At 40.2% G+C, this 72,089-nt stretch overlaps 2 protein-coding genes across 2 annotated transcripts; both read left to right on the forward strand.

Annotated features, from left to right (window-relative positions):
• The first annotated feature begins 29,721 nt into the window (after window positions 1-29,721).
• Window positions 29,722-31,459, forward strand: TCEAL9 (transcription elongation factor A like 9). Its single transcript, XM_056124105.1, has 3 exons — window positions 29,722-29,792; window positions 30,286-30,361; window positions 30,730-31,459. Exon 3 carries the CDS (start codon window positions 30,800-30,802, stop codon window positions 31,109-31,111), a length of 312 nt encoding a protein of 103 aa, XP_055980080.1. The 5' UTR covers window positions 29,722-29,792; window positions 30,286-30,361; window positions 30,730-30,799; the 3' UTR covers window positions 31,112-31,459.
• Window positions 31,460-45,487: 14,028 nt separating this feature from the next.
• On the forward strand, window positions 45,488-48,788 carry BEX3 (brain expressed X-linked 3). The gene is made up of 3 exons (XM_056124128.1): window positions 45,488-45,543; window positions 47,120-47,399; window positions 48,170-48,788. The coding sequence occupies exons 1-3, from the start codon at window positions 45,488-45,490 to the stop codon at window positions 48,536-48,538; spliced, it is 705 nt and encodes a 234-aa protein (XP_055980103.1). The 3' UTR covers window positions 48,539-48,788.
• The last annotated feature ends 23,301 nt before the right edge of the window (window positions 48,789-72,089 follow it).

Here is a 72,089-nt window from a genome sequence, read left to right on the forward strand (position 1 = left end):
ATATGTCACAGAGAAAGGAAGCTAATTTTCAATAGAATGTCTATTTGTTACTCAATTATATTCCACTTTAACATCAAGTATTGAAAAATAAGTTTACATGATTTTACATTTGTAGCAGTTTCAATGGACAGAGAGCTGGAGTATTCATGAAAATAGGAAAAAATTAAAAGATCAACATTTTCACCTTTTTTCCCAGTTAAAGTTACACAAGTGCCCTCAGTTGTACATAATTTCTACTTATGAAATCATTTTAGCTTGTATAAAGAACTGCATGTTCTAAGAAAAGCACTTCAGAGAAAACAAAGGCCTCTGAATTTAAAATTAGATCCAATATTCTAAAAACAATTACAACTAGATATAGTTAAGTATTAACATCAATTTCTACTGTACTATGGGCTGAACACATTGTAAAGCACAAAAATATTAAGGACTTTATTATCAATAAGACATTAGTGGAATGGCAGTGAGTATGGTGATGTATCTGCTCTCTGGTACTTATAGTTCAGGCTTTCTTGATCTCCACAAAGCAGAAAAAAACTCCTTAAATTCTCTTAGCCAAAAAAATGTTTAAAATTTCCGACTTAGAAAGAGCAGTTTAAAATACTTTAAATTTTCATCATTTTTAAAACTTAGCTTTGTAGGATTCAATTATTTCTTTTATCTTTTAAGGAAAAAATGTCAAATTAATTCCACTATAAAGGCTGTCAATTGTAAATAAATCAATTTTCCCATCTCTTTATGAAATTATGAAGGCTAAATAAGGAAGTAATATGAAATGTTAAAAAGCAGAAAGTTGGGGGAATGGTGCCGCCAGCAGGTCAATCTATACCCTTGAGGCAAGTGCATCAGCAGCCTGATGGCACCGTCAGACTTTCAGATACCCCCAAATTGCTTCTGTGCCTTTGGCCAGACCCCAAAAACTTGGGGCAAAGTTTACCAAGAAAGTAAACGGCCAAAAGTTAGGTATGTGGGAGACACACCCACAAACCACCTCCGGCTCAGCTATATAATTGGAGGCATTGCCTCGCTGGATCCTGATTGAACTGCTTAATAGGCATGATTCCAGAGACTCAGAAACGAATCTTGGAACGCAAAGGAATTTGGCAGAAATGCGTCCTGTTCCTGCAGTAGGTTACTGGGACTGGGCCACTCCAGGTGGGAATAGGTATCGTGCCTTGGCCTGTTCCCCTTGGCAGCCCGGTGGCCACCGTCCTTCAGAGGCCACTGGACAGTCATGTTTGGGCTTGCAGTGACAAGACACGCAGGGCCTCACCCGATGGGGGTGGAACCGGCCCTTTCCTCCCCATCCCAGCAAAACCCCAAATCACCGCCTACAAACGGCCTCTCTAGCTCCTGATCAAGCTGATTTATGGCCATTATCCCAGAGACTCAGAAACAAATCTGGAAACCCAGCATCTTTTGGCAGAAATGCATCTGGACCACATACAAGTTGGCCACCACCTCAGAGCTTATTGGAAAGCCAGGTATGAGCCAGCGGTGACAGGGCAACTGCAGTCTCATGGGAAGGGGGGGCGGTACTGGCTCATCCTTCACACCCAACCGAAGTCATGAGTTGCCCCCCATGAGCGGCTCTCTGGCACAGCCATGGCTCCAGAGGCAAAAGGACTTAATACAGAGCCCATCAACTTCCGGCAGAAAAGTGAATGAAACCATGCGTTAAACTCCAGCGCCATGCCTCCCCAGGAGGGAAAGGATACTGCTCCCTTCTGCCCTTCTCCCCCCTGGCAGCAAGGTGGCCGCCGCCTCAGAGCTTATTGGAAAGCCAGGTATGAGCCTGGTGGTGATGGATCAACTGCAGTCTCATGGGAAGGGGGGGGGGCAGTACCGGCTCATCCTTCATGCCCTACCAAGGTCGCGAGTTGCCCCCCACAAGCGGCTCTCTGGCACAGGCATAACACCAGACGCACAGAAACCAATCTCATAATTATCTAGCTCTTTGCAGAAATCCAAAATCATTATATGACATTATATGATTCTCATAACCAGCTATAGAAAACAAAATACTTCACAATGCCTTTTCAGCAATTCTGATTGTTGGGGGGAGGGAGAAATTCTAAACAATAATGGTGCATCTTTTGTCAAAATAATGAATATAATCTATGTAGAGAAGAGTTAAGTGGAAATCATCTGCCTCACAGGCATTGAGAGGGAAGGGAGGGAGGTTTATTGGGGTGCTTGGTGGTGAAAAATGAGTACTGGTGAAGGGAGAGGTGTTTGATCATTGTATGGCCAAGACTTAAATCTGAAAGCCAAGTAACTTTTCCCACAGTGATTCAATAAATAAATATAAGAAGAAAATAAATAAATAAATAAATAAAATTATAAAAAAAAATGTAAGATGGAGTTCATGCCCAAGTCAATCTGCTAATCAGTGGCTGAACAAATAGCATTACTCCTATATAAAAAAGCAGAAATAGAGTATGCCTGTGTTTCTTAGGTTTTATTTCTGGGATAGCAATTCTACTCCATTGGTTCAAGACTTTGCCTTTAGGGGGTATGGTGCCACCAGCAGGTCAATCTATACCTGTGTGGCGAGTGCATCAGCAGCCTGATGGCACCGTCAGACTTTCAGATACCCTAAAATTGCTGCTGTGCCTTTGGCCAGACCCCAAAAACTTGGGGCGAAGTTTACCAAGAAAGTAAACGGCCAAAAGTTAGGTACGTGGGAGACACACCCACAGACCAACTCTGGTTCAGCTATATCATGAACAGGGATCCCTATCTCATACCATACAGAAAAGGTAATTCAAATGGGTTAAAGATCTCAATATTAATTAGACCCAAATCCATGAAATACATTGAGGAAGGGGGCTGGAGCCATAACACAGCCGGTAGGACATTTGTCTTGCACGCGGTCGACCCAGGTTTGATTCCTCCATCCCTCTTGCAGAGCCTCACAAGCTACCGAGAGCATCCCAACCACATGGCAGAGCCTAGCAAGCTCCCCGTGACGTATTAGATATGCTAAAAACAGTAACAACAAGTCAAACAATGGATATGTTACTGGCGCCCGCTCGAGCAACTCGATGAACAACGGGAGGACAGTTCTACACTGCTACTTTGAGGAAATTGTAGGTAGAAGTGTCCGTAGTATTGATTTTTTGCAGGTTTATAAAATATTTATTTCTTGAAAGATAACATATGAACAGGAAACGGAAAAAAAACCAAAGAACAGTCATCCACAATTACACGCAGTTATGTCTGACATGTCCTTTTAGGTTCTGTTTACCTATGCAACTTATCATCCATTATGTTATTAAGATCATATGTGTATGTATCATGCTTCTTTATATACTATGAATATTTACTATTTTAAAGTCCCAAGGCTATAGAGTATTTGGTAAACAAAAATACACAACACCCAAGCACAAAAAAAATTGTAAATCTACAACTGTAAAAAAAAAATACACAACACCAACTGGAAGGAAAAAGATTAATCCAGCCTTTCTTGGCAACAAAAATTTCTTAAAAGACAAAAATGGCAGCAAGACCTCTAGATAAAGATATTGGCATAATTACAATTAAAATACTGCATGGTATTGATTTTAGAAACATCTTTAATGACTTAATGGCATTGCCTGAGAAAGCAGAACCAAAACATAAACAAATGAGACTACAACAAAATAAAAAACATCCATATTGTGAAAGAAACAATGAGTTGAATACCCCAATGAATGAGAGAAAACAATTATTCACCACCCACCTGAAAAAGAGCTAACATAGAAGATTTATGAAGGACACAAAAATTAAAAAACAACTTCTCTTTAAATGGAGAGTGGAGCTGAACAGATAATTCTTACAAGACATACATATGGCTAATAGGCATATCAAAAAGTAGTCTTCACCTGAAGATAAATGGAACACAGCTGAATATACTGACACATACCATTAAATATATGATTATTTAATCTTTGATGGGCTGGAGCGATAGCACAGCGGGTAGGGCATTTGCCTTGCACGTGGCCAACCCAGGTTTGATTCCTCCATACCTCTTGGAGAGCCCGGCAAGTTACTGAGAGTATCACGCCAACACAGCAGAACCTGGCAAGCTCCCCGTGGCATATTTGATATGCCAAAAACAGTAACAACAAGTCTCGCAATGGAGACGTTACTGGTGCCTGCTCGAGCAAATCAGTGAACAATGGGAGGACAGTGCTATAGTGCAGGGCTAATCTTTGATAAGGGAACAAGGAATATGAGTGTAACAAGGAACACCTCTTCAAACAAGTGGTGCTGGGAAAACGGGGCAGCTACATGCAATTACCACCGAAACCTCCCTTCCCCCCAACAAATAAACTCAGATCTCTAACACCATGCGCAAAAGTCAGGAGTCAGATCAAAATGGATTAAAGATCTCAACATAAGATATCCCTATGGTATATGGTATAAGGTATAGGCAGAACCCTCCATAAAATTGAACCTAGAGATGTGTTCAAAGATGGAAACACCACTGACCAAGCAAGGGTAAACAAAGATAAACAAATGGGACTACATTAAACTAAGAATCTTCTGCACCTCAAAATAAATGGTGAAGAAGATACAAAGATAGCCCACAGAATAGCAAAAGATATTTACTGAACACTCATCTAATAAGGGGTTAATCACTTGATCACTTGACATTCCTTAGCTCATCGACTTGCTCGAGCGGGAGCCAGTAACGTCTCCATTCATCCCTGTCACGTGCTAATGTAGCCCAATGGCACCTGCTCATTCTAGGAACATGAAGAGCCTCAAACCAATAATTCAGGGTTTTGACCAAGAAGTCTGACCATCTCATAGGTGGGTGGCCATGCGATCTTTTGACGTCCTGTGGAATCCAGTAGGTAATGGCTCTAGTCCAGAGGTCATCTCCAAATCTCATTACGTGTCCAGTCCATCTGATTTTCGATGCCTTGGCGAACGAGACAGCATTCCTGATTCTTGACCTTCGATGAAGGTCGGAACTCCGGATTCTTTGTCTCATTTAAGTGAACCGTGATACTCCAAGCATAGCTCTTTTGATTTCTCTTTGGGAGACCCAAATAGCATTCTCATCATGCTTTCCTAGGGCCCAGGTCTCTGAGGCGTATGTCAATGCAGGAAGAACAGTGGAATTGAAGAGATGTGCCCGGATCCAGAGGTTCTTTGTCCTTTTAGCTATTTCTTCAACGTTCCTGAAGGCGTTCCAAGCCGCTCTCTTCCTCCTGCACAACTCAGGTGCCAGGTCATTTGTCATGTTGACTTCTAGACCTAGGTACACATAAGTGTTGCATTTGGAGATGTTCATTCCGTTGAGAGTGAATGGAATGTCAGGAATGAGGCTGTTTCTCATAAACATTGTCTTTGTGAGATTCAGCTGTAGTCCGACCTTTCCACACTCAGGGTCGAAGTCGGACAGCATTTGTGCCACTTTTTGAAAACCAGCTTGCTCGCATGGTTGTCCTTCATCTTGTGATCTGCCAATCCTATTCAGGATGACTTGAGTGAACAGCTTGTAGACCACAGACAATAAGCAGATCAGGCGATAGTTGCCAATGTCTGGATGTCTCCCTTCTTGTACAGTAGTACAGTCTTGCAGGTTTTCCATTGGGATGGAACCTTGCATTCAGACAAGTAGTGTGTGATATGGGGTTAATATTAAAGACATATAAGGCACTGGTAGAAATTTGTCAGAAAAATCATACAACCACATCAAAAATAAGGAGAAGAAATGAATTGAGTCTTCCTCAGAGAAAAAATGTGAGTGGATAAAAAGCACATGAAAACTACACTACATCACTAATCATTAGAGAGATGCTAATCAAAACAACAATGAGATATCATCTCACACCACAGAGACTGGCACACATCCAAAAGAACAAGAACAACCAGTGCTGCATAAATGCAGGGGAAAAGGCACTCTTACTCATTGCTGGTGGGAATGCTGACTGACCCAGCCTTTTTGAAAAACAATATGGGCATTCCTCAAAAAACTAGAAACTGAGCTTTCATACAACCCAGCAATACCACTTCTAGAAATATACCCTGGGGGCCCAAGAACACACATCAGAAACACCTTCTGCTCTTCTGTGTTCATTGCAGTACTATTCCCAAAAGCCAGAATCTGGGAACACCCTAAGTGCCTGAGAACAGATGACTGGATAAATAAACTATGGTACATCTACACAATGGAATACTAAACAGTCACGGGGAAAAATAAAGTCATGAAATTTTCTTATAAATGGATAGACATGGAGACTATCATTATGAGTGAAATTAATCAGAAGTAGATAAAAGACCAAACATGATGGCCTCTCAATATCTGTATTGCAAACCATAATGCCCAAAAGTAGAGAGAGATTAAGAAGGAAATTGTCATAGAGACGGGGGTGGCAGGAGGGGTACTGGGGACATTGTTGGTGGCAAATGTACACTGGTGGAGGGATGGGTGTTTGATCATTGTATGACTGAAATTCAACCATGAAAACTTTGTAACTGTATCACATGGTGATAATTTTAAAAAGAAATGAAACAGGAGAGTGACAGACATAGAATGATTTTACTCATTTGTGGAACATAAAAAGAATATAGAATGATAATAATACCCAAGGGAAGTAGAAACAAGGACCAGGAGGATTGGTCCACAGTTGGAAACTTTCCACAAGTGGCAGAGTAATTAGAATAGATAAGAGACCACTATGACAATGATAGTTGGAAATGATCACTCTGAAAATAACTGATTGCTGAACGTAGGTAAAGGGATATACATGATAGCCTTTCTGTACTTGTATTGCAAAACATAATGCCCAAAAGGATAAAGAGAGTGTGTGAGAGAGAAAGAGAAGAAAAGTGCCTTGGGGGGTAATAGGAGGGAAACTGGGGACATTGGTGGTGGGAATGTACACACTGGTGAAGGAATAGGTGCTAGAACATTATGTGACTGAAACCCAATCTTTTTTTTCTTATTAATTGTATTGAATCACCACGAGATAGTTATAAGCTTTCATTTTGGGGTTACAATTGCACAATGATCAAATACCCATCCCTCCACCAGTGCACATTCTTCACCACCAGTATTCCTGGTATACCCCCTTTCCCACCCTCCCTCTACCTCCATGGCAGATATGATTCCCCATAATCTCTCTCTACTTTTGGGCATTATGGTTTGCAATACAGACACTGAGAGGTTATCATGTTTGGTCCTTTATCTACCTTCTGCACACATCTCCCATACTGACCGATTCCTTCAGCCATCTTTTTCTTGGTGATCCCTTCTCTACTCCAGCTGTCTTCTCCCCTTTGAACATGAGGCAGGCTTCCAGCTATGGAGCAATCTATCTGTCCCATGTATCTACTATCCTTAGGTGTCAGCCTCATGTTATGTTGTTTTATACTCCATTAATGAGTGCAGTCTTTCTATGTCTGTCCCTCTCTTTCTGACTCATTTCACTTAGCATGATACTCTCCATGTCTATCCATTTATAAGCAAAACTCATGACTTCATCTCTCCTGAAAGCTGCATAGTATTCCATTGTGTAGATGTACCAAAGTTTCTTTAACCAGTAATCTGTTCTAGGGCTCTTAGATTGCTTCCAGATGTTGGCTGTTGTGAACAGTGCTGCAATGAACGTATAGGTACAGATGTCATTTCAACTGTGCTTTTTTGCATCCTCAGGATATATTCCCAGAAGTGGTATTGTGGGGTCATTGGAAGCTCAATTTCTAGTGAAACCCAATCTTGAACAAAACTTTGTAACAGTGTTTCTCATGGTGATGCAGTACAAAATAAATAATTAGAAACCCTGCTCATTTTCAGAATAAACTATCTCTACTAGGAGAAGTTAAGTATGGTGATGATCATCATGGCAGAAAACCATATCTATCTACTCCATTGATGTAATCCATTAGTCAGTTATTCTCATTAGTAGGCATTCAACAAGTATTTGAGGAACAAGTGTATACTTTCATATGTGTAAGAGCAATTGGATGTTGTTATAATGTTGGACTCAAGTGCAAGAGGGTAATTTTGATCACTGATGATGAAGCTATCACATTTTAAACAGAAAAACAAAAGTGAATCAAGACTAGAAAAAGGGAACTTAAGGAAATTCATATGAAATGACAAATGACCAACTTTGTCTCAACAGTCAAGTGTAGAGTGAAAAATAATAAAATGAAAATGCATATGATAGTCAGATACTAGGGCTGGAGCGATAGCACAGCGGGTAGGGCGTTCGCCTTACAAGCGGCCAACATGGCCGACCCGAGTTCAATTCCTCCGCCCCTCTCGGAGAGCCCGGCAAGCTTCCGAGAGTATTCGATATGCCAGACACAGTAACAACAAAGTCTCCAATGGAGACGTTACTGGGCCCGCTCGAGCAAATCGAAGATCAACGGGAGGGCCTTTACCTTTACCTTAGTCAGATACTTGAAGGTTCTTTGAAGTCTTGGTTAGAAGTTGAAGTTTATTCTGAAGGAATTTGGGTGTTTATATATATGAAGAAAGTTGGGAATTTATATGTCTGACTACCGTAAAAGTTGTTTAATTAGATATTATTTGTAAATAACATGAATATTTCTATTCATCAACCAAAAAAAGTAGTCTTTATTAATCATTGGAACAATGCAAATCAAATTTTACTGAGATATCACCTTACATCAGTGGAAATAGAACACATAATAACGAGTGAAACAACCAGTTTTGGTGGAGTTGAGGTTGAAGAAAACCCTCATCCATTGTTGAGAATGTTATTTCACTAAGTCTCTATGGAAAGCAAAACAGAAATTTCAAAAAATGAAGAATTGAGGTTCGGAATAACACCTACCGCATGAGCAAATTTTTCTCTCATTTCCTGATGTCTCTTTTTGATGTTGGTATTTACTGTAACTTTCCGCCTTTCATTTCTGATTTATTTTATTATATTTTTTGTTTGGGGGCCACACTAAGTGGTGTTCTTTCAGAACATACCTTTGGATCTACACTCAGGGACTACTCCTGGCAATACTCAGTGGACCATATGGAGAGCAGGGGATTGAACCTAGGTCAGCCCCGTGCATGACAAGCACACTGCTCACTATATTATATCTCTGTCACCTTATTACTGTTTTAGTTTTTTATGTTCATGAGTCAAGCCAAGGAATTGTTGGGTATTCCTTCTTTTAAAAATCCAACTCTTCATAGAGGCAGGCTTCGAGGGGGGTGGGAAACTGGGGTCATTGGTGGTGGAAAATGGACACTGGTAGGAGGTGGGTGTTGAATCATTGTATGACTGAAAACCGATCATGAACAACTTTGTAACTATATCTCACGGTGACTCAATTTAAAAATAATAATAAAATAAAATAAATTAAAATCAAGCTCTTGTCTCATTGATATTTTTATTTGTTCATGTTTCCATATTGTAGATATCTTCTCTAATTTTTATTATTTTCCACCTTACACATACTTGGGCTAGAGCGATAGCACATGGGTAGGGTGTCTGTCTTGTACGCAGCCTACCCAAGTTAGATTCCTTTGCCCCTCTTGGAGAGCCTGGCAAGCTACCGAGAGTATTTCACCTGCACGACAAAGCCTGGCAAGCTACCTGTGACGTATTCAATATGCAAAAAAACAGTAACAACAAGTCTCACAATTTGTTGTGAGATGTTACTTGTGCCCACTCAAGCAAATCAATGAACAATGGGAGGACAGTGACAGTGACTACTCATACTTTGGACTTAGTTTGTTGTTATTTTTCTAGTTTTGTAAGATAGGAGTGAGGTTAGGTTATTTATTTGAGGTTTTGTTTTATGGTTTTGGTGTCCTGATGTAAGCCATCATTGCTCCAATATTCCTTAGGGCAGCTTTGACTATATCCTCTGTGTTCTGATAACTTGTGCCTTCATTCTTGTTTTTATTTTTTTCTTAATTTCTTCTTTGATCTCCCTGGTGTTCAACAGTATGTTGTTTAATCTTTCTGTTCTTGTATTATGAGTTTCTTTTATTGTGTCTTTTCACATTATTCTAAACCCCCTATCAGTTAACTCTTGTGTAATTTAGCAGCACCGTGGTTTCTGGTTGACTTTTTCTCATGTTTTCTCTCTCCGTATTGAAATTCTCTTATATTATTTTATTATATATTTTTATTATATTATATATTAAATATATTATTTTATTATATATTTATTTTCTTGGTTTGATGGAATACCTTACCTTAGAAATCTCTGATATGCTTCTGGTATTTTCTGGACTTTTGTATTAATCTATCAGTCACTTATTCATTTGTACCTAGTGTCTTCATTTGTACTTAGTGTCATTTGAAGGCTAGGGGTGATTTTGTGCAAGCCTCAGTTACAAAGTGGCATTTTTGTTCACTAATGCTGGACAGAAACTGTGGCTTTGCTTTTGTGTTACTCTGGACAATATCTAAGAATTCTTGTTCACAAATGTTATAGCGCTGAGGTCTGGCAGACCTGACCTGCATTCCAGAGTTTGCCATTGCTGGTACCTGAGAGTAACAGTAATGTCAATAAGCAGCAGGCCTTAGCAGCAAACAGAGGTTAATGGTCTCTAAGCAAAATAGCACCAAGCAATATGGCTTAGCTAAGAGATCTTTTGTGTTTACTTACATCTGCCAACAACTGTACATCCAGGTTCAGCTGAACCTACAACATGTCCAGTTGTCTAAGAGTATTTAGTGAGGCCTATTGATTGTATTGTTTGACCAGACCTTGGCTGAAATCAAGTGTTAAAATGTTCTAAAATGGGCTGAATGGAGGTTTAAAGCAAATAATGGGAGGTCTACTGACCTTATTAATCTTCCCCTTATTCCATATGTGATTCTTCTCCAGAAGATGAAGACGGTGCTCTTCAATGACATTTTCAGCAGAGTCTTTGGCAGGATTCTGAATTTAATTCAATTTGTGGTATAGATTTTACTGTGACGATAGGAGAGTGTTGTAGAGTCCCTCTCTGTTCTACCATCTGGATCTCTAAATCTGTCATTTTCCTCTTTCTCTGAAAATATGATTTAAAAGCACCTTTAATGATTTCCCATTTTTATTATTATACTCTTTAACTCCAGATTTTCTCTTTCGTTTTTTAAATTATTTTCTTTACTTATATTCTTTATTTGAATAAGCAGTGTCATCGTATCTTCCATTATTTCTTTAATCGTGGTTTCATTTAGTTATTTGAAGGCATTGAACAGCCACTGTGAAATCTTTATATGCTCAATCTGACATCTGATCCTTCTCATAGATACACTGTGTTGCCTTCTGTTTATTTTGTATATGTTTAATATTTCTGCTTCAATTAAAAAATATTTCCTTGCTGAAAAAGTCTAGTCAGTCTCCTCTTCAGCCCTTTTCTTAATTTTGCCCTATCCTTGAATGGTTAAGACCAGTTTTAGTAAAGAATATTAACTAATATAATTATAGAAAGAATTCTGCTAAGCCAGTTTAGTAAGAATACTTCCATATTTTAATTCAACATATTTCTTCTTCTCCTAACCATGCTCTAAATCAATTTTCTTCCAATTTTCAATCCAATGACTCCCTCTCTTCTTTTCATATTCAGAGTTGAATTTAATCTCGAGTAGTAAAGTCTTTCACTTATATTTCATTCTGATGAGTGCAATATTTGACAGCATATTTTATGGCTTTCTGCTTAAATATATAGAATTTATATAGCATAACTTTGTTTTTATTGTTGTTTGTTTTGGTTGATGTTTGGGACCACACATTTCAATGCTCAAGGACTAATCCTGATTGTGCTCATAAACATCTTTGAATATAGATTCACCTATTCCTCTTTACTCTTTTGTTTGGTTGTTATTTTGTGACTCATCTAGGCTATCTTAGTGAAGTCCTTTTCATCTACTGTGAATCTTTTGAGATTAATCCTTGGAGAGTCCGGTGTTACTCATATACACAGAAATCCTGGGGTCATTGTAGATTTAGCACACTCTTTTAGTCTCCCTCTGTTCTCTGGCAGCTTCATTTGGTATTACAATTGTCCTGCTAAGCTCCACTAATTGCAGATTGATCGCTTTGTTATTTTCAACAAATCCTTAGAGCATAAAAATACTTAACAGTCTGATCCAATTAAATGCATTCAGGCATAGTTTTAGAGGCTAGTCTTTGAATTTCAAACTCCCCCACATAGAATATGCTTCATTAATTCTCTCCCTAATGTTCTCTAGGGTACTACTTGGCCTGTGATTTAACTTGCTGCTTTTAATTAAAGGAATCTATAGTTTTCTAGTGTACCTTAGCTTCCTCTTCTCCAGACCATTTAAAAGTAAATCAACTATTTTGAGGAGAACATAGGAACACTCTATATTTTTTAACTACTTCTATCCCTAAGAAGACTGTGAGGCACTAATCTCGATAGAGCAATATCCTCTGGGTTTGGGGGAATGCTTTCCCTGGTATGATCCTCCATGCTAAAATCAAGCTGAGGTGAGAATAATATGGACCCCTATATACGTTGTAAGGCTGCTATTGAGTAGATCCTTTGTCCTATGGGTAGTTATTGCTTGTAGGAAAGAAATGCATGATATTGAGGCTGACTAGAAAGTACATGGGGCAGACTATTTGTCTTGTATGTGCTGACCTTGTTCAATCTTCTGTACAACATATGATCCCTTGAGTACCACCAAGAATGACCCCTAATCATCACAAGATATATCCCAAAAGCACACACACAAAAAAAGAACTTATGACAGTTTGACCCCACTCTCCAAAGGTTTTATCCTATTAAGCTGTAGTTTGCAGGAGATGAAAAATATTGGTTTCCTGATCTCTCAATGAAACATAGTAAGTTTTGACTGCAATCTGATGGGAAGGACAATGCTCTCTTCCTAACCATGCTTATCCAGAGTTTCTGTCAATCTGTCCTATGGGTGGAGAGGAGGGAAGAAGCAGTTCAAATTAGTAGAACATTAAAAATCATATTGGTGATCAAACACTTTGAGATTTTACTAATTTTATCTTTTTATTGGGCTGGAGCAATAGCACAGTGGTAGGGCGTTTGCTTTGCATACAGCCAACATGACCGACCTGAGTTTGGTTCCTCTGCCCCTCTCGGAGAGCACAGGGAGCTACCGAGAATATCTCGCCCCCACGGCAAAGCCTGGCAAGCTATTCGTGACTTATTCCATATGCCAAACACAGTAACAAGTGTCACAAGGGAGACGTTACTGGGCCAGCTCTAGCAAATTGATGAACAATGGGAGGACAGTGACAGTGACAGTGATCTTTTTATTATTGGTTTAACTATCATCAGAGAACATATTCTGACTCATTTCCATATGGATTTTATTGCTACGTTTGTTAAACTAAGGTCAATTCTTAAGAAATTTTTCATTGTTCTATGTAAGCAATTTACATTTTCCGTTTGTAGATTGTTATGCATATTAGGTCACATTTGATAGATTTGTCTAAATCTTTTTTTGGGAGGAGGGGTCATGGAGTGTGTTTGAGCCACACACAGCAGTACTCAGAAGTTATTCCTGTCTATTTTACTCAGGAGCTACCCCTGGTGGAGCTCAGGAGACTTTATGCGCTGCTGGGAATTTTATCTCAGATCAGCTGCATGCAAAAGGGAAGCATCTTTAAAAACCTGTGCCATTGGCTTCCTCTTACAGACCACGAATATTTTTGGATATAGATTGACCCATTCCCCTTTACTCTTTTGTTTTTTTCTTTTATGACTCATCTAGTCTATCTTCGTGAAGTCTTTTTCAACTACTGAGAATCTTTTGAGATTAATCCTTGGAGGTAAAGGTAAAGGTAAAGGCCCTCCCGTTGATCGTGGATTTGCTAGAGCGGGCCCAGTAACGTCTCCATTGGAGACTTTGTTGTTACTGTGTTTGGCATATCGAATACTCTCGGAAGCTTGCCGGGCTCTCCGAGAGGGGCGGAGGAATTGAACTCGGGTCGGCCATGTTGGCCGCTTGTAAGGCGAACGCCCTACCCGCTGTGCTATCGCTCCAGCCCTTGGAGTCCTTGGAGAGTGCGATGTTATTCATATACACAGAAATCCTAGGGTCATTGTAGATTTAGCACACTCTTTTAGTCTCCCTCTCTGTTCTCTGGCAGCTTCATTTGGTATTACAATTGTTCTCCCTTGAACATGTATCTTGCTTGCTTGTCTCTTTGTTTGCTTATTTTCATGCTGGAGAAGCCTGTGTTCTCCCTTGAACACTTTTCCCTTCTTTCTTTGCTCTCATTTATTTCTAAGCAACTTTTGTTCAATGATCTACCTTACTTCACAAAAACAAACCTGTACTATTTCTCTGGTCTCTCTTAAAATATTGAATACTTCTGATACATTTTCTGATTCTTCTATCAAATATTTAAGGAGGAATATTTGTATGTTTTGCCTTGTTTTTATATATCACTTTTAATTCTGAAGGTTTTGTGTTGTATATTATGAGTATTGTTACAAGAATCATAGATTTATAATAATAAATAATCCCCTATATAATAATTATAATAATTCCCTATTGGGTTGATATTTTAATCATTGCAAAATATCTCACAGTTGAAGTCGGACTACAGCTGAATGTCACAAAGACAATGTTTATGAGCAACGGACTAGTACCTGATGTTCCATTCACTATCAATGGAATGAACATCTCTGAATGCAACAGTTATGAGTACCTAGGTCGAGAAGTCAACATGACGAATGACTTAGCACTTGAGTTGTGCAGGAGGAAGAGAGCGGCTTGGAACGCCTTCAAGATCATTGAAGAAATAGCTAAGAGGACAAAGGACCTCCGGCTCTGGGCACATCTCTTCGATTCCACTGTTCTTCCTGCATTGACATAAGCCTCAGAGACCTGGGCCCTAAGAAAACAGAATGAGAACGCTATTTGGGTCTCCCAAAGAGAAATCAAAAGAGCTATGCTTGGAGTATCACGCTTCACTCAAATGACAGAAAGAATCAGGGATGCTGTCTTGTTTGCTAAGGCATCGAAAATCAGATGCGCTGGACACATAATGAGATTTGGAGATGACTGCTGGACTAGAGCCATTACTGACTGGATTCCATGGAACGTCAAAAGTTCGTATGGCCACCCACCTATGAGATGGTCAGACTTCTTCGTCAAGACTCTGAATGATCAGTTTCAGGCTGTTCGTGTTTCTAGAACAACTGGACGCCATTAGGCTACATTAGCACATGACAGGGACGAATGGAGACGTTACTGGCTCCTGCTCCAGCAAATCGATGAGTAACAGGATGTTAAGTGATCAAGTGAAAATATGTCTATTAAAATCTTTAGTCATATTTATTGTTTTATGGACTATCTTGTTTCATATGTCCATGACTATACCACATTTTCTTTTGTTAAGGCATACACATAAGTTCCTCCCACACTTTGATTTTAAGCTCTTCTGGACCCTTACATATAATGTGTACCTCTTTATATATTTATTTATTTATTTATTTATTTATTTTTCTTTTTGGGTCACACATGGCTATGCGTTACTTCTGGCTCTACACTCAGGAATTACTTCTGGCAGTGCTCAGGGACCATATGTGATGCTGGAAATATAACTCGGGTCGGCCGTGTGCAAGGCAAACATCGTACCCACTGTGCTATTGCTCCAGCCCCAAATGTGTGCCTCTTTAAACAGCACATAGCATATCTTAAATTATCAAAAGTCAAACTATAAAGAAAAATGACAAATCCTGCAGGGGACATAAAACAACATACAAAGAGACATAGAGCAGGCCATTATCAATCTCAACAGCAGAAACCCTGAAGGTTAGAAAAAAAGTGGAATAAAATATACACAAATATGAAAGATAAAAACTTCTAGCTAAGGGGCATTAGAGATAGATCAGGGTTCAGGTATGTATACCTTACATGTGCAGGACATGAGTTGACCTCTGACACTGCCCCAAGCACTGCCTGGTGTCATCCTAGAAACCCAACCCAGGTTTGATCCTGGTGATACATGAGCACCTTTGAACTCAAGCAGCACTATATCATTGGACACTAGCATTATACCATCAAGTATGAAAAGGAGTGACCTCCCACTCATAGAGACTGCTTGGAAATCCTTCCAGTTTACTCAAGATTCCAGTGCACAATATTCTACCCTGAAAATTACTATCTTAATGTAATGAGTAAAGACTGCCTCAGAAAAATAAAGTCTAATGAAGAATATTATTATCAGGTCTGCATTTCAAGAAATTCCTTGTACAGGTAAATCAAAGGCAGAACATTAAACCTTAATCATGGTAGCAAAATCTTTAAGGATGAAACAGCACTGACCATGCAAGTGGAAACAAACATAAACAAATGGGACTACATCAAACTAAAAAGCTTCTGCTTCAAAAGAAACAGTGACCAAAATACAGAAAGAGCCCACAGAATGGGAAAGAATATTTACCCAATACCCATCTGATAAGGGATTAATATCCAAGATATACAAGACACTAGTAGAATTGTACAAGAAAAAAAAACCCTCCAACCCCATCAAAAATGGAGAGAAGAAATGAACAGAAGTTTCCTCAAAAAAGAAATACAAATGGCCAAAAGGCACATGAAAAAATGCTCCAAATGGCTAGTCATCAGAGAGATGCAAATCAAAACAACAATGAGATATCATCTCACACCACAGAGACTGGCACTCATTCAAAAGAACAAAAGCAACCAGTGCTGGTGTGGATGTGGGGGAAAAGGGACACTCTTTCACTGCTGGTGGGAATGCCCACTAGTCCAGTATTTCTGGAAAACAATATGGACAGTCCTTCAAAATCTAGAAATTGAGCTTCCATATGACCCTCCAATACCACTTCTCAGAATATATCCCGAGGATGCAAACAGGCACAGTAGAAATGACATCTGTACCTATACGTTCATTGCAGCACTGTTCACAATAGCCAACATCTGGAAGCAACTCAAGTGCCCTTGAACAGATGACTGGGTAAAGAAACTTTGGTACATCTACACAATGGAATACTATGGAGCTGTTAAGACAGATGAAGTCATGAAATTTGCTTATAAGTGGATAGACTTGGAGAATATCATGCTAAGTGAAATGAGTCAGAAAGAGAGGGACAGACATAGAAGTACTGCACTCATTTGTGGAGTATAGAATAACATAACATGAGGCTGATACCCAAGGACAGTAGATACAAGAGCCAGGAGGTTTGCCTCATAGCTGGAAGCCTGCATCATGAGCAGAGGGGAGAAGGCAGATGGAATAGAGAAGGGATCACTAAGAAAATGATGACTGGAGGAATCAGACTGGTTGGGAGAGTGTGTCAAAAGTAGATAATGGACCAAACATTATGATCTCTCAGTGACTGTATTGCAAACCATAATGCCCAAAAGTATAGAGAGAGAGTATGGGAATTCATGCCTGCCATGAAGGCATGGAGAGGCTAGGGAAGGGTGGTATACTTGGGAGATTGGTGTTGGGGAATGTGCAGTGGTGGAGGGATGGGTGTTTGATCATTGTGTGATTGTAACCCAAACATGAAAGCTTATAACTTTCTCATGGTTATTCAATTCCTGTAGTAGCCTGTAGCCCTCCCGTTATTCGTCGATTTGCTCGAGCAGGCCCAGTAACGTCTCCATTGGAGATTTTGTTGTTACTGTGTTTGGCATATCGAATACGTCACAGGGAGCTTGCCAGGCTCTGCCGTGCGGGCGAGAAACTCTCGGTAGCTTGCCGGGCTCTCCGAGAGGGGCGGAGGAATCGAACTCGGGTCGGCCATGTTGGCTGCGTGCAAGGCAAACGCCCTACCGCTGTGCTATTGTTATTCAATAAATTAAAAATAAAAAATCATGGTATCAAAAATAAAAAAAAACAGAAACATTAAAGAAAAATAAATTTAGTCAACAACAAAACACTAAATGGTTACTAAGGAACCTATCCCAAGATCCAAAGACTACATCATCTTTAAAAATTTGGAAGAAGACCGCAAAAGCTGTCTTAAGAGGAAAGTTTATAGCTCTACAAGCATTCCTCAGAAAGGAGGAGCGAGCCCACGTAAATAAACTAACCTCACGGCTTAAGAGCTTGGAGAAGGACCAACAAAAGGAGCACAACCCTAACAGGAGGAAGGAAATAATAAAACTCAGAGCAGAGATTAACGAGATGGAAACCCAAAAAACAATCCGAAATATCAATGAAACCAAGAGCTGGTTCTTTGAGAAAATTAACAAGATCGATAAGCCTCTAGCAAAACTCACAAAGAAGGGGAGAGAGAAAACCCTAATAAACCAAATCAGAAATGAAAAGGGGGTCATCACAACAGAAACTACAGAAATTCAAAGGATCCTCAGGGAGTACTTTGAGAAGCTTTATGCCACGGAACATCAAAACCTCGAGGAAATGGATAAATTCCTAGACTCCTACAGACTCGCAAGGCTGAACCAAGAAGACCTGGAATACCTGAACAGACCTATCACCACCAAGGAAATTGAAATGGTAATAAAAAGTCTCCCCAAGCACAAAAGCCCTGGCCCGGATGGATTCACTAGTGAATTCTTCCAAATCTTTAAAGAAAACTTACTCCCAATCCTCTTTAAGCTTTTCCACGAAATTGAAATATCAAAAACACTTCTGAATAGTTTCTACGAAGCGAATATCACACTGACACCAAAAGCAGACAGAGATACCACAAAGAAAGAGAATTACAGGCCGATATCCCTGATGAACACAGATGCAAAGATCCTCAACAAACTACTAGCAAATAGAATCCAACTACTCATCAAAAAGATCATACACCATGACCAAGTAGGATTCATCCCAGGGATGCAAGGATGGTTTAACATTCGGAAATCAATCAACATAATCCATCATATCAACAAAAGAAAAGATAAAAAGCATATGATCATATCAATAGATGCAGAGAAAGCATTTGACAAGATCCAGCACCCTTTTATGATGAAAACCCTAGCCAAAATAGGTATAGAGGGGACTTTCCTCAACATAATTAAAACCATCTACCACAAGCCTACAGCAAGCATCATCCTCAATGGGGAAAAACTGAGAGCCTTCCCTCTAAGATCAGGGACGAGACAAGGATGCCCACTCTCTCCACTGCTGTTCAATATAGTACTGGAAGTACTTGCAATAGCGATTAGGCAAGAAAAAGATATTAAGGGCATTCAGGTAGGAAAGGAAGAAATCAAGCTCTCACTATTCGCAGATGATATGATACTATACTTAGAGAACCCAATAACCTCCACCAAAAAACTCCTAGAAACAATAGACTCATATAGTAAAGTTGCAGGCTATAAAATCAATACCCAAAAGTCCATGGCTTTCCTATACACAAACAGTGAGAGAGAAGAAAGCGACATGAAAAAAACAATCCCGTTCACAATTGTGCCCCAGAAAATCAAGTACCTAGGAATCAGCTTAACTAAGGAAGTAAAGGACCTGTACAAAGAAACTACAAAACGCTACTTCAGGAAATAAAAGAGGACATGAGGAAATAGAAAGATATCCCCTGTTCATGGGTCAGGAGACTTGACATTGTCAAAATGGCAATACTACCGAAAGCATTGTATAAATTCAATGCAATGCCTATAAGGATACCCATGACATTCTTCAAAGAAATGGAGCAAACACTCCTGAAATTTATATGGAACAATAAGCCCCCACGAATAGCTAAAGCAATTCTTGGGAAAAAGAAAATGGGAGGAATCAACCTCCCTAACTTCAAACTCTACTACAAAGCAGTAATAATTAAAACAGCGTGGTACTGGAACAAAGGCAGAACTGCAGACCAATGTAATAGGGTTGAATACACTGACATCTCCCCTCAATCATATGATCATCTAATCTTTGATAAAGGTGCAAGAAATGTGAAGTGGAGTAAGGAAAGCCTCTTTAACAAATTGTGCTGGCATCACTGGACGGCTACATGCAAAGAAATGGGCTCAGAACTCTGCCTAACACCATGTACAAAAGTAAGATCAAAATGGATTAAAGACCTCAACATCAGACCAGACACCATAAGGTACATTGAAGACAAAGTTGGCAAAACCCTCCATGACATTGAGGCTAATGGTACTTTCAAAGATGCCACGCCACTGTCTGAGCAAGTAAAAACAGAGATAGATAAATGGGACTATCTTAAACTAAGAAGCTTCTGCACCTCCAAAGAAACAGTGACCAAAATACAAAGACAATCTACAGAATGGGAAAGGATATTCACCGAATACACATCTGACAAGGGGTTGATATCAAGGATATACAAAGTACTGGTTGAACTCCACAGGAAGAAAACATCCAACCCCATCCAAAAATGGGGCAATGAAATGAACAGAAACTTTCTCAAAGAAGAAATCCGAATGGCAAAAAAGCACATGAGAAAATGCTCTACATCATTAATCATCAGGGAGATGCAGATCAAAACCACAATGAGATACCATCTCACACCTCAGAGACTGGCCCACATTCAAAAGAACAAAAGCAACCGATGCTGGTGTGGATGTGGCGAGAAAGGGACACTCCTTCACTGTTGGTGGGAATGCCGACTAGTTCAGCCCTTTTGGAAAACAGTATGGACGTTTCTCAAAAAATTAGAAATTGAGCTCCCATTTGACCCAGCGATACCACTCCTGGGAATATACCCCAGAGAGGCAAAAATGTGTAGTCGAAGTGACATCTGCACTTGTTTGTTCATTGCAGCACTCTTTACAATAGCCAGAAACTGGAAGAAACCTGAATGCCCAAGAACAGATGCCTGCTTAAAGAAACTTTGGTACATCTACACAATGGAGTACTATGTAGCTCTTAGAAAAGATGAAGTCATGAAATTTACATACAAGTGGTACAATATGGAAAGTATCATGCTAAGCGAAATGAGTCAGAAAGAGAGGGATAGACATAGAAATATTGCATTCATCTGGGGAATATAAAGCAACAAAATATGAGATTAATACCCAAGAATAGCTGAGATCAACACCAGGAGGATTACTCCATAGCTTAGAGGCCAGCCGGGCATTTTAGGGGAAAGGGCAGCTCAGATAGAGAAGGGAGCACCAAATAAAGGGTGTTTGGAGGATCCTCCCAGGAGGGGAAATGCATGTTGAAAGTAGACTATGGACTGTAAATGTTTGCCACTTAATGCCTCTTCTGCAGACCACAACACCCAAAAGGAGAGAGAGAACAAAGGGGAATGCCCTGCCACAGAGGCAGGGTGGGAGGGGGAGTGGGGGGGATATTATCCATGGTGGTGGAAAATGGGCACTGGTGGAGGGATGGGTATTTGATCATCGTATGACCAAAACCCAAGCACAAAGATTTGTAAATCTACAACTGTACCTCATGGTGCTTCACTAATAAAATTTTTTAAAAAATTTTGGAAGAAGATTCATCTGAGTAAACTGAAGCAATGACAAAACAAAAGACTTTATTTGGCATGAGGGCTAGAGCAGAGACTACCAGGGTTAAGGATCTCAAGGAAGACTACTCTTCCTTGTAGTCTGATGTCTAGGGGTTTTATTGTGGGAGGGAACCCAGCAGTACTCAGAAGTTACTCCTGCCTCAATGCTCAGAGATCACTACTGGTGGTCCTCAGGGCACTATGTGTGGTGCTCGGGATCAAACCCATGTCAGCTCAATGCAATGCAAATACCATAACCACAGTATTGGTCCCTGTCTAGAGTTTTTAAGCGGAAAACTTTCAGGGTTGTCATACATTGAATCAGATTGATTGTGACCTATTTAGTCTAGGTGGAAAATATATCTCTAAGTAAGGACAGATTTCAGGATTATGGTTTCTGGAAGAGTATTTTGGGATGTTGCTCTCTTCTTTCAGCTATTGATGGGTGGTCCTGGTGTGCTGTTGTTAGTTCAGGATTTGACATCAGAACAGTCTGTTATTAAATAACTCAGGCAAGAGAATATTTGGTATTGGTCAAGGATTAAAGGATTAAAGGGTTTTGATGGCAGCTACCAGAGGAAGATGAAAACAAATAGATCAGAATCTGTTTTGTCTTTTGTTGACCAAATAACACTCATATAATACACCTGTTGATTCTGAGATACAGGGAGACTGATATAGTTCTCATTAAACAACAAAACAAAAATAGAAACAGTGACATTTATAAGCAAATGATGGAATTTAGAAAATCAACAATGTAAAGTATGCAAGTAAAAGGCAGAGAGAAATAAATGGAAAAGAAACAAAAATCATGAAAAAGGACTTAAAACGGAAGAAATATAAAACAATCATGAAGTAGAATAAAATGGCAGTAGAATAAATGGAATAAAATAAACCTTCATATATTAATAATTACTAAGAGTAATAAAAAGAGTAATTCCTGAGTGCAGAACCAGGAGAAATCTTTGAGGACTGAAGATGTGGCCCCCAAACTAAATTTTTAAAAAGTCAATCTAACTGGTAAGTAATCTGAAATTAATCAGAGGATACAGAGTGAGGGGCTGGAGCAATAGTTCTATGGGTAGGATTCTTGACTTGCATACAGATGACCTGGGTTTGATCCCCGGTACCCCATATTATCCCTCAAGCCCAAAAGGAGTGATCCCTGAGCACAGAGCCAAGAGTAAGCTCTGAGAACAGCCTGGTGATGCTTAAAAATGACCAATAACGAATATAGAGTGTCTGTGTGGGTTAAAACACAGAATCCATTAACATTATGAATAAGAGTCTCCTGTAAAATATAGAGGAAGAAATAGGCCTATAGTGAAAGGCTGGAGCAAAGTGTTCAACTATAATAATCCTAGAAAAGGGAAGTAAACTTATTTTCATATTATGATAAGAAGGAAATGAGAGAACCAGTGAGCAAGACAGAGGTTAAGTTGCTTACCATGCATGTGACTGGCTCTATTTAGATGCCTAGCATCAAATGATGCTCTGAGCACTACTGAGAGCACCCCCTGAACAAAACAGAACATAATGAGATACAAAACCAGAAATATAATGATAATGGATCAGTCTATCAATAGGTATAATATTCATAAATGTCTATGCACTAAACACTGTGGCAAATACACAATGGAATACTACAAGAAAAGATAAAATGCTTCCTTTTGCTGCAACTTGAGTGCAATTAGAGAATACCATGTTAATAAAAATAAACCACAGGGAGACGTACAGGTACCACATGATCTCACTTATATGTGGCAAACAAGAAAATGGACAGTATCAAATGAAAACAAAATTCTGGACTCCGAAAACAGAATTAAAGTCACTAACTAGAAGGGGAAGGTAGAAGATTTGGAATAAGGATAGAAGGAGCACACTAGAATCAACACAATACAATGGTGGAGAATCGTAGGCATTTTGGTAATAGCAGTGGTGCAGTAACTTTATACAGCAAAAGCATAAAAGTTGACATTATTGTAACCATGGTACCTCAATAATAATTTTTTCTAAAATGTGATCCACATCATATTTAAAAGATTCTCATATCAAAAGAAATTCCCACAAAACAAGAAGGCAGTCTAGGAATTGAGAGATTTTGCACATACATTATACATCTGATAAGAGGTTCATACTTCATGATATGTAAATAACTCATAACTTCATAACTAAAAATGTTAGTTCAGACCCATGTCCTATCGCTGGCATCATGTGCACATTTCTCACCACCAATGTCCCAAGTTTGCCTCCCGCCTGCCACCTCCCTTCCTCACATCGTGCCCTACTGCACTGCCTGCCTCTATGACAGACACTTTTCCTCTCTCTTTCTTCTCTCTCTCTCTCTGATTTTTTATGCAATGTGCTTTGCAATACCGTTATTGAAAGGGTATCATGCATATCACTTTACCTCCTTTCAGCACTCAGTTTTTGTTCTGTGATAGTTTTGAACATCATCGTCATAGTGGTCCCTTCTCTATCCTAAAAGCACTCCTGAATTTTTTGTTTTAACAAGCTTCTATTAAATTCTATATTTTGAAAATCTTTACAGATTACTTTAATTGACCTTATTGTATTCATGGATCCAAATAATATACAAAGATCAGTGGCTTCCTACAGGAGCTTTCCCACACCCTCACTTTGTTCTTCTCCCTCCTCTTAAAATTCATAATTTCTCCTGGTAGAGCCTTCTCAGAGTCTATGCAAACACTAAAAGTGCGGTCTATAGGGAAACCTCAGACTGGCCTTTTTCTAGTCCCCATAAGTTTGTCTTGTTCCTACCTTGCAGTCTCCTTTTCTTCCTTTGTATTCGCACCAAGAAATGGGCAGCTCTGACCAGCCAGACGTCAGACCTGCAGACTGCTGGCATGTGGTAAGAGTTAGCAGCAGTCTAGAGGAGAGGTCTTTGCAACACTTACCCTATCAGTTGCCACCCAGTCCAATTCTGTGTTCAGGAGCTTAACCCGGGGCCTCTGGCCCAGCTTGCTGAATACCTTCCAGCACTGTGAGTTCAAACTTGTCCACTTTATTTCCCAAAGTCATCCTCAGCTTCCTGTACTCCTTGTCTTTTAAAACCCACACAATAGTGGAAAAGGACAAAACTATTATAGAGCATTCCCCATTCCATGTCTCTCTGCTTCCTTTTCATATTTTGTATTTCCACTACCCCTACTGCCAAAACGTTTTACAGCAAAATGGGCCTGGGGTAAGTATAAATAGTAAGCTTTTCAGCATGTTCCCATATTCATATTCAACTCATCCCCAGGATCACAAAAATGAAACTTTGTGTAAGGAAATGGTATAAAGAATGCTGACTCTAACCAACTGGAGGGTTCTGCCCCCAGATTCCAGGCATCCTGGTGCTAGGATTATCCTAGGTTGCACAAGTCAGAGCACAAGCCTGCAGCAAAAGTTGTTTTTCATTTAATCTGTAACCAGAAGATTTTTTTTCTCTGCAACAGGAATCATGACTCAAGGAATACAAAAGCAGAAAGAAAGGAAGTTGGGCCTAAGTGGCCCACTATCATGTAATTGTCATATCAGGGATAAATTCAAGCCCACCAATAACCATTATCTCAATTATTTCCCTCTCACCTTGTATCTGTAGTGTCTCTCTCTCTCTCTTTTTTCTTTTTGGGTCACACATGATTACTCCTGGCTCTGCACTCATAAATCAATTCTGGTGGTGTTCAGGGGGCACATGGGATGCCGGGGATCGAACCCTGTGTCAGCTGCATACAAGGCAAATGCCCTACCTGCTGTACTATGGCTCTGCCCCTGTAATGTCTCTTTTTTTAAAAAAAATTTGCTCACATCCGGCGATGCACAGGGGTCACTCCTGGCTCTACACTCAGGAATTACCCCCTGGTGGTGCTCAGGGGACCATATAGGATGCTGGGAATCGAACCTGGGTAGGCCACGTGCAAGGCAAAAGCCCTACCCGCTTTGCTATCGCTCCAGTTCAGTGTCTCTTTTAACCTTTGCATTTAAAGAAGCCAAGCAAGAAGTATTTATATTTCTCTTATCAGGTATAGTTAGGATTTTCTCTCAGAGTTTTACTGTCTATTTGCAGTTCTTGTATATGTATTTCTTTTTCCTTGTTCTAGCTTCACTACAACATTCTCTTAATCTACACTGTCACTGTTACTGTCCTCCCGTTGTTCATCATTTTCTCGAGCAGGCCCAGTAACGTCTCCATTGGAGATTTTGTTGTTACTGTGTTTGGCATATCGAATACGTCACGGGGAGCTTGCCAGGCTCTGCCGTGCGGGCGAGATACTCTCGGTAGCTTGCCGGGCTCTCCCAGAGGGGCAGAGGAATTGAACTCGGGTCAGCCATGTTGGCTGCGTGCAAGGCAAACGCCCTACCGCTGTGCTATCGCTCCAGCCCTCTTAACCCACAACATCCCTAAAATTTTATTATACACCACCCAGTCCCAGACCCCTACCTTAATTTAAATGACCAGAAAACTATATCAGGAAAAGAGGTTGGGACTGGAAAAGAACTTTTGCTTTCCTCTGTGTACTTTTATGTTCAAAGTTTAAAATTTTAAATGCCTTGTTTTTGCATCACAGATATACAATACTTATATTTAAGGTGAGGAGGAATAGGTAAATATTGCTAAGGAAGGTAGGCCAATTAGAGTGAAAATTTTAAATCTACAATGTTCAGTCTATAGCCTACTTTCAGCATGCATGTCGCATCCCAAGAGAGTCCTCCAAACATCCTTTACTTGGTGTTCCCTCTCTATCTGAGCTGCCTTTCCCCCCAGCATATGCTGCCAGCTTCCAAGCTGTGGAGCAGACCTCCTGGCACTTATCTCAACTTTTCTTGAGTGTTCGTCTCCCATTCTATTACTTTATATTCTCCAGATGAGTGCAGACAGACCTGTAGACAACATTTCCCATTTCAGGACATTCAAAGAATTTCTAAAACCATTTACATCGAGCTGGAGAAAAGCAGTTGTCATTAAGGATGTTTCTGTTTTCCTAGGGCTGGAGTGATAGCACAACGGTAGGGCGTTTGCCTTGCACGCAGCCAACATGGCCGATCCGAGTTTGATTCCTCCGCCCCTCTCGGAGAGCCCGGCAAGCTACCGAGAGTATCTCGCCCGCACGGCAGAGCCTGGCAAGCTCCCCGTGACGTATTCGATATGCCAAACACAGTAACAACAAAATCTCCAATGGAGACATTACTGGGCCTGCTCGAGCAAATCGATGAACAACGGGAGGGCCTTTACCTTTACTTTTACCTGTTTTCCTAAGGATAATTCAGTACAGGAAGAGTATTCATGGGGCCGTACGGATGTACAGCATTAGGACACTTGCTTTGCACTCAGCTGACCTGGGTTCAATCCCTGGCACAGCATATGAGCCCATCATGAGTGAATCCCGAGCGCAGAGCCAGGAGGAAGCCCTGAACACCACTGGATGTGACCCAGAAACAAAAGAAAAAGAGAGAGCATATACTAAGTGTTACACAGTCAGTTCTAGTTTTGGCACAAGGACTAACACTCCTGGATTTCACACTAGTGTTCTTTCCAACAGACCCAAATCATTGTGTTTTTAAAATATATATTTATTGAGGCACCATGCACATAAAAAAGTTGTTTCAGGCAGGCAATGTTCTAACACCAGTCCCATCACCAGTTTGATCTTCCCTTCAACAATGTTCCCAGGTTCCCTCCCACCTCCAACACCACATCCCCCTCCTGCCCCCTTGGAAGGCACATGACATGTTTATTTCATACTGCTTTCTCAAACAAAAATGAAAGGAATGGCATATGAAATTATCAGAAAATTCACAATCACGATCATCCTGTTGTTCATCGATTGCCTCGAGCAGGCACCAGTAACGTCTCCATCGTCCTAGCCCTGGGATTTTAAAAAGTGCCATATTCAAGGCACTTTCAGGGTTAGGAGAATGAGACCCATCATTGTTACTGGTATTTGGCATATTGGGTACACCACGGAGAGTTTGCCAGACTCTGTCATGTGGGCAGTTTACATTCAGTAGCCTGTTAGGTTGTCCAAAGAATAAGATAAGATAATAAGATGTCATTCACAGCCGCGCACTTCCAGGAGCTGGGTTTTATAGTCTCTGGGTCTTGGCCGTTGATGGGATTACACGGCTCCAGGGGGCCAATTGGTGGGTGTGACCCCTGCCTACTGGAAGATGAGGGATCTGGGTGGAGGATGCTCAGCCCCGATCCGAGCAGGCTTGGAGATCTCAGCCCAGGGACCTGCATGCCTTTGTTCCTCTGCCGGTACCTTCATGTGTGTGGAGAGTGGTCTCAGCATGGTTGTGGCTGGTTCTGGAGGTCTTCGGCTGCCAGAGCTCTGCTCGGGGCAGGGAGGGAAACTCAACCCACCCCCTGCAAGGGGCCCCAGCAAGGACAGACAGGCGCGGGGGCAGGAGACTCTGTCACCAGAAAATTAATAAAACTCTGCCATCAGAAAATTAATAAAAGTCAATTTGATTTGCTGTTATTTTTGTTTGGGGCCCACATGGAGTGGTGCTCAGGGCTTACTCCTGGCTCTGCACTCAGAGATCGATCCTGGTGAGACTGGGTGTGGAATATGGGACATTGGGGGTTGAACTAGGGTCAACCGCTTACAATTCAATAAAAGTCAATTGGTGATAATTGATTGCTAAATGAATTTAACCTATGTAAATAAATAAATTAAAATCAATACAATTCAAGGCCTATTCTCATTGACTTAAATAAGTTTTCAATGATGGCATCTAAAATATATTGATTTTTATTTTGTACTTGTATCTCATTGTGGTAAATATCATAACTTGCATGTCATTAATAAAACTTTTTGAATTTCTGTGCTAAGATATTTAGAGTCTACATAAAATAAATAAGACATACAAATGCAAAATTTAGTAAGAGTTTAGAAAATTAAAAATATTTACAGGAGGAAATCTGAATGGGCCTGTAAAAGTACAAAATGTTTTGCCCTAAGAAAGAGAATATTGGTTTTATATTAGAAATATTATATTATAGGTACTGCATAAGTGTCTGCATAAATAAATAAAAATTGCAATAAAATCTTTATGGGCAAAAAAACTGATCAGATATAGAATATTCAATATAAATGAGATTTTAATTTGTTACTGAAAATATATAAAATCTTTTGGCAAACTAGGAATTACATAACTGTTCTCTGATATAGTAGAGAGACCCAAATCATTGTATCTTGGTTTTTCTAGTCCTCGAACCTACCCACACTAAGTGTTTTATTTTTCCACATAATCCCTTGAGCTCTTTATTCTGCTTCACAAAAAGAGGCACAAAAATGTACACAAAACAAAAATACATGTTTATGTACTTTTAAATTAATTTTCAAATGCTCCCATAATTATTATTGGTAATTTTACTGCTTTTACCAAAGACTTGAAGTTGAAAGGTAACCAACATCTGTTGAATATTTTCTATGAATCAAGTATTATCATATTAGAATCCCTAGTAGTAAAATGTATGTGATTTTTCCGTTTTTTAAGTGAGGTAACTGGAGCTCACAAAGTGTATCTCCTAATTTGTGGTTCTGCAGGCAGCAATGCCTCCAGCTAGTATCACCCACCACTAGTAGTACGGAGTCAAACATTGCTCTTTTTCCCCATTTTTAATCCTTTTCTCAAATGAAATCCTAATTGTACCAAAGTAGGTACACTTAAAAAAACACCAGGTGCTATTTTCAGCACTATACATTTACTAATTATAACTAAATTGTCATCTCACTGAACCACAGGTATAAATCCATCACTACTAGAGTAGTTTTGTCTTTGTCTTTTCCAACAATAAAATACATATTTCTGTGTGGGTAGGAAGAATAGGAAAGTATTAAGAAAATAGTAAAATATTGCATTCAGAAAGCTCACTTTTGCCCAAGGTTCCTACACTAAGCTCCCCACTCCCCCGCCCCCCAACCTGTTGTCAAACCAGTGCGGCTCCATGACAACCGAAGACTAAATTGCAGAGGAAATGGAGATTGGGGGAAGGGCGATGAATGGTTGTTCGTAATTCTGGCAGCTGAACGCAGGGAGACACAATTCTCCAAAGAAACAGAAAAGCTCAGTAGCTCCAGAAAAAGAAGCATCCCCGCCTCACATAATTAGAGAATGGCAACTAAAATTTTCCCTCTGCGATTGGCAACAACAACAATAAAGACTGACAAGGCCGAATGTTTAAGGGGCTTCTGGCGTTAAAAGCAGTGGGTGGAGGGGAAGATGGGAGGCGGGTCGTGCTGAAGGCGGGCGGCTGATGCTGGGCTTTTCTTGGGAGTGGAAATTGTGGACCGGAGCTCGCTGGTGACGTATATCTCACGTGACCAGGAGTCGACGTGTGCAGAAGTCCTGCTAAGTCCGGTCCTTGTTCCCGTCCGTGTATCACAGCCCTTCAGCAGTGTGGGCGGCGGTTCCTGGGACCTGATTAAGGAGTCAAATTGCCTCAACTTTTCAGGTCAGTGTCAAAATAAATGCTGCCTGGAGACTACAAAGGTGGCCTGAGGGGGAGGGGGGGAGGCCTGGGACAGAATTGAGGGAGCTCTGGTCAAGTCTACATTTCTAACTCCCGCTCCCGGTCTGCAGGATCCATGGGAAAGGGACCAGTAAAGTAGTCCCAGAGGAAGGATAAAGAGACCTGTGTTTGTTTGAAAAATAGCCATCCTCTTGTCAGTCACCTCCGGTCTTTCTTTCTCAGTGCTAACCATCCCCGGAGTCCCCTCCTCCGACCTAGACTTTGTAAATAAACCGCTTTTCCCTCTCCCCATCTGCTGGCAAATCGGACTCTTTTGTACTGTGGGGTGGAGGAAAAAGTGTGGGAAGAAGGCAAAAAAGTTTCCATACCCAAGAACCTTAATGAGAGAAAAAAAAAAGACTTGCTATTCGGTAGGCCAATCAAGCATTCATTTTTCCCTCCCCCGCCCTTTTCTCCCATTTCCGTTTATCCTTAGGTCGGCTAGTCTGTTGTTGTTGGCGCTGCACAGCACTGGAAAAAAGGTCGGGAAGGAACTGACCAGATCTGCACAAGTAAGTAAGAAGCATATTAAAAAAGACCCATAGAGTGAAGGTAGCTGGTCGTGGGGGCGCAGAGGTTGTGGGCCCTGCTATTTTCTCCCCTTATCCCAATCTGCGCAATTCCAGTGAGGCGGTGTGTTTGGCCTAGCAGGGGAGAATAGATTTGGGAAGATCAGGGAGGTGGGAAAATGAGTCCAGGAAAAAACTGTAGGGAGGGACTAGAAAGGGTTGAGGTGATGGCAAGCAGAGATGGGAGTGGTGGGCCTGGGAAAGCACTGATTGAGTCAACAAAAACATCACAAGCAGAGACCTTTGTCCAGAGCACAGGTCCACTTACCATTTGACTTATTGTCTTCTTTCTTCCTATAACTGTGTTCAAGGAAAAATAAGAAGTTAAAAAGGAAAGAGGGGAAGAAAACAAAGAGTGGGAAAAGGAAGAATAAACACAAGATGAAACCCTGTCAGATTATTGAAGAGAAACCAGAAAATGAGAGTGAACCAAAGCTTGAAGAAGCGCCAAAGCCTGAGGAAAATCCAGAGGAGGAGAAAGAACCAGAGGAAGAAAATGCAGAGGAAACTTTTAGAGAAAGGCTGATTCAGTCTCTCCAGGAATTTAAAGAAGATATACACAACAGGCATCTTAACAGTGAAGATATGTACAGGGAAGTGAATGAGTTAGATGAGATAAGGAGAGTAAGAAACAAACTTATAGTGATGCGTTGGAAAGTTAATCGAAACCACCCTTATCTCTACTTAATGTAACAAACTCATTTTTCTTATATTAACATTGCCATTTTGCTTTTTTTGATTTTTAGTTTCCCGATATACTTTGTTCATTTTCTACTTTCAACTTGTTGCTAATAGTAGCTTTAGTGCTTTGCTTGTTCATTGTATTTTGAGCCAATCTGTAAGTCTCTGTCTTTTTAATAGGAGAGCTTATTTGTACAAAAGAGGTTCCTGATAGGATATAACATGAAAAAGGTTACTAAGTAGTATGTGAATTTCATATTTTTGAAAAGGAAGAGTACATATATATTTTACATATGTGCACAGAAAAAAGTGAAGTTTGGAGGACAGTTAGTTAATTGTGTAGGGCTATGAGTGATTTTTAAAACTCTGCTTATTGTATTTCCTTACTGCTATGATGTACATGCATTATCTTTAATAATAATAAAAGTATAATAACAAAAGAAATGTATTATAGCAAAAGAAGAAACAACATCACTTACTAGCTTATTTCTCAAGACACTGGGTCATTTAATATTGGTTGACAGAATTTTAGAAGCAAATATCAATACCAAAGAACCATGAAGCCACTTAGAGAACCTTTTCTAATATATTTTCTCATATCCAAAATAGAGATGTGAGCTGGATATGACTGTTTTTTTCCTTTTTGTCCCAGATAGGACTCTAACTAATAAGGGATTCCTTTCAACTATGTGAGAGAGAAGATAGTTCTCACCTCATATAGGCAATTCTAGTGGGAGCCACTTTTGTTTTCTTCCTGTTGTGCCTGTCAAACCTACATCCCCTGCCATGCATATTGGATATTCTTGCCCCTTCAATCAGATCCATCACCTTTCAGGCCTCAGCTACTATTGATTTGCTAGAATTCTCTAAAGCCCAACATATTTCTTTATAGCCCCAAGTGAAATGAGTTACTGGGTGACCTCTATAGACATGGGGAAAATGTTTAGCTCTTCAGTTTACATTACTCCTGGATCTACGTTCAGAAATTAATCCTTGCAGTGATTTGGTGGATGTATGGGGAGTATTTAGGATGCCGGTGATTGAACCTAGGTCAGCCACATCCAAGACAAACACCCTACCTTCTGTACTATGGCTCTGGCCTGCAATCAGTATTTTAATTTAAATTCCTACTGCTTATCCATATAGAAATCATATTTAACGGGCATAGGACCAGAAGACAATCTGAATAACAAGTTTACTTTTTGTCTGAAACTTTTACAGTTTTAGCTGCTTGTTTAATTTCTTACATGTGAGTGAACTCTCCCAGAAATCTAGTAGCCCCTCCTTAGTTCAACTCTAGTTCAACTACTCTCATTGTTATCTGGAAATAAGAAAGTATTCTACAACTTTATGCAAATCTATGTAACTGTACGTGTATTGATATGTGCATATATTCTCACAGTGATGGTAGTTGTCTAATTTTGTGTCCCTTATAATGTTTCTTTGGGGACAGTTCATTTTTCCAGACCATTCTTCAGTGTTAAGACAACTTTATGAATGCTGATTGGGTTGGATTCCAGGAATGAGTGAGAAGTGGGTGCGAGGTCTAACTGTCCCAGCTTTACAAAACAGGATGTATCCATCCCCTGGTACTCAAAAGAGTGGTGCCCAAAAAGGATGTGGAAGGGCTCATCCAAATCCCATTTTTCTTTAGGGATGTCTAACTGGTTTTTCTACCCCAGCATATAGCAGGTACAAAACCTTCCTGGGCTGCTGATGGCTGGGCTTCCCTGAGCAAACATTTATAGAAGAACAGTTACCCACATTACAGATCAGAGCACTACATTTCCTTTACTCCATTTTTTACCTTTCACAAGGTGGGTTGATGAAAAAAAATTTATAGGGAAGAAGACAAGACCTCAAAAGTTACTAAAAACATGTATTGTGATGGACTATTCCAGCCATAACTTCTCCATGTAATCCGATAACTTGGTGTTAGATGGTCTGTGGTAGTTGAAAATGATTTTTAGGCAGTTCACAAATATTTTTATCATATATTTATTGAATGTGAGTCGAAGAATACTGTCTAAGGAAATTTCGTTTGCCTAAATTTAGGGTGATATTATAGTTCTCTTTTAAGAAATTAAGTCAATTTGAAGACAAAATAGACTACATACATAAATAAAATATTTATATTTATATGCCTAGTCTATATATAGTCTATATAGACAAAAATAGAATATATATTGTCTGGGGCCACACATGGTAGTGCTCAGGGTTTTATTCCTGTCTGTGCACTCAGGGATCATTCCTGGTGGTCTCAAGAGACCATATGGAGAGCAGGGTATCAAATATAGCTCAACTGCATGCATGCATCCTATATTCTGTGCTATCACTCATAGTAATATATTACTCATAGTAATATTTTGGGTGGCAGGCACATGGTGTGGTAAAAAACACCTTAATGGTAAACTAATTAGAATAACTAAATAGGGGTAGAAAGTATTTGGAAACACCTGTTATTAATGGTGCAGTCTGAAATTTTACCCTACATGGTCCAAATTAATGTTCATTTTACTCTACATGTTAAAATTAATGTATCAAGGCTGGAGAGATAGTAGGGTGCTTGCCTTGCAAACACTTGATCCATATTTTATCTCCAGTACCCAGTATGGTAGCCCAGCCCCACCAGGAATTACACGTTAGTGCAAAGCCAGTAGTTACCTCTGAACATTGCCAGTTGTGGCCCCCAAAACTATAATAATGTTACAAATTAAAATGTTGGAGCTGGAGAAATAGTACAGAGGGTAGGGTGTTTGCCTTGCACACGGCCGGGCTAAGTTCAATCCCAGGTGTCACATATGATCCCATAAACTCCACCACGAGTAATTCCTAAGTGCAGAGCCAGGAGTAACCCCCGAGCATCACTGGGTGTGAACCAAAAACTCCCCCATAATCTCCCAGAATAAAATGTTAACCTGTTATTCCTTAATGGATACTTGCAGAAAACATTAGATGAGAAATCAAAGCCATTATGACAAAAGTAATAGCTAAAAGAGCCGGAGAGATAGTACAGGGGTTCAGGCACTTGCCTTTTGTGTGGCTGACTCCTATTTCAGGCACCACATATGATTCCCCAGAATTTCCAGTAGTGATTCCTGAGCACAGAGCCAGGCATAAACCCTAAGCAATGTTGGGTGGGAGACCCCAAAATAAACAAAAATAGTGGTCCAAGCTTCGTGATGTTTTACATCCACACTCCATGATCCTCAGGTCCCAAGGGATAATGCAGTGTCCATTCTGGATACCTGCACATATAGCGCTTTCATCTACAGGAAAGAAACCTTGAGTTTAGGGGATTCAGCAGTTTCATATCAGAAGCTAGCTTATTCTATCCAGGGAAAGATAGTAAATATTAACTCATTCTTCAACATTCACGATCACGACCACCCTGTTGTTCGTCGATTGCCTCGAGCAGGTGCCAGTAACGTCTTCTTCGTCCTAGCCCTGAGATTTTTTTTTTAAAGTGCCATATTCAAGGCTTTTTCAGGGTTAGGAGAATGAGACCCATCATTGTTACTGGTATTTGGCATATTGGGTATACCACGGGGAGTTTGCCAGACTCTGCCGTGTGGGCATGTTACATTTGGTAGCCTGCCAGTTTGACCGAATTAGGAATGAGATGATAAGATGTTGCGCGGCCGCAAATGCGGCTGCGCGCTTCCGGGAGCTGAGTGTGATAATCTCTGGATCCTGGCCGTTGTTGGAGTTACACGGCAGTTGGTGGGTGTAACTGTCTAGTTACTGGGAGGTCCAGTCCCAAACTGTACAGGCTTGGAGATCTCAGCCCCGGGTCCCACACACCTGGGTTCCTCTGTCAGTTCTTTTATGCGTGAGGCTCATCCAAGTGTGTGGAGAGTGCTCCCAGTATGGCCTTGGCTGGGCCTCGGTGGTCTTCAGCTGTTGGGCCCTGGTGGAGACAGTCAGGCATAGGGTAGGAGACTCTGTCTTGTTCTCTCCCAGGAGCTGAGTGTGATGATCTCTGGATCCTGGCCGTTGTTGGAGTTATACGGCAGTTGGTGGGTGTAACTGTCTAGTTACTGGCAGGTCCAGTCCCAAACTGTGCAGGCTTGGAGATCTCAGCCCCGGGTCCCACACACCTGGGTTCCTCTGTCAGTTCTTTTATGCGTGAGGCTCATCCAAGTGTGTGGAGAGTGCTCCCAGCATGGCCTTGGCTGGGCCTCGGTGGTCTTCAGCTGTTGGGCCCTGGTGGAGACAGTCAGGCATAGGGTAGGAGACTCTGTCTTGTTCTCTCCCAGGAGCTGAGTGAACACTGAAAGAACACTCATTCTTCAACATTACTTGCTACAAACACAGCACTGTGAAATGGCCTGCCTTTAGAAAAAGTAGTGTTATGTTTCAGGTATTTCCAGTAAGAATGCTGAATCCTGAGGTCGAATACTGATTGTGATGCTCAGGATCACAGTCAAATTGCTTCTCAAAAACAATTTTTCTTGTGAAATCGTGTGTGAAGAGCAAAGTTTTCCAACATTACAGGTTAAATAAGTCAGGTAATACCTTATACTATAAACTATAAGCAGAACATTTATAACTCCAGTTTTCATTTAAGCTCAAAGGATTTTGAATGAATCTTAACTGAAGAAGCAAAAAAGGCACATCAACAAATAAACTATAGAAAAACAGTCTACAGAAATATTAAAGTTATTTTAAGTCATGTATATAGACTTAGAATATATATACTGCATATATATATATAGCATATACCACCTACCATGATGTACAAAATACAACAAAATACATCAGAAGAAGTAGGGAATGAAAACTAAAGACTCATCAGGATGCTAATAACTGGAATAAACTTAGGAAATTTTTTACTGAAAAAATTGTCTGCGTTTGAAATGCAGCCCAAGTATTTTTTTATGGGGGGATGTGGAGAGAGGTGGTTGGTCTTCATGACACATCCAGTGCTTCTGGAGTGAGAACTAGCTCAGTGTGAATTGCTCCCAGTGGTGCTCTGAGGGCTATGCAGTTCCAGTGACAAAACCTGGGCCTCTCTTATGCAAAGTATGTGTTCAAGACCATTGAGCTATCTCTCTAGTCCAGTCCCAAGTCCTTCACACTTGTAGTCAACACTATTTCTATAAAAGAGGAAAAAAAAAACAAGGTGGTGTCAGGATTTGAACCTGGGCTTCTTACATGCAAAGCTCATGCTCCAATCCTTAAAGTCATCTACCTATCCCTTTTTCTTTTAAAATTCATTTCTCACTGGTTTACAATATTATGGGCTGGAGTGATAGCACAGTGGGTAGAGTGTTTACCTTGCACGCGGCCCACATGACTGACCTGAGTTTGATTCCTGCCCCTCTCAGAGAGCCCAGCAAGCTGCTGAGAGTATCTCGCCCACACGGCAAAGCCTGGCAAGCTACCCGTGACGTATTCGATATATGCCAAACAGAGTAACAACAAGTCTCATGATGGAGACGTTACTGGGCCCTCTCGAACCAATTGATGAACAACGGGAGGACAATGCAGTGCTACAATATTATGGGATTTCAGAGGCTCACATCTCTATATGTGGAGAAATTACTAAATTATTCCACCATCAAAGTTTCTGTGTTAGTCCACCAGCAAAAATTCTCTTTACTCATTCTTTGTAAACACATTCCTTTTCAGCTAATAACCATAAGTTTTTGAATCTAGGAATTACTTTTGTTATTATTTCCTGTTAACTAGTTTGCTTTAGTTATTTATATAGAATATATAATGACACCATTTGGTTTTACCAAATTGTCTTTCACTTCCTTATTTATTTTATTTATTTCACCTTGTGTAATCCCCTCAAGATCATATGCTTTGTCCCAAAATGCACAATTTTATCGTTTTTATTTTTAAAAGAATATTTATTTTTATTTAAAATAAGACACTATCATTTGCAAAGTTGTTCACAATACAATTGTTTCAGGCATACAATGTTGTAACACTAATCGAACTCATATTGGCCCCTACCACTGTACTATTGCTTCAGTCCAGTTTCATCTTTTTAATGGCAGAGTATCATATTACAACAGGTTCTTTGGATCAGATCATCTTTTGAAAATTTTGGTTGCCAACATATTTTGGTTACTGTGAGATATATATATATATATATATATATATATATATATATATATATATTTGCGTGCAGCCGGCCCGGCCAAGCCGGGTTTGATTCCTCCACCCCTCTCGGAGAGTCATGCAAGCTACCAAGAGTATCTCGCCCGCACGGCAAAGCCTGGCAAGCTACCCGTGATGTATTCAATATGCCAAACACAGTAACAACAAGTCTCACTATGGAGACGTTACTGGGCCCGCTAGAGCAAATGGATGCATAACGGGAGAACTGTGATCATGACCGTATATTTGAAAGGATAGTTGCATGTTTATATGCCCAAACCAATTCCATTCTCCCGACCCTGAAAGAGCCACCAATATGGTAGCGTAAAGAAGGATGAGGAAGGAGAGGCTCATAAAATCTCAGGACCAACCTAGGCTGCCAAAACGAAGAAGGACAAAATGACTGCCTGTATTTACAATGCACAAACGCTGGCATTGGATGCATCCATTGAGGACCTGATCGTTCAAGAGCAAAAGATCAAGTATGACATCATTAGTCTAACCGAGAAAAGAAGGCGTCAATCACATCATGCCGTTTTTGAAACTAGGGAAGAACTGTTCCTTTGAACATGTGACAAAAGAGGTGTCAGTGGTGTCGATGTCCTTGTCAACAACACAAACTTGGCCATAGACATTCATTCATTCAAATGCCTAACAACTCGAATTGGACGATTACACTTGAATAGATGTGGCTCACTGCCGCCAGTTTCTATCTTCATTGTCTATGCACCAACATCCAATTATGATGAAGTAGAAATTGAGAAGTTCTACATGGAGCTGGAGAAGTTCTATAAAGACCACACCTTCTACAAGATCATTGTCGGTGATTTTAATGCTAAGATAGGACCGAGAAGATCAGCCGAATAATTCCACATCAGGACCCCTGGCCCAGAATGGAACGAACAGGGTGAGAGACTGTCCGAGTTCATCATGCCGACCAAGACCATCCATGGTAACTCACAGTTCCAGAAGACCAAATCTAAATGTTGGACATGGGAGTCTCCCCGTGAACGGTTCCACAACAAAATTGACCACATCATATTCAATCGATGGTTTTGCCTGACCAATGTCGCTGTTGTCCCAAAATTCCAAACGGGATTGGACCACCGTCTCCCTCGTGCAAAATTCTACTTCACAGAGCGAGGAAAAAGGGCTGCAAAGTTTAAGGAGAGAACTCACGGAATGACCACTAACTAGGAGCTCTTTGGCACTATTGCAGAAACATGGGAAGATGCCGTCGTTGACAACATTGACGAGGAATACGATCGAATGGTTCAGCACCTCCATGATTGTGCGAAGAATGCTGAGAGAGAGATAGCCACAAAAAGACGACTGTCTTCTAAAACTCGAGCTCATTTGCCAATGTGGCTTGGTGCAAGCCTCAGGCAACCACAAGCGAACGTCCGAGTTTGCAAAGCCATGCAGAGAAGCGATAAAGGAAGACCTCAAAGAGAGAAGAGCAACAGTACTGGCAGATGCAGCAGAAGCTGGGAAAAGCATTCGCAACGCCTGCCTGTCCTTCGCCAACAACAAGACCAGAATGACTGACCTCCGACATCCTGATGGATCAATCACATCTTCCAGAAGGGCAATGGAGAAGATTATCCATGACTTGTACTCGGATCTCTTTGATAGCTATGCCCACCTGCCCATATACCAAATTCCGCAGGATGGGTATGTCGTTCCCAAAGTTCTCCCTTCCAAAATCCGATATGGTATTTCGTCAGTAAAGAAGTGAACAGCACCTGGCCCAAACAAGGTCAGACCCGAGCACCTGAAGAACCTGCCGTCAGTACTCATCAATACACTGGCTCGGCTCTTCACACACTACCTGTATGAATGCAAGTTTCCATCCTAATGGAAAACCAGCAGGACTGTGCTACTGTACAAGAAGGGAGACATCCACGACATTGGCAACTATCTCCTGATCTGCCTTTTGTTTGTCATCTACAAGCTGTTCACTCAGTCATCCTGAAGAGAATTGGCAGAACACTAGATGAAGAACAACCATGCAAGCAAGCCGGTTTTCGAAAAGCATTTAGCACAATCGACCATATCCACACGATAACCAAGCTCATTGAGGTTTCTTAGGAGTTCAAGATGCCGCTCTGTCCAATGTCCAATGTCTCATTATTCTTCTTATAATGTAGAACCAATCCTTATGAAATTACTTGAGAACAATAAAGGACCCAGTTTTCTCGGTGTTGCCACACTTCAAAGACAACATCCATTCCACCAGTGGAAGAAAAGTTGGAAAAAAACTGACCTCATCTTTTGAGTGCACTTACCTGGAGTATCAAGCAATCTTAGCAATCTCAGTAGTTGGAAAAGCATGAGAAATGATAATATCCTGATTTTCTCAGGAAGACAGCCTCCTGGTTAGAAGCGGCTGTAAGAAAATATCCTGTGGTTTTGACTGATGTTTAGTGTATAATTCATGTATCCTTAGGAGTGAGGATGGAGGAAAAGATCTAGGGGGCAAATACGACAGAATCTTGACTTTCCTATGGTGTTGTAGTACATTTTTATTGATATATCTCTGTTGAATGCATATTCTTAAGATCATTTCCAGAGGCTCTATTGTTTTCTTTCGAAAGTAATTTTCACCAGTTTGCTATTTTCTGGGCCATTCCTGCCTCTGCTTGGGGCATACTTCTGGATCTGTGCTCATGGATCACTCTTGGTAGGCTCAGGGAATCATATGAGGTTCTGATGATAGAAACTGGGTCAACATGGGAAAGACCAGAGGTTTACCCCACTGTACTAGCTCTCTGGACCTTTTCTGGCAAATTTTGCACCAATTTAAATTATCAATAACCATCTGTTACAGTACATGTTTGCCTACATTCTCATCAACACTGGTCACTGTTAATCTTCTAAATCTTTGCTTTTACTTGGTATTTCATATTATTAAATTGAGGTAACATTAGTTGAAATATCTGTATGTTTTTGGGTAGAATTTCATGCCTCTACAAAATAATGAGATTAATTTTCATAGTCTTTTTCAGTACTTTCCTATCACATTAAAATATTTAATACAAACTAAAAGACTCCTTTGTATCTCTGATTTGGTCAATTTACTCAGCTCTGCTGATTTCGTTATAGTTGTCACACCAGATTTCAAAGGTATTAAATTACTTCCCACATCTGGTCCTTTTTATACTTGCAAATATCTCTATCTGAAATTCTCTCACTCTAACACCTGGCATGGTTTTTCTTTATCTTCATGCCAATTGTCATTCAGAAATAATTTCCTTAGAGGTCTGGGTTCCTTATAGGTTGGTAACATATTTTTCCTTAGTTACTTTTACTCTGTCACCATCTATCAATATGTTTTATTTCATTAGTTCTTGCCACTACCTTTATATTTTTCCTTTGTTATCAATTTGTATTCACTACATTGGTAGGTCTTTGAGGAGAAGGACTCTTTAGACCTGCATAAATATTTTCCTGCTGTACTGCTAGTCCTTAAAACAGTATGTGGCAGACAGTAGATGCTGAACTATTTATTAAAGCAATTAACAATTATTATATTATATTGACCATGTTTACTGTCTTTGTGAACTACTTATATCCACTGCTCATTTTCTATTGGTATGTTGATTTTCCTTAAAATTAAGAACTCTTAAATGTCACGGATAGCATTTTTGTTTGTTTGGGGGCCATACCCAGTGGTTCTCAGGGGTTATTTCTGTCTCTGCACTCAGGAATCCTCCTGGCGGTGTTCACGGGACCATATGGTATGCCGGAGACCAAACCTGAGTCAGCTGTGTACAAGGCAAGTGTCCTATCAACTGTACCTCTCTGGCCCTCTTTTAGGTTGTTAAATGTTTGCATCTATGTATTATTAAAAAGGAAATATCTCTGTTTTATGGGTGTGTGGAAAACAGATGCACAGGGTGTCATGTGACTACAGTGATTCCAGCCAGGCCTATGTTCTGTGCTCTATAATTTGAATAACATTGCTGACCCTCAATAACATTTTTGTTGTTGAACTTTCTTTATCATTCTAAGGGATATATCTGTCTCACTACCTACTAATATGAATAGGATTGAATCCATGATATATATGTATACATATATATTAAAGACATTTAATATGCCAAACACAGTAACAAGAGGTCTCGCAATGGAGATGTTACTGGGCCCGCTTGAGCAATTAAAGATTTAAAGGTTTTGGCTCACATAGTTATGAAATCTGCAAGTACTTATAGCCTATAAACTTAAGAAGAAGGTAAGCTAGTGGTGTTGATTGATGGCCTGAGAGATAGAGAGTAGCCAAGGGTCTTAATTAGAAGTCCTGAAAAGGTACACCACAGGAACACCAAAGGTAGAAAATCAATGTCCCAGTTCAATTAGTATGGCAGAGAACAAGTCCAATCTCTGTCTTTTTGTTATATTCAGACTCTCAATAGATTGGATGATGGTCACCCACTGGAGGAGGGTCATCATTACCCTGCTCGCCAATTCAAATGTTCTGCTCTTCTTGGAATACACTCACAGATAACGAGGCATTTCTTGGCCTAGTCAAGCTGACACTTAAATCATACCTTATTTTTCTGTATTTTTCAGATGTTATTTTAGAGGTTGGAGTGAGGATGATAGAGTAATGAAATAACTTTGTACCAGATTACCTAGGGTAAGATTGCTATCACCAGGTGAGTGATTTATTATCAGAGACTCAAGTTTGATTTCCACAGAGCATGCTGACAAGGAGTTTCCTTAGGTTTGAATAGCACCATGAAAGACTGAACTGTATTTTGCATGTAATTCTTAATTGATGGCCCTTGAGTTCACACAATTCCTAAGTCTCTTCGTCTTACTATGAAATAGTTCCTGCAGAGCCCGTATTTCAACATCTCTTCTTCCCTCTCCCCACCTCCAATTCTAGAGCTATTAGACATGGTAGGATTTATTTTTCATGCCTCTCTAAAATTGGGAAATTTAGTAAGGAGGTAAATCCTAGTCTGGTCTTTACCACACCACCATGCCATCTTCCAATAGTGTTCTTTTCAGGCTTCTATAACATATATGTTTGGGGGCCCACATGGAGTTTTAAAGACAAGGGTATCAATCTCAGGAAATATATGTTCTCCCCTTACTTCTTAAACCTTGCTAGAAACTATCAATAAAGGTAAATATTAGTGAGTCAACTATTAATCAATGAACCATTGACCATTTTCTTTGTGGAAAGAACTTTATGCATGTGATTTATTTCTTCTAATAATATATTTTATAAATGGACAACATTGCCTTGATAGATAATTGACACAGTCACACATGTAGTAGTTTGCAGATTGGATATGAACCCAGACATGTCTGATAACACAGCTCGCATTTCTAATAAGTGTCTTTCAAATAGACAGTATTAATAGAATTACCTGTACCAAGAGTCGTTAATTGTGAAGCAGATTCCAGGAATCACTAGCATTTTTTAAAAGATGGTTATTGGGTATAAGTTTTTAATCTTAGCTTTGGGGGTTATATAATAGTGTGTATCTAAAACATATATAATGTTCTGTATTTGTAAAATCCCAAACTATGTATGTACCAGGCATATTTTCTTCCTTTATTCATTGTCCAGGCTAGTTTAACAAGGTAATATATTGCATAGGAATGTAGATACAAAACTAGAGGCAGTATTTTTCCTGTCTTGCTTTAGTACATACAAATCTTTTGGATCCTTTATCACAACCAAAACTTACTAATTGTTTTAATAATAATCTCACATTTCTAAAGATAACTCCATTTCCTTTTATTCCATCCATGTCAGATAAAATTAATTTTAATAAGATTCATTCCCTGCATTACAAATTGTAGCTCGCTTGTGTAAAGGATCTGCCACTAACAGTTCACATCAGACTTTTGGTGTGTTTTGATTAGTTCTTGTGGGAGTGGGGGTCTCATCATTTCAAATTTATAATTCTCACTATATTTGGGCAAAACGAAACTAGGGTTATATTCCTATTTAATAATCCTTTGGGCTGGAGAGATAGCACAGCAGGTAGGGTGTTTGCCTTGAATGAGGCCGACAGGGTTCGATTCCTCTGCTCCTCTCGGAGAGCCTGGCAAGCTACCGAGAGTATCCCACCTGCACAGCAGAGACTGGCAAGCTCCCCATGGTGTATTCAATATGCCAAAAACAGTAATAACAATCGCACAATAGAGATGTTACTGGTGCCAGCTCGAGCAAATCAATGAACAATGAGAGGACAAAGTTATTACAGTGTAGTGTTAATAATCCTTTAGGGATTTTCTGTGGAAATACCTGATTCTTCTGACCAGAAGGACTACTTTAATTCTATATTTTCACATAATGTAAATGATATTTATACTAATAGATAAGTTGGGACATCCCTTTTTAAAAAAATGTATTTATTTATTTATTTATTTAATTTGAGTCACCATGAGATACAGAGTTACAAAGTTGTTCATGCTCAGGTTTCAGCCATACAACTTTCCAACACCCATACTTTCAAAACTGTACATTTCCCACCACAATACCAATTTCATTTCCCCCATCCCCCATTCCTAGCTTGCCTGAAAGGCAGGCATTTTCTTCTCTCTCTGTCTCTCTCTCTGTCTCTCTCTCTGTCTCTCTCTCTCTGTCTCTCTTCTTCTCCATCTCTCCTTTCGGACATTATGGTTTGCCAGACAGATACTGAGACACTTCTATTTTCTACCTGTGACTTTTTAAAGATATATCATCTTGTAGAACAGAACATTCCTCAAGATGAGTTTCAGTTGCAAGTTTATTTGCTTTCCATACCTTTTATTTATTTAGTTTTGGGACGTATCTGGCAGTACTCAGTACTTACTACGGCCTCTGCTCTCAAAGATCACTCCTGGAGGGCTTGGGTGGGGAATAATATAGGGTGCCAGGGATTGAACTCAGGCCAGCTGCATGCAAGACAAGTATCCAAACTGCTGTACTATTGCTCCAGTCCAAATACAAAATTTACACAATTTTCAAATCACATCAAAACTTGTCAGAGGGAGAGGGACATAGAATGATCACAATCATTTGGGGGATATATCACTATCACTATCACCCTGTTGTTCATCGATTCACTCGAGCAGGCCCAGTAACATCTCCATTCATCCCTGTCATGTGCTAGTGTAGCCCGATGACATATTTGGGCTCCTTCAGTGTCAGGGGAATGGGAACCATTCATTGTTACTGTTTTTGACATATCGAGTATGCCACGGCTAGCTTGTCAGGCTCTGCGGTGCAGGCGGGATACTCTTGGTAGCTTGCCGGGCTCTCCGAGAGGGATGGAGACTTTTGGGGCAGCCTCTAATCACCTTTACAGATGTTCCAGTCAGGCATATAGGTGGGTATGATACTCTCAGTAGCCTGCCAGGTTCTCTGAGAGTGAGAACTAGAGAATAAGAGGTCGCGCGGCCACGAATGCTTCTGGGAGCTTGGTTTTAGAGTCTTAGGATCCTGGCCGTTGATGGGGTTACACGGCAGTTGGTGGGTGTAACTGTCTAGCTACTGGAAGGTGGGGGAGCTGAGTGGAGGAGAACCAGTCCCAAACCGAGCAGGCTTAAGCGATCTCAGCCCCAGGTTCCGCACACCTGTGTTCCTCTGCTGGTTCCTCGTCCAGGCATGTGGAGAGTGGTCTCAGCATGCCTTTGGCTGGGTCCTGGAGGTCTTCAGCTGTTGGGGCTCTGCTCAGGGCGGAGAGGGAAACTTAACCCGCCCTCCTCCAAGGGGCCCCGGTGAGGACTGCCAGGTGCGGGGGCAGGTGACTCTGTCTTGTTCTCTTCCAGGAGCTTGGTTTTAGAGTCTCCGTATCCTAGCCGTTGATGGGGTTACACGGCAGTTGGTAGGTGTAACTGTCTAGCTACTGGAAGGTGGGCGAGCTGGGTGGAAGAGGCCCAGTCCCAAACCTTGGCTTGGAGATCTCAGCCCCGGTCCTGCACACCTGGGTTCCTCTATCAATTCCTCGTCCAAGAGTGTGGAGAGTGGTCTCAGCATGGCTTTGGCTGGGTCCTGGAGGTCTTCAGCTGTTGGGGCTGTGCTCAGGGCGGAGAGGGAAACTCAACCCGCATTCCTCCAAGGGACCCCGGTGAGGACTGGCAGGCGCGGAGGCAGGATTATAGTGATATATATATATATATATATATATATATATATATATATATGCATAGTGTAAGAATAATACCCAAAGATAATAGAAACAAGGGAAAGAAGGACTGGTCCATGGTAGGAAGCTTGTCATAAAGGGAAGGTGGGGTAAGTGCAGTTAGGAGAGCGCTAGAACCATTATGATACTGATAGTTAGAAATGAACATTCTGGACAAGAACTTAGTGCTGAAAGGAGGTAAGTTGATATGCATGGTACCCTTACAGTAACAGTATTGCAAATCACGGTGTGAAAAAGGAAGACTAGGGGGAAAAGAGAGAGAAGAAAAGTGTCTGCGATAGAGGCAGGTTGGGAGAGGGAAGGGTAAGAGGGAAACCGGAGACATTGGTGGCAGGAAATGTGCACTGGTGAAGGGTCAGGTGTTGGAACATTGTACGACTGAAAATCATGAACGACTTCATAACTGTGTCTCTCACGGTGATTCAATTAAAAACTGAAATAAACTTATGCATATCATGTATTTAACTTCTGAAATCATTCAAAGGAGACACTTAATAGGGGTTGACTGGGAGGTGTGAAAAGAAAACTGGGAATAAAAGGCTCCTGTTCTCCAAAGACAACTATGGTATCAAAAATAGCGCATAAATTCATGTTAAATGGCCAATAATCTTATAACTGTATTTCTCGCTGAAGCTTACAGATTATTTTGAAAATACCAACTGTACTCGCGAAGATTTCTCCATTTTTTCAAAATAAAATTAAAAGAAAGCAAAAAGAGATGTTGATATTGTTTGGAGCCCCAAGTAAATATTTTCTATGTGGTGAGCTTAAACAATGCCGTTTTATAATCTTCAGACTGACATATTCCTTTTCAAAATCAACGCTAATTTAAAACTAGTTTGCGCCATACATGCTAGGAGAAAAGGGAGCTCAGATAGAGAAGGGAGCACCAAATAAAGGGTGTTGGGAGGATCCTCCCAGGATGGGAGAAGCATGCTGAAAGTAAACCAAACATGATTGCCACACAATACCTCCTTTGCAAACCACAACAACCAAAAGGAGAGAGAGAACAAAGGGGAATGCCCTGCTACAGAGGCAGGGTGGGATGGGGGTGGGGGTGGGGGTGGGAGGGATACTGAGATCAGTGGTGGTGGGAAATGGGCACTGATGGAGGGATGGGTTTCAATCATTGCATAATTGAAACCCAAGCACAAAATTTGTAAGTCTACAACTGTACCTCCTCATAGTGTCTCACCAATACAAAAAAAAAATAAATAAATAAAAAATTGATCATTGTGTGACTGAAACCCAAGCACAAAAATTTGCAAGTCTATAACTGTACCTCATGGTGTTTCACTAATAAAAAAATAAGCACAGCGGGTAGGGCGTCTGCCTTGCACGCAGCCAACAAATAAAAAATTAAATAAAAAAAACTATTTTGCAGCATGAAGTTTTAAAAAGTAGAAAAATATACAGCCCACTCCATCTCCCTGCCTTTCTCTGCCAAATACTCTTCCCTCTCTCCACCCTAGTTCTCTTTCTAACTTTTCTAGAAGGGGTTGACTTTAGGGGACTTGGTAAGTAGTGGTGGCTGTGCCACAGCAGAATGCAATAGGACATGAAGGGCGGGCAGCAAATGGCTGCAGAGAAGAAGCGAGACAGCAGAAAAGGCAAAGCAAAGGCCTAGCCGAGAGTGGGAAAAGAGGAGGACGTTACAGACCCTCCTTAGTAAGCAGAGATGGGCCCCACTCCAACCGCTGGGAGGTGATGCTACTTGTGGGACCTAAGATTGGAGAAACAACTTGAGTGGCAGAGCAGCGCGCGCTGGGGCAGCCTCTGTTCGTTGTTGGTGGCGCGGGCTGGGGGTGGGGGGCGGATGGCTTTGCGCGTGCTCGAGGGGGAGGGTCGTAGGGGCTCCCGCTGCACTGGTCGCGGGAGTTGGGGGCGAGTTAGGCGGTGACGCGGGGCCTTCACGTGACCGAGAACTGCAGAACGACGCAACCTTCGGTGCAGTCGTCACTCCCGTCTGGGTACCAGCTCCCCGCTGCCCAGCGCACGGCGGGCTGGCATCAGGCCCGGGGAAAGCCAAGCAGGTAAGGGCCCTGGTGCCCGAGTGTTAGGACACGGGTGGTATTAGCCTGCCTCCCCCCGCCCCCCCCTCCCCCCCCCCCCCCAGTCTGACGAAGGGAATCTGTGCAGCTTATTCCAGCCGGGTTTCTCCAACCCCGCCACTCACCCCACCCCCAGCCTTCTTGGGAACACAACTAGCGCCTCCGGAGCTGGGTGGGCGCAAGGGCGAGAAAATTCTAGGGGAGGGTCCTCAGCCACTAACAAGGAGGGGCGCGGGGGCGAGCATCCGTCGAGTTTCTCTGGGAAAAAATGGTGGGCATGCCCGGAGGAGAACGGTGCGGTGGATGGAGCGAAAAACGTGGGGCGAGGGCAGCGGGAGAGGCCGGGCGGTGACTGCCCTTTGCTCCCCCTGCCCGGCCCTCTGCAGGTCTGCGGGTCCCAGCGGCGCAGTCCCGGCGGCGCCCTTGGCTGAGAAACGGGCGGAGGAGGAGACGACCAGGAGAGGCCAGGTCGGTGCCGGGGACGGCGGGGCGGGGGTGCAGGGATGGCCCACTCGGAGACCCCTCCCAGCCGTCTTCTACCGTCCTCCATTTTGATGAGCTCTGGAGAAGAACCCTGGGAAAGGGAAAAATGGTGGGCTTCGGGGGAGGGCGAGGGAGGGGGCTCAAATCGGAGGCCCCCTGGCGGACACGCAGCTGCCAAGGTGCAGGGGAAAGTTCAGGATGCCGAAGGCGGCAGATCCGTGTTTCACGCGTTCCTCCTCTCTCCCTGCCTGTGTGTAGCTTCAGATCAGAGAAATCCAGCAGGAGAAAAGAGTCTCAGCATGGCACATGCCCACCAGGAGAACGAAGAAATTGAGCAGCCGATGCAGAACGGAGAGGAAGACCGCCCTTTGGCAGGGGGCGAAGGCCACCAGGCAGCAGGAAATAATCGAAGAGGACCAGCGCGTCGACTTGCCCCTAATTTCCGATGGGCCATACCAAATAGGCAGGTCAATGATGGGATGGGTGGAGATGGAGATGATATGGAAATGTTCATGGAGGAGATGAGAGAAATCAGGAGAAAACTTAGGGAGCTGCAGTTGAGGAATTGTCTGCGTATTCTTATGGGGGAGCTCTCAAATCACCATGACCACCATGATGAATTTTGCCTTATGCCTTAACTCCTGCCATTTTTCCTTGAAATTAATACTGTGATACCCGCTGTTTTCTCTTCCCTTGCTTTTTGCTGATATGCTTTTTACTGTTCCATTTGCTGTGAACCTTATGCAAGTTCCATGTTTCGGGTAGGTTCTGTGTTACCAGCTTCTAATTGGAGATTGCCTTTGCACCTAGACAAAGTTTCTTTCTGTCAATGATAGTTTTACCCATGCATGGAAAAATGTAAAGTGAAATAAAGCAATTGAAAAGCAACCTGCATATTTATTGTCTCATTACAACAAAACAGAAATCAAATGCCCCGGTTTTAATTGGGGCACATTTTCCTGTGGTTGGATATAGGACCTTTTCATTTTTATTGTCTCGAGTTTTAGGCTCAATAAGAATACTTTTTCAGTGAGTTTGCACATATAGTACAGGAACAAAAAATTACTGGTTTAATTAAAAGAATAAACTTGAAATATCTTCTAGGCTTAACTGGAAGAATAAACCTTGCCTTGTTTATAGATACATTCCGTTAATGAGTCAATCTTCTCGTCAGTGATATGGAAAACAATGCTTACCTTACAGGGCTTCTGAGTGTGATGTGGAACTGTGTTGGCCTGCCTCCTGTATGCAACTCCCCAGCATGTAACAGGACCCTGGCCACCTTCAGGTACTTGGGAAGGACTATAGGAATTTTCACCCAGGCTCACAAGTGCAAAGGGCAAAAGTAGGTGAGTTCCTCTCATATTTGCAATACTCCTTCCCTGCACCTGGTAGCTGCTCTACCAATTGGGGATATTTACTGTTCTGCTGGTTACCGATTTTGTTCTCATTGCTGATGTGCTGGAGTCCTCAAGGTAATAAAAAATGATTTATCTGGAATCCCTCATGAAACAAATCCCCTTCTTTCTTTGTCATATATTAGGTGTGGAGAATACATCTATCCCTACCTTAGAGTTCCCCTTATCCAAATTATACCATCTTGGTTCTTGACTTTATCTTCTTGGTTTTAGGTTCCTTCTTAATAGAAAAGGGTTTATATGCTTATTTTTATGTGCACTCCTTTAGAAATTGGCATGAATACCCTAGTACCTGCATCAGGAGACATATATAAATGTCATCCCTTGGTGTCCCCAGAATTGTATTTCAAACCAAGGTAAAAAAGCTAAAGGCTTTGAAAGATTTACCTAGACTTCTAAATTGTTTTGGGGAAACAGTATTTTGGGTGGGGGGAAGAGCCTGCTACAGGGTTGATCCTAGTGCTGAGGGAACCATGTGGAGACCGGGATCATGAAAAAGCATGTACAGACCTTTGAGTCCTTGCCTAGGCACCCATAGGAAGACATGTTTTAAAGCTGAAACACATTCCTTTCTCATTTCTCTCCCACTCCTGAAACATGAACATGCTCTATAGATTTTAAGAATTATATTGAGTATTTAGCATTATCAATTCTATATTAATGTTTGCTCCTCTGAACATAATTAGTCTCATTTTAGTCTTCCTGATGCTCAGTTTTTAATGTAATGCCTGACGTAGTAGATATTTAATTACTAATTATTTTGAAAAATTAACTATAGTGGCATTAAGAACCCATACAATTCCTTACTAGCCAAAGTTTTTGAACACAAATAATGTTTTACCTGGAAAGTATTACTTTTTTATGTGAGGTAAAATAATTTAGGAAATATGAGTGAGGAGATAGCTATAAAGAAGAATAATTATGTACCTGGCGCTGGGATATAGGAAATTCCAGAATGGAGTTCCTGGAAAGCATTACTTTTGATGAGATGCATCTCAGAGGCTGTTTCTGGCTCTCTGTTTAGGGATCATTCCAGGGTTAGAGAAAGTAGCCGCACAAAGAGCAAGTGTTTTAACTCTTGGGTTCCATCTCCAGCTCTAGGGAAGTACTAATTTTAATGTCCAAAATATCATAGTAAAAACAGAGTATAACCCAGAATCTGTAATGTTTTTGAGGTTTATGATTACACACAGCAGATGTGCTCAGGAGACTATTTGCATTGCCAGGAATCAAACTAGGGTTAGCCATGTACAAGGAAAGTGCCATAACTCATGCACTTTTTCTCTGGCCCCTATAATATTTTGTTTGTTTATTTTGTTTTGGGGCCACACGTAGTGGTCCTCAGGGCTTACTCCTGGCTTTGTGCTCAGGAATCACTCCTGGTATGGCTCAGGGAACCATATGTGATTCCAGGGATCAAACCTGGGTTGCCCCTACCTGCTGTACTATTACTCTGGCTCCTGACCATGGTTTAATCCCCAGCACCCCATGTGGTCCCTTGAGTCCACAGGAGTGATCTGTGAGCAAAGAGCCAGGAGTAAGCTCTAAGCACTACTGTGTGTGGCTTCAAAACAACAGTAAAATTTAATAATGCCTTCCATAGAGGCTGAACCAGTTCATATTCCCACCTAAAGTGGGTGAGCGTTCGTTCCTTTTCTCCACATCTATGAAAACACTTATTTCTGGCCTTTTTAAAAATTATTTTGGGACTACACCCTGTGATGTTCAAAGATTACTCCTGGCTCTACACTCAGAAATCACTCCCGGTAGGTTCTGGGAACCATATGAGATTCCAGGGATTGAACCTGAGTTGGCCATGTGCAAGGCAAGCATCCTAGCCTCTGTACCATTTCAACTTCATATATATGACTCCTTTTTAATCAGATTGTTTTCCTGATGTGAGATAGTATCTAACTGTAAGAGGGTTTTGTGGGGGAGGGGAGGGATCCTCCTAAGCAGTGCTTAGAGTGTCTCAGGGACCCCCACAGCAACCTGACTGAATAGTTGATGCGAGGGCCTGAGAATACAGTTCAGTAGGGTCCCTGCAGTACTACGGGGCCTTCTAGGGCTAGAGGCCATTAAGGCCATACCAGCAGTGCTCGGGAGCCTCTAGAAATAGACCATTGGTACTAGGGGGACATCTCCATGCTCTCTCCCTAGCCCCCAATCATAATTTTTGTTTTGTTTGGGGGCCACAATCAGTGATGCTCAGGTCTTACTCTTGTGTAAGGAGTAAGGGATGCTCAGGGATCACTCAAGAGAGTGCTCAGGAAACTATATGGTGTGCTGAGGCACAACCATGAGTCATCTTCATACAAGGCAAGAAACTTACCCACTGTACAAGCTTTCTAGCGTACCCTAATTGTAATTTAAAAGTGTTCCCCCCCTTCACTTTACTGTTGTTATTGTTACTATGACCAATGATTATGCACTAGCTATGGTGTTTACTCATTTGTAGGTGTTTTGCTCAGAGAGGATCACACATCAGGTTGCAGTCTCGCCTATTTGGCAGAAGTACTCACCAATACTTGCATTCCTTTGGTTGCATTGTTTGCACATGTTCTCAGCTGAAGTTGCACTCTTCAGCTGAGGCATACATGATCTGGTGGTAATTTCAGACACTGTGATGCTCACACAGATACTCTCCAGGGATCATGCTTCCTGGTCATGGTATTCGCATCTCTTTTTCAGTTGTGGTCCTTACTGGTATCATACTCCTTTTGTGCTTACATGCACCTGGCTACAGAGCAGCCAGAAGTCACTTTTAGTATCAGGAATTGTAGACAGCAGTCGCCTGTATCATGCTTTGAGTATATAAATAGGGATTTGAATTTATGTTCATAAGTTTAAAACTTATTTTTGCAAAACAGACATTTAGGCCTCATTGTAGATTTGATTTGCATTTTCTTGATATTAGAGATAAATATTAGATGAAATTAGACCCTGTTAACCACAAGTATGTCCTCCTTTGTGAAGTATCTCTTCAGCTTTTTTCTCCATGTTTTGTATGATTCTATTTATGTGAAAGGTTCAGAATATCAAATCCACATAAAGAGAAAGTACAGTAGCTGTCAGGAGGCAATGGGAAGGGACTGGGATGACCAATGTGTTCTAGAGTGGCATTTGATAGGGAGTAACTATTGTGTGACCAGACAAAATATGTGACCAGACAAAAATAAACTATTTAAAATACAATGTAAAAGGAAAAAGAAGTTTCCTCAAGAACAAGATAACAAAAATTGAGCATTTTTTTGGTATAGATAAGATCAGTTCTGTTTATTAACAGAAAATTTGACCAATACATTATAAAACATTTTACCATTGTAAAGGGTTATGTCAGGATTTGCTGATTGGTTTAGATGCTCTTTAATTGTAACATAATTTTATTATATGTATATTGCATGAATATTTGTATACTCATATAATAAATAATATTCATACATTTAGAAAACCTTTTTTTCCAAAAGAAGAAAAATTGCTTTAGACTGAGGGAGCAAAATTTAAGTCATTTTATGACGTTGAAAAGCATTTATTCGTACTGACAGATTTTTTTTGCTAATTTTTGTGTCTTATCAGCAGTGATCAGGGGCAAGGTGTACAGAGGTACTGAACCCAAAACACCAGAGTGAAGAACACTCCCTTTAGCCATTTGAAGATTCTCCCCAACACACACAGTTAATAATATTAAATTAAATATATTTAAATTTAATAATCATTATCTTAATTTTTAGTAAGCATTCTCTTAATGTTATCTAGGGAAAACTTTTTCCCTAGAAAATATACTCTTAGGTAGGAAAAAGGTTGTCCTCCATATATATACAACATATATATATATTTATATTTATATATATAATTTCCTACTTAGTATATATAAATACAAAACATTTTTTCTCCATTTTTGATATAGTTGTTTGTATTGTTCAGTTTTGTGAGTGCTTTATATATCTTGGATATTAACCTTTTGACAGATGTATGATGTCTGAATATATTCTTCCATTTAGTAGAATGTCTGTGTTAACTAACAGTAGTTTCTTTCACTGTATAGAAGCCTTTTAGTTTCTTATAATAGCATTTTTGCTTTAATTTTCCATGCTATTGGAATAAAGTCTTTAAGACATCACTGAAACTGGTATCTTGAAGTGATTTCCACATTTTATGTGTTCAAGTCTGATATTCCAGTTTTAATGCATTTTGGGTTAACTTTTGTGCATTGTGTGTTTGTGATCTAGTTTCATTCTTTTGAAAGTGACTACCCAGTTTTCCCATCAACATTTGTAAATGACATTTTCCTTTCTTTCTTATGCATTTGTCTCCTTTGTTGTAAATTAACTGCCCACATATGTAATGGTTTATTTCTAGATTCTCAAGTACATTCCATTAGCATTTGTTTTTATTCCAACCTGTTTTGTTACTGTAGCTCTGTATAACAGTTTAAAGTCAAGGAAAATTTTCTCACGATTGCTTTGGCTATTCAGTTGGAATACTCTTTAATTCTTCCAATTCCAGAAGGTGTGATATCCTTATATTTCTTTTTCTTTTTTTGAATCACCATGAGATACACAGTTACAAAGCGTTAATGATCAGGTTTCAGTCATATAGTCTTTGTATTTCTTTATTTTGGGGCCTTATCTGCCAGTGCTCAGGGCTTACACATTCCTGTGTGCTCAGGGACCCCTTCTGGTAGGGTTTGGGGGAGCAGGTGGGGTGCCTGATATTGAATCTAGGTTGACTATATATATGTAAGGCAAGTACCCTACCCACTGTACTATTGGTCTGCCCCCATATCTTTATATTTGTTATTGTCTGTTTATTTGAATGACAGCTTACTGTTTTTAGATGTACAAATCTTTCATCTCCTTTCTTAAGTTAATTTATAGGGTTAATTTTTATTTAGTTGTTAATGGGATTGTTTTCTTATTTCTTATTCTTATAGTTTATTATTCACATATAAAAATTTAACAATTTTATATATGATTTTATAACCTGCAAGTTTTACTGTATAGAATTTTAGTATTTTGTTTGTTTGTTTGTTTTTTGAGTCACACCTGGCGATGCAAAGGGCTTACTCATGAATATGCACTCAGGAATTAATCTTAGCAATGCTACAGGGGACCATATGGGATGCTGGGAATCGAACCCGGGTCAGCTGTGTGCAAGGCAAATGCCCTACCTGCTATGCTATTGCTCCAGCCCCTTTTACTATGTTTTTAGTGGATTCTAGTTTTGGTTTTGAGCCAGCACCTGTTGGTACTCAGGGCTTACTCTTAGCTCTGTGCTCAGGGATCACTCCTCACAATGTTTCAGAAACCATATGTGGTGCCTAGGATTTGAATGGGGATTATTGACCTGTATTCTGTCGCTTAAGTGGAATCCTGAGGGTATTATGTATATATATAATCATGTCATTGGCAAATACTGATAGTTTAACTTTTTATTTTCCAATATAGATCCCTTTTATTTTTATTTCATAACTGCTGTGGCCAGGACTTACAGTACTAGTTTGAATAATAATCAAGAGGAGTGAATATGCTTGTCTTGAACCTAATCTTAGATAAATAATTTTAAGTTTTCCTCCTTCGAGTATGATGTTAATTGTGGGTTTGTTTTGTATGGACTTTGTTATGTTTCTTCTGTTTCTATTTTGTTAAGTGTTTTTTGAAAGTGTTATGTTTGTTGACTTACAGTACTGTTAATTAATGTTTCATGTGGCCATAATTCCAAGACCACGCCCACAATTCAGGACATACCTCTCTCCCTCAAGATCCCCAAGAACCCTCACTTTCAGCCACCTCCCTTGCCCCTTGCAGAAAGTTTCTATTTTATCATAATCATATATTGAAAGTCATCAAAAGCTTTCTCTGCATTTATTGGTAAGACCATTTGAGGGTTTTTTTTTTTGGGAGGTGGTATATATCTGATAGTGTTCAGGAACTACTCTGGGCTTGGTGCTTGTGTTGCTTCTTGTGGTGCCAGGATTGAAACTGGGTCTCCCACATGCAGAGCATACACTTCAACATTTTGAACCTTTTCCTCAGCCTCAATTATTTGATTTTGATTGTCTTTAATTTTGATTATGCAATATGGTTCATTAATTTGTACATGTTAAACTATTATTGCTTCCCTGGAATAATTCCTACTTGGCCATAATGTCTGATCCTTCCAATAAATTGTTGAATTAGTTTTACTAAGATTCTGTTTAGAATATTTGCATCTCTGTTCATCAGAGATATTGGTTGGTAGATTTCTTTTTGTGTGTGATTTCCCTATCTGCCATTGGCGTTCGTAATTTTGTCCTCATAAAAATAGTTTGGAAAAATTCTATTTTCTTTAATTCTTTCCTTCAGTAAAAAATATTGCTAATCGTTATCTTTGATCACTTAATCACTTAACTTCCCGTTAGTCGTCGATTTGCTCGAGCGGGTGCCAGTAATGTCTCCATTTGTCCCTGTCGCGTGCTAGTGTAGCATCTTTGATAGAACTTTCTTTTAACACCACCTGGCCCTGGATTTTTATTTTGGAGACACTTTTTACACTTTCAACACTTTTTGACACTTTTGTCTTAGTATCCTTATTTGTAGTTGATTTATTAAGTTGTATACTCCCTCCCGATCCAGTCTTGGAAGGTTAATGATTTATTATTTTTGTATTTGTTTTTTGAGCCACACTAGGATGTGCTTACCCCTGGCTCTGTGCTAAGGGACCACTCCTTCCTGATGGTGCTCAGGCATTATATGCAGTACTAGGGATTGAACCCATTTAAGGCAAGCACCTTACCCATGTACTATCTCTTCAGTGCAGTAGTTTCTTATAATCCTTTGTCTGTGGTGTACATTATAACGTCCACCTTTCATTTCTGGTCTTATTAGGGTTTTCTTTTTTTTTGAGTTTACCTAAGAGCTTGTCAGTTTTTCAAAGAACCAAATCTTGGTTTCACTGGTCCTTTTATTTTGGAGCGTGATCACAACACTCAGTGATGCTCAGGATTTACTCCTGGCTCTGCACTCAGGGATCATTCCTGGCAAGATCACGGAACCATGTGGGATTCCAAGGATCAAACCCAGATCAGCTGCATGCAATGCGAGCGCCTTACCCACTGTACTATTTCTATATCCCCTCACTTATCTTTTTAAGTCTTAATTCTATATTTAGATTTTTGGCTGGTAATTTTTTAAATTATTTTCTCCTATTGTCTTTGGGTTTTAATCCTGTTTTCTTGTTAATTTAGGTGTGAACTTATATTGTGTAATTCAGATTGTATTTATTTTCTCCAGCAAATCATATTGAATGAACTTCCACTTAATATTGTCTTTGTTGTGTTACATATGGGCTGGAGCGATAGCACAGCCGGTAGGGTGCTCGCCTTGCATGAGGCCGACCCAGGCCAAGCCCGGTTGGATTCCTATGCCCTTCTCAGAGAGTCCAGCAAGCTACCGAGAATATTGCACCCATACAGCAGAGCCTGGCAAGCTACGTGTGACTTATTCGATATGCCAAAAAACAGTAACAAGTCTCACAATAAAGACATTACTGGTGCCCACTCGAGCAAATCAATGAACAATGGGACGACAGTGCTACAGTGCAGTGCAGTGTTACATATGTTCCAATAGTTCATATCTTCATATTTGTTTCCAGGAAATTTAATTTCCCCTTTGATTTCCTTGTTGCCCCAATACTAAAACAGTACCCTGTTTTTAGTTTCCATATACTTGAGTTTTTTCCCCCAGATATCTGTTTTCATTCAAGTTTTGTTTTTATTTGTTGAAGCAGCAACATTCTTGACAGTGCTTGCAGGACCTTGTGGTAATGGGCATAGAACCCAGAGCTACCATATGCAAAGCATGCATTCAGCCCTTGAACCATCTCTCCGACTTCTGTAGTCTAGTTTTATTCCATTGTTATTAAAATATACTTGCTATGACTTTCAGTCTTTGTGAATTTATTGCTACGTTTTGTACTCTAATATGTAGTCTATCCTTAAGAGTGTTCCATGTGTACTAAAGAAGAATGTGAATTCTGTTTTGGTAGGGTAGAAATGCTGGAAAATACCTAGTAAGGACAACTAGCTTGACTCCTCATTTAAGATTCTTGTTTATTATCTATTTTCTATATAATTTATTTGTCATTAGTAAAAATAGGCTGCTAATAGCTTTACCAATTTCAACAGGCCTCTGTTAATATTTTGTATGTTGTCAATGTCTCTCTTTAGGCAACTGCTTTATGTTCCTTTGGTGAATATATGTTAATGAGTGTTAAATTCTCTTGATACATTGATCCTTTTTTATATAATGTTCTTCCTGATGTTTGTTACCTTTTCAGTGTGAATCATTATTTTGTTATAAATATGGATGTCTCTATCTTAGGCTGGCATTTACCTTTATGGTTATTCTGTTTACTTTGAAACTATATTTCATTGAAGCTTGAATGGGTTTCCTGTAAACAACAGATTAGATTTTGTTTCCTGCTCTCCAGCTACTCTGTACCTTTTGATCGGCAGCTTTAGCTCATTAGCTTTAAGGGAAATTATTGCTGTAATTTATTTCTAGTTTTCTATGTGAATTCTGGGTGCTATTACAGTTTACCTTTCTTCCTTTGTTCACTTGTTCTCACTGATATTTTATATCTACCTTTATAGTAGTAAGTGGGTTCTACTTGCCTTTTCATAATTGTTTCTTCTAAGTATTTTTGTTTTGAGCTGTAAGGTAACTTATTACTTACAAGTGGTTTTTTTCCCTTTATTGAAGTCCATTTATTCTTTCTCACAGAAACACTTTAGGGGTCATAAATTCCTTCATCTGTTGTTTGTCTGAAAACTTTTTATCATTCCTTCAAATCTGAGTGAATAACCCAGCTGGATAGAATATTCTTGGTTAAAGGTCATTTTCCATTCAGCACTTTGTATTTATTATGCCATTCTCCTCTGACCTATATTATTTCTGTTGAAAGAACAGCTGACAATTTTATGAAGGCTTTCCTTAGATATGACTTCATTATCTTGTGCTACTTTTAAGGATTTTCTCTTTATCTTTTACTTTTGCTATTTATTTATAATGTCTTTGAGTGCCTAATTTGATTGCAACTCAAAATTTTTAGTTTCTTGGATTTTAGTGTCTATGTTACATATGAGAGACAATTTAATTTTATTTTTATCTTTTAATTTGGGGGGGCTTGGGCCATATCCGGTGGAATCCAGGGCTTACTCCTAGCCCGGCGCTCAAGGGTGGTGGGCTCAGAGGACCATATGGGTTGCCAGGTATTGAAGTGGGGTTGGCCACTTGCAAGGCAAACACCTTACCTGCGTTTGTTACCCTGACCCATTTGCTATGGGTCATCAATCAAAGGGAAGAATTATTAAAATCTGTAAAAGTAAAATATACATACAGTTTAAGAAGCATGAAGTTTATGTTTAGTTTGTTTAGTCCGTGAAGGAAATCTCATCTTCCTGAAAATAAAAATATTCCTTTTTGAGTGCTTAGTTTTTCAAACGCACTACAATTTTGTCTTGAGTATTATAGCAAGTCTATATTCTGGAGCATTTGTCTGAGACTTTTCATATTTACCTTTCCTTTAAGCGACCAAGAATTTTTTGTTATAATTTTTGATTTTGGAAGATTTAAAATATGAGAATCACTACAAAACAAATATCAAAGTGTTACTTAAACAAAATAGCAAATACTTCAAAGCTGCAAAGTAAAGCTTGGTGTCTTAAAACCAAGACTAATTTAAAAATCTAGATGATAAAGCCCTACCTGAAATATAACATCATTTAAACATGTATCTTCATTTAACAGGTAGACTATTGAAACATCTTAGTTTCAAAAACTTCACCACAGTCTTAAAATACTTTTTGTGTTAGCAAGGTGAAATCTCAAGATGGCGTATGTTGCAGGCATGCAGATAGGAAGGGGCCTCTGGGAATGAGATTTTTAGGAAGTTAAAATAACAAAGTGGAATTTAAAGAAGTTGCTAAGTCACCAGCCCTGAAGTACCCATATGTGGAAACTGAGGCAACACCCAGACATGAGTGAATCACCTCAGAAATGCAGCTCCAAGAATAAAAGATTATGTTAGGATTATGGAAAAGACCAATGAGACTTCAAGATTCATCCTCTTGGCCACATGATAATAACAAAATGCCAGCTGAGTTGTTCAGGAAAAGTCCTACTATTGAACCAACCTTTTTATTATTTAAAAAAATTAAAGCAAGTCATCATGATTTATAAAGATAATTATAGTTTACTTTGAGGTATACTATGTTCTAGCACCAGTCATACCACCAGTGTCACTTCACTCCACCAGTGTCCCCAGGTTCCTTTCCACTCACACCTCACCTCTCAGTTTGCCTCCTTTTGATTTGGTTATTGTTTTTTGGATCTCCTGCTTTCAGTGTTGTTGATTACATTTTTTAAAAGGCAAGCATCCAACTTTCTCTGTTGCCCATATTACAACGTAAGTGTTCCCTAGGCGTACATTTGCTGAAACAAAACTATTTTACTTTCAAATAATATTGTAAAAACTAAAGTAAAATATTATTTGCTGTCATGTGAAACATTTCTCTACAAAAGTATGACATCAGACTATTTATGAAGTGTTAAGAAACTTGGTTGTATGACCACCACCCCAAGTTTCAAACTCAAATGAGTGCATATTAAACAAAGGAAAAATTGAAGTCACCAGGAAATACGATACCATTTTGATGCAGGAGCGATGATGTTGTTGGGTCACAGTTTGCAGGTTCTTCAATATTTTCAAGAATGAAAACATTTGACTAACAAAGATGCTCAGACTCAGTTGGAAATAGAAAGGTTTATTGGAAAGCACAAGGGAAAAGAAACAAAATACCGTAGCTGAACTGAGTTAAGTATGGCTCCTTTCGTATTTTTTAAATAAGAAGACTGAGTCTTTGTGTTGTTGTGAAGTGACAAGAATGTTTACAGAAAATTCAGGGATTATACAGGATAGTCTGACTCTCTTTGGCCCTTTTGGAATATTTATTTGACCATTGGCCTTAGGTATAATCCATTGCCTCTTAGTCTCTGTGAGCCTCAGGTATAGGGCAAAATCTATGATCTTGAGGAATTACTAACTTCCCATTTACCAGAAAGAGCCCAGAAATTCACAGGAGTGTTAAAAATGTAGAATGGAGGCAGTCAAAACTGGAAATTCTCACAACAGCTGACAAAGGGAAATTGAAGCTTCTTTTGATTTCACCAGGAAAACAGAAATTGTCATGTTTTCTATTCACCACATAACATTTTAGGGTTTGAATACATGTCTGGCGGTCAAATGATTTTTCAGCTTTACCACTTGGTGTTGTGAACAATTCCATTCAGTTATGTTTCCTCTTTGTTCGTATAAACAAAATTGTAGTACCTACCTCCTTTACCTGTGGTGAAGTTAGATCATGTAGCAAAACCCCTGTCACATAGCATTTATATTTATAGTAAAGGCTACTTAGAAAGCCTGAACAAAATGAGTAGTAAAATGGGTAGCACTGCACTGTAGCACTCTCCTGTTTTTCATAGATTTGTTCGAGTGGCCCCAGTAACGTCTCCATTGTGAGATTTGTTACTGTGTTTGGCATATCAAATATGTCACGAATAGCTTGCCGGGCTTTGCCGTGTGAGCGAGATACTCTGGGTAGCTTGCGAGGCTCTCGGAGAGGGGCGGAGGAATCGAACTTGGGTCGGCCATGTTGGCTGCTTGCAAGGCAAACGCCCTATCTGCTGTGCTATCGCTCCAGCCCAAAATGGGTATATAATATATATATAAATACTGAGAGCAAATGAGAAGCATATATATACAGAAACTTAAAATTGCTATGTCTTTTTTTCCTCATTTGAGTCAAATGATGTGATAATCTGTTGCACTATGAACTAAAAGCCAGCTAGTCAGTATCAAAAGATGAAGGGTTATGTAGTTTTTTTAAACATCTTTTAAATAACTTTTTTTAAAACAACTTTTCTTAGGAAAGCTTCAGACATTATCTGAAGTTAATGAAACTAACTGAGTTGGAGAATCTTTCCTGTTAGAGACTGCTTCTCGTGGAGTTGGTTTCTGAAGTTATTTCTAAACCTGAAAGGTCAGACATGTGACTGATGTGATGAAGAGCTGAAGAGAATATTAACTACCACAATAGAAACAGTGATAGGGTATTGTATCTGACCAGCCCACGGTAACAGTCAAATTTTTTTTCTTTTTTTTTTTATTAGTGAAACACCATGAGATACAGTTGTAGATTTACAAATTTTTGTGCTTGGGTTTTGATTATACAATGATCAAATACCCATCCCTCCACCAGTGCCCATTTTCCACCACCATGGATCCCAGTATCCCTCCCACCCCCATCCCCCCATCCCACCCTGCCTCTGTGGCAGGGCATTTCCTTTTGTTCTTTCTCTCCTTTTGGGTGTTGTGGTCTGCAAAAGAGGCATTGAGTGGCAATCATGTTCAGTCCATAGTCTACTTTCAACATGCATCTCCCTTCCTTGGAGGATCCTCCAAACACCCTTTATTTGGTGCTCCCTTCTCTATCTGAGCTGTCCTTTCCCCTAGAATGCCCGGCTGGCCTCTAAGCTATGGAGTAATCCTCCTGGTACTGATCTCGGCTATTCTTGGGTATTAATCTCCTATTTTGAGTAACAGTCAAATTTTTCACACTTTACTCTCCCCAGAGCAATGAGTTTTTCATTTTGGAGGACTGGAAGGATATCCATCCCACAGGCATGAACCCTCTTTCAGTAGTAGTAGTAGTAGTAGTGGTGGTGGTTCCCTCTTTGAGTCTAAGTCTCAGCTATGGGTGATTTGTGCTGAAAGCTTACAGGCAACCTGATGAGAGTTGCTTCCTCTTATTGGTGTGGCTATTGGGTGGCTTCATTATGACCTAGTTGTTGTGTTGTTGCTGAAATTACCATTCTTACCTTGTCACTGAGGACTGCTCCTCAGACATTTGGATTTCAGTTTAGCTGTAGCTCTATAGCGATGACCAGTTTTCTTAGAGACTTTATTTGCTGATTTGTTTGAAACAAAAAGGTGACTAGTGTTGTTTTTATACTACAGCATTCATCAAAATCTGTATTGCAAAGCATAATACCTAAAATAAGAGAGAAAGAGAGAGCGAGAATAAGGGAAGTACCTGCCATAGAGGATAGTGGGGTTTGGGGCGGGGATTTGAAAGGGTGGAGGAAAACTGAGGTCATTGGTGCTGGGAAATTACACTGGTGGAGGCATGGGTGTTGGGCCATTGTATGACTGAAAGCTAATCATGAGTAACTTTGTGAAAAAGTAATTAATTTTAATAAAAAGCAAACAGTCACTTTTTAAATAAAGGTATTGAGCTCCTTCTGGGCTTCAACACAAACATTTACTCTGACTTTGAGAGGGTGATGATAAACATGGATTCCTCCCAATGTTGCTTTGCCTATGATGCTTTTCTCCTCATCTTGCCCAGTTACAATCAGGTAGCATGGGTCACTTCACAACAGTCTTTTACTTAACCTTCACCAGTGGTCTCTTTACCTTACCAAAAAGGCTAGATTAATTCTTTTTAAAATAATGTACTCTAGCACTGTCCTCCCATTGTTCATCGATTTGCTCAAGCGGGCACCAGTAACATCTCACAAAAAATTGTGAGACTTGCTTTTACTGTTTTTGGCATATTGAATACGTCACGGGGAGCTTGCCAGGCTTTGCTGTGCAGGTGAGATACTCTCAGTAGCTTGCCTGGCTCTCCAAGAGGGGCAGAGGAGTCAAACTTGGGTCAGCCATGTTGGCTGAGTGCAAGGCAAACGCCCTACCCACTGTGCTATCGCTCCAGCCCAATGTACTCTATTGAAATTATTTACTCTATGACTAAATCTATCCATGTCTAAAATGGTTGAACTGAACTGAACCTGTGAATTCCAATTATAGTGAAGAAGCAGCCCTTTCCCAATGGAGGGTCCTTCCCTCCTTGCCCTTCTGGAATAATCCACTGGGTTCAGAACAGAGTGTGTCCAGAGATATCTAGTACTCTGGGATTGTAGGGAATATATGTTAGTTACTCTTTGATTTGGGGCCTTAGCTTTCCTTTCCATCTCATTGGGTTGAGTGGTAAATTTGAATCTATTTCCCCACACCCCATGAGTAGTGGGTCAGAAAAGTGTAAAAAGTACACATGTGATTATACTCAAGGGGTAGCATGACCAGAGAAAGTGAGTAGAGAAGAAAATATATGTTCATTTCTATTATGGCCAGAACTTAACACCGCTTTATGGGTGGAATGAGTATACAGATGGGATTGGGGATGAGTGAGATTATTACTCCTTTTTGGTTTAATTGATATGTATTTAATACATAAAGTTTAGGGTAAGGGGGCAAAGTCAAATCCTGTTCCATTTGCCATACCTCCTGTGTTTCCTTGCTTCTTATCTTACTCCCTTGTTTGACATAAGAGATAAGAGTGGGCTTCTATGAACCATTGAAGAAAGAAATCAAAGCTCAGTGCAATGCAGGACACTGGAACAAGAGACAGATCTCCCCTCCCCCCAACCTTAGCTGCCAAGGCCAGACCCCAAACAATAATATTTGTAGTGTTAATAGAGGGAAAGTCCTCGCAAAGATTCAGTGTCTCATGCTTTCCAACACCCCTTATCTTTCAGCAAGAAGCAATAAACCCCAGTGATTTAAAGGGTTCAGCAGTTATAAAAAATGTAATTATTTAAAGAAAAAGCTTTCAGGTGGGGTTGCAGCTTCTATCACTCCCACAGTGCCAGGTTACAAGGTCAGATATAGATGCCAGGACAAGAAGCTAACAAAGGTTTTCTGACTTTTTCTCTCTTCCCAGTTTCATTCCTTTGCAAGCTTCAATTAAAATTCCAACATATTAAGGAAACACCAAGACTAGAGGCCACATCACAGCTTTGACTCAGACCCAGAGCTGAGTTATAAATTACAAGACCAGACCACTGGGGAAATCTATAGAAGCTATTCTTTTTTTTTTTTTTGCTTTTTGGGTCACACCCACGATGCACAGGGGTTACTCCTGGTTCATGCACTCATGAATTGCTCCTGGCGGTGCTCGGGGGACCATATGGGATGCTGGGAATCAAACCCAGGTTGGCCGCATGCAAGGCAAATGCCCTACCTGCTGTGCTATCGCTCCAGCCCTATAGAAGCTATTCTTGTGGTCCAGGTTTTTCCTTCAGTTATTTCCTCCTGGCTTGGAGAAATAAACCTGTTTTCTTGTACCTCATCGCTGTCACACAAGAACCTGCCAGTTATGGAATTTCACTGACAGCTTTGTGATGGTCATGTCTTATGGGTAAGTCATTTAAACTCTCACTTGGAAAGTGCAACTTCTGTTATATGTGAGTTTGATTGCTATGTAGTAAAGTGATACCAAGGCAAATAGAAACAGATAATGACTGAAAGCTAGAGTATGGGCTCCAGAAAGTAAGTTTCCTGATTGTGCTTTTTGATTGTAGGCACTTCCATCTTTCTGTCCCCTTCAACAAGCCCTACATTCTTGACTACTGTCACAAAGGATAGGAAGGAAGGCGTAAAAATGAAGCAGAGATTGATCAAGAGACAGAAAACGTCCTGAAAACATGCTGTTTACTGATCTCTTCCCCAGAGTTGCTGGAGAAAAAGAAGAAAATCATAATTGTGTGTTCAAATTGCTGTCATGTTCCCTTACTTTTCCTTAAAGATAACTTGAGAGAAGCATGTTACCATGGAATCCTTGAAAGGTGGAGTACTTCAGAGCATAAAAAGTTGTTGTATATTTGGAATGGAACAGTGCCAGCCAGGAGATGTCCCTCAGTGGACTTCACCTCACAACTCGGGATAACCTTGGTAAGTCACCTCACCATGTCAAAGAAGATCACACCAGCCTTTTCTACTACTGACCTAATTATGGGTCAAAGAGAAATTATTTACTCCTAAGTAAAGATTTTTCTTTATTTTTTTTTACCATTTTTATTTATAATACTATTCATCGCTGGGCTGGAGCGATAGCACAGCGGGTAGGGCGTCTGCCTTACAAGCGGCCAACATGGTCGACCCGAGTTCGATTCCTCCGCCCCTCTCGGAGAGCCCGGCAAGCTACCGAGAGTATTCGATATGCCAAACACAGTAACAACAAAGTCTCCAATGGAGACGTTACTGGGCCCGCTCGAGCTCGAGCAAATCGAGCAAATACTATTCATCATACTTTCCAACATCATTCTGACACCATATTCACCAGCAGAGAGTCTGCTTCTGTCCACCAATGTCCCAATGAACCATTCCCAAATGTAAGTTGATTTTTACAGACTGAATCTTCAGTTCCGATCGCTTTGGTCATTTCTTTCTTTACTAGGTTTCCTTTTTATCCCATATATGGGAGAAATCTCTTTTATTTTTATTGTTGTGGTGGTGACACGTATGCACATAGAGATGAACAGAGCTAATATCCAAGAATTCCACAAGACTGATCAATGATAAATTGTTAAGGTAAATTTTTCAAAAATCATATTTTAAATGGGTATATAAAGTAAAAATTAATATTATGAATTATTCAGTGCAAATCCATTTTAAAATTTACATCACTGTATCACTGTTGTCCCGTTGTTCGTCGATTTACTTGAGCAGGCACCAGTAACATCTCTATTTGTCCTAGCCCTGAGATTTTAGCAGCCTCTCCTTACTCGTCTTCCCCAATGATTGGAGGCTCTTTCATGGTCAAGAGAATGAGACCTGTTATAGTTACTGGTTTGGGCATATTGAATACGCCATGGGGAGCTTGCCAGGCTCTGCCCATGCACACGGGATACTCTCGGTAGCTTGCCAGGCTCTGATATATATATATATATATATATATATGTATATATATAGTATTATTTGTTGCCTACTTAAAATTTACATAAAGTAGATAAATCATACGAATATAAAAGAGTGAAGAGAAGAAAATTTTAAGGGGAAAATCGGAATAGGCCTGTAGAAGTATAAAAGTGTGTTTTATCCTAAGGAAGGGAATATTGGCTTTATGTTAGAAAATATGGCTACTACTTAAGGTCTGCACTAAATAAACAATTGTAATAAAAGCCTCTAGGAATGTAAAAACACCCAATAAGATATAGAACCTTCAGTGTAATGAAATATTAATTCATTGTTGAAAATGTATAAAATTCCTCAGCAAACTAGGAGTAAATATTTCTTAATCTAATAGAGGGCAACCAAAAGCATCATGAGTGAATGCCATACTTAGTGCCAAATGTTGGGGAATGTCATTTGATAGATCAATGAATCTTATGAGATCTATTTTGTAAGTTCCTTTTAAAATTATGCTGCTTTCAATATTCTGTCTTTGGTTTTTGTCATTCTGAGCACAATGTATCTTGAAGTTTTTGTATTTGAATTGACCCTTTGAGGCCCTTGTGTTTGGTTACCTGTACTCCTCAAATACTGGAAATTCTTTTTTGGTGGAGGGGCATACCTGGCAGTGCTCAGGGCTTACTTCTGTCTCTATGCTCAAGAATCACTCCTGGTAGGGCTCAGGCGACCATATAGGATGCTGGGGATTTAACCTGGGTCAGTCATGTGCAAGGAAAGCACTATGCCAGCTGTACTATTTCTCCAGTCCCTCTGGGAAATTATTTTTTTCATTTTTTTAAAATTGCAGCATAGTGGGATATGCAGTTACAAGTTTGTTCATGATTGAGTCTTAGTCATACAATATTCAAACACCCATCCCTTCAGCAGTGTACATTTCCCACAGCCAGTGTACCCAGTTTTCCTCTCACCGCAGCAAAGTATTTTCCCTCCTCTCTTTCTCTCTCTCTCTGAAATCTTATAGCTGCAGACAATTACCTCACAGTGCACAGAACAGACCTCATGATAAACAACTCTCTAGGTCAAAATGTCAGTAGTGTCAAGGTGGAGTAAATATTCTGTAGGACAAGTCAAATGCTCTACCTATTCTGTGGGAAAAGATTCAGGGTATAACTGAATTTTGAATCCAGTAATCCCTGTTTAGAACAACCATACTGCTTTTTATCAGTCATGTACTTAAATTCTGTGTTGAGTATACATGTCGTAGGTGAGGAATGTGTTATAGGGAATACCAATAAATTACAGGGTAGTTGTGAGAAGTTAGAACTATAGGTAACATTTCTAATATATCTCCTAGACTCTAGTTGATTTTTAAAATATTAGTTTCCTATTTTTTCTGCTAGTAAACTAACCTAAACTACATGGCCTTCCCTAAAAAACATAACTGTGTCCTAAAAGGTTTCTAGAAATATGGCAGGAAATAAAATTCACTCATACATATTTATATTTTACAGAACTTTGGTGTCACTGCTCTGTTGTAGAGTCACCTAACAGAAGTTAGATATGGAAAGAGTTGTCATCCCATTTCTGTGGAATCAGTGTTCTTCAGGGCCTTTTACTCATTACACTGTGATACCTTATAATAGTTTCCTGAGATTTGAGTCACTCAGCTTAACATTCAGTCAAACATGGACATCATTGCTTGTAGTTTACATCACACTTTTTTGTCTGAAACTTTGCATAGTAGAATCCTAAAATGACCTACAAAGATCCTCACACTTATATAATTCCCTCCACTTTCAGTGTGTCTAGAACCAATATATATTAAAAATATCATTTCTATAATTATGTTAGACTTTATGGCAAAATGTAGATTTTTGGGGTGAACCTCACAAATCATTTAAAAGCAGAGGATTTTTTCCTGGCTGTTCACAAGAGGGGAAGTTAGAGGTTCAAAGAAAGAAATTCTAGGTGTTGGCCCATGTAACTTTCTGCCTTACATTCAGAGGAACCCCTATCCAGAATTTGTTCTGTAATTGTGGATACATCCCTAACAAATCATGTAATTGTTTTTACATATTTTACTCTAACTATATAATAACTATATATAATGCTGTCTCGTTTGCCAAGGCATCGAAAATCAGATAGGCTGGACACGTAACAAGATTTAGAGACGACCGCTGGACTAGAGCCATTACCGACTGGATTCCAAGGGACGTCAAAAGATCGCGTGGACACCCACCTACGAGATGGTCAGACTTCTTCATCAAGACCCTGAATGATCGGTTTGAGGCTCTTCATGTTCCCAGAGTGAGCAGATGCCATTGGGCTACGCTAGCATGCAACAGGGATGAATGGAGACATTATTGGCACCCACTTGAGCAAATAGATGAGTAACGGGATATCAAGTGATATTATAATGTAGTTATTTATCCCTGTTTGAATAATTTCTCCAAATTTAGTGTTTCTAAGATGTCCCTAATAGAGTGACTTTGGAACTGTTTTGATATTTTTGCCTTGCTCCCACAAACATGCTTTTGTAACTGAAACTCTACAGTAAGTGGACAGCAATGGACAAAAGTCTCAGTTTTTCTCTCAGATACGTTGCCTAATATTACTGCAAAGACCTATCAATTTGACTTTCCCCAACACTGTATGGAGCTTCTATGGCTCCACAATTCCCATTTAAATTGGATCGAGGATAAACATAACAAACTGAGTCATCATGTTTAAACAAACGTGAGTATAAAACATAAAGCTGAACGTTTAGAAATGGACAAGGCAATCCAACATTTATAACGGAAGGATAATATGGAAAAAGAAAATGTAATCTGATATTCTAATAGTAAAACATCAAATTAGCAAACACTAAAATTGTTGCGAAACCTGTTGTTTTCATAGATCTGAAAAAACAGTTGTTCTCATATTGTAGTTGTTAGCAATATTAGTAGAGATATTTCAAAATTCAAATAGTAAGGATTAAAAGATATTAAATGTCAAGGTCATAGAGATAGTACAAGTGTTAAGGCACTTGCCTTGCATGTGGTCCGCCCTGGTTTGGCACCCTCAAGCAGTGCCAGGAATGATCTCTGAGCAGAAAGCCTGGAATAAAAAACCCTGAGCACTTCTGGGTTTGGCTCCCAAGCCAAAAGAAATAAATAAAAGATATTAAATGTCATGATCTTTGGCAAAACAGACCCACTCTTAAATATTTATTTTCCTGATGCAGCTTGGGGAGGATCCCATCTATTGCTGTATCTTCAAGCTCCTGGCTCTTCATGGGCCACTCCTATATTCAAACAGAAAAATATATCTCACAATGGATTTCCAGAGTTGATGGGGACATCTCAAGTGTTTAAATGGAGAAGTGCTTTATTTATAGAAGAAACTATGGACTTCCCACCTTATCTCTGTATGGATAACAATTCCTCTTCTTGTCATTTGCAATGTGCGTTCATATCTACTCACATGGCTTTCCCCCCTTGTTAGGTTCGAACCAGAAATGTGGAATTGTTTGAGGGTTTTGGAAAGCCCCATAACATGGTGACCAATGCCAACACCGTCTAAGTCATTATATCCATTATATTCATGCAGATCAAGGAGCATGTGATTGTGGCTCTGCACCAAGTGAGGTTTAAGTTCACTGCCAGAAGATCCACATCTCCAAGAAGAGGATCCACCAAGCTTAATGTGAATGAATATGAAGACATGATGACTTAAAAGTAGCATATCCCAGATAGGTGTGGCGTCAAATATATATGTAATAGTGGACCTCTGGACAAATGGCGAGCACTGCATTTCTGAGATCTCAGAGCCTATTCCTCTTGAGTCCCTCACCCCATCCCAAAATATAATACTTTCTATTTAAAAAATTTCTTCCTCTCTGTTTTCAGGAGTTCTCCCCTCCCTACTAGGTATAGATAGTTGTTGGATATTAACCCTAAGTGCTTTAGGTTTCATCAGTGAATTGCCCCTATAACATTTTCATGTTTTACTATAGAGCAATATTCTTTGCGAAAACACAGAAAGACCATTGATGCTGTGCTCCTAATATTTGGGAGTTGATTGATCTGAAATATATCTAGTCCTGGGCATCCATCAGTATTACTTGACTCAAACTTCGGTTGCTGTAGTTTAGTTCCTAACACCCCCCAAAAGGGAGGGAGTCCCACCATGGGTTTTGGATGAAACTGGGGCAAGCAAAAAGCTACCCTTGCATTGAAATGGGACAGTCTAGAAAGCATAAAAGCAGGTCTTGACGCAAGCTATTGTGACTTAAGAGAAAGGATCTCCATGGGAAAGGACAAGCTGGACTGGCCTGAGGACTTAGTTTGGGATTTAAGGTAAAGTCTTGCTTACCTTCAGAGCCCAGAGAACTAACTTTAGGAATCTCTATCTCTTACTGTGTTTATTCAGATAACTGCAAATATTTATAAGAAGTGGGCTGGAGAGATAGCACAGCGGGTAGGGCGTCTGCCTTGCATGCGGCCGACTTGGGTTTGATTCCTCCACCCCTGTCAGGGAGCCTGGCAAGCTACCGAGAGTATCTCGCCCGCACGGCAAAGCCTGGCAAGCTACCCATTACGTATTCAATATGCCAAAAACAGTAACAACAAGTCTCACAATTTGTTGTGAGACATTACTGGTGCCCGCTCGAGCAAATCGATGAACAACGGGAGGACAGTGATAGTGATTTATAAGAAGTAAACTTAATTGTTTCATTCCTGAGAGATAGAATTTCTCCTTGAGTCAATCCCCCCAAGAGTATTGCCTCTGCATACTTCTTTACTTCTTTAAGTGTTCAATCACACCTGTGTGCAGTTCTATACCTTGAACCCCCTTAGATATTCTGTAACTATGCTAACAACCCTGTCTCTTTGTTCCTCTGCTGTGGAGGCAGTTTTTAGCCACCAAATGCACGTGTCACTCACACTCACACTTTGATATCACAGGTAGTCCAATATTTTTCAGTTTTCTCTTTTTTAATCATACTCATTAGTGCTTAGGGCCTACAACTGGTGGGCTTAGGGGACCATATGGGTGATCAGGGTCAGACATGTGCAAGACAAATGCCTTACCCACTATAATTTCTCTCCACCCTCCCTTTAATTAAGTTTTAAGTTTTCACAAAGGAATAAAGAAACAAAGGCCGTAAACATCTGGATAAAGGGATTGTGTGCTTTCTTGTACAAGCCAACCAGATTTTGATCCCAGCACCATTTGCAGTTCCCTAGAACAGCCAGAAATAATCCATGAGCACTGCTGGATGTGGCCTCAGATGAAAGATAAAAAGCCGAACAGTTCAACCAGTGCCTTGTAAATCCTTGATATCAACCCCTTATCAGATGGGTATTGGGTGAATATCCTTTCCTATTCTGTAGACTGTCTTTGTATTATGGTCACTGTATCTTTTGAGGTGCAGAAGCTTCTCAGTTTAATGTAGTCTCATTAGTTTATCTCTGTTTCCACTTGCTTGGTCAATGGTGTGTTTCCTTTAAAAATATATTTAGCTACAATGTTGTGGAGAGTTTTGCCTATATTATCGTCAATGTACCTAATGGATTCTGGTCTGATGTTGAGATCCTTAATCCATTTTGATCTGACTTTTGTGCATGGTGTTAGGTAGAGCCCATTTTTTGCGTGTAGCTGTCCAGTTTTGCCAGTACCATTTGTACGAGAGGCTTTCCTTGCTCCACTTCACATTTCTTGCTCACTTATCAAAGATTAGATGATCACATATCTGAGGGTGTGTGTCAGAATATTCAACCCTGTTCCATTAGTCTGTGTCTCTGCCTTTGTTCTAGTACCAGAAATTGAGCTCCCATTTGACACAGCAATAGCACTTCTGGGAATATATCTCAGAGATGCAAAAAAGTATAGTATAAATGACATCTGCACTTTTATGTTCATTGCAGCACTGTTTACAATAGACAAAATCTGGGAAAAAAACGAGTGCCTGAGAACAGATTACTGGTTAAAGAAC

The sequence above is a fragment of the Sorex fumeus genome, unplaced genomic scaffold (genome assembly GCF_029834395.1).
Source record: "Sorex fumeus unplaced genomic scaffold, SorFum_2.1 ptg000050l, whole genome shotgun sequence".
NCBI lineage: Eukaryota > Metazoa > Chordata > Mammalia > Eulipotyphla > Soricidae > Sorex > Sorex fumeus.

Excerpts from the sequence above, each read along its gene's own strand:
- TCEAL9 (XM_056124105.1), top strand. The coding sequence starts at position 30,800 with ATGAAACCCTGTCAGATTATTGAAGAGAAACCAGAAAATGAGAGTGAA.
- BEX3 (XM_056124128.1), top strand. The coding sequence starts at position 45,488 with ATGATACTGATAGTTAGAAATGAACATTCTGGACAAGAACTTAGTGCT. Across the intron at positions 45,544-47,119 it reads GAACTTAGTGCTGAAAGGAG|AGCAGCGCGCGCTGGGGCAG; the intron begins GTAAGTTGATAT and ends CTTGAGTGGCAG. Across the intron at positions 47,400-48,169 it reads GCCCGGGGAAAGCCAAGCAG|AGAAATCCAGCAGGAGAAAA; the intron begins GTAAGGGCCCTG and ends GCTTCAGATCAG.